At 35.2% G+C, this 72,089-nt stretch overlaps 1 pseudogene; it reads right to left on the reverse strand.

Annotated features, from left to right (window-relative positions):
* Window positions 1–2,852: 2,852 nt before the first annotated feature.
* On the reverse strand, window positions 2,853–52,496 carry LOC149557753 (uncharacterized; annotated as a pseudogene).
* Between the last annotated feature and the right edge of the window lie 19,593 nt (window positions 52,497–72,089).

A 72,089-nucleotide genomic window follows, 5' to 3' on the forward strand; every position in this document is an offset into this window, starting at 1 on the left:
AAACAAGGACAAACCCAATACATCAACAAGAACTAAGAAATTGTACATGATGGGGTTGTTGACAATGTCACTCCTAAACTTTCTAAGACAGCCTTTAATCTTACAGATAATCTCAATGTGGCCAAGAATGCTAAGAAACTTCCTCTTGACAACAAGACGTCCAAGAACAAATCGAGAAACTCATAGGCCACATGCCCTAAATGAGAGTATACACCTCTAGATGAACCTTTGGATGTGGTTTACAAAACCTTGTTACAAAACAAGCTCATTTCACCATTGGACAACTCTCGCCCTTATGATCCACAATCGCACCCACCATGGTGGAATGAAACTGCGTTATGTGAGTACCACCAAAATAAGGGGAACAAAACTAGCAACTGCCTAAACGTGCATCACAAAGTCTAGGCTATGATCTATGATGGTCATATTATGGTAGATGGAAATAACAAGAACTCGGATCGCAAGGCCTTCAAAGAGCCCTTCTCAACTTATGAAAAAGGAGAGAGCTCAAAACCAAAACCTAACAACAAGGTCAACTATGCATACTCTAATGACAACAATGTGATCAACATGGTTAAACCTACAGATTTTGAGTACTGTGACATCATTACCATTAAGGGCAAACAAGATAACAATAAACACAAGACACCATTTGTCTTGAGGGGCCCTACTTCCAATGCAAAGGACAACACATCTTTGCAACACTGTGCCAATATTGTTATACATTCTTGTGCCAAGTTGGTGCTCAAAGGTCTTGTGCCTTCTACTCTCAATCTTGAACAATATAAAGATAAAACCTTTTCTAGTCCATCTAGCAAAGGTGCAAAACTCGCAACAAATTCAGAAAAAACTAGGTACAGTGTTCTCAATCATTTAAAATGAACTAATGCTCAAATCACCATTTTTGAGTTACTTAAAATCTTTCCTACTCATAGGCAGATTTTGGACAAAGCCCTCACTGAGGCAAATGTTCCTCAAGATCTTGATCTTGAGTGATTTCAATCTATGGTAGTTCACCTAACCTCACCTTACCTTATGTCATTCTTTGAAGAGGATGATAACTCATTGAGTCACCCACATAACCAACCTCTACACATTGAGGTCATGATACATCAAACACATGTCTATCAAGTCCTCATTGATAATGGTGTTGGGTTGAACATTATCTCTGCCTCTCTACTTAGCAAATTGAATTATGTTGAGGACTCTATTGATCCTCACCACAAGATCACTATCAAAGTGTATGACAAAGTCAAATGAAAGTCTCTAGGTCTTGTGGTCTTACCAATTCACATCGGTCCTATGGAAAGGGATATCACTTGTCAAGTCCTCGACATTCCCTTGGCTTATAAAATTTTGCTATGATAGCCATGGATATATAAGATGCGTGTTGTGCCCTCCACATACCATCATTGCATCAAATTCTATTTCATGGCTCCCAAATCACTATTCCTGCCACTACTAGCTATACCTACAATATGCTCAAAGCTACTAAGAATTTTGTCCCCACTAATAGGGAATCTATTGATTATCATGACAAAAAGCTCAAACAAATTGAGCAATCATTTAAGCTAAAAGAAAATAGCATGGGTGAGTACCATATCAAACTAGTATTGTCATTAACATCTCTTCTTGAGTCTCCTCATCATTATGGGAGACCATTTGAGGCAAAGAAGCCATTTGTGCTTGTTGGTGTAAATAAGTATTTACTTATTACACTTTCTTAAGTTTACTTAGGTTAATGCATTATTTAATTATTTTGCATTATTTTATTATTATTTTAGGTGAGACACTTAGGAGTTTTTGAACTCTCATTGAGTTATGCAACTCTAATTATGCACATGGTGTCTACAACATTGGAGTATGCATCATTCACTGAGTTGTCATGTTGACAACACAATTATCCACACTCCTCATTTAGCACATGTTGTCTACACCACTGATTTGTGTGTTACACCATTGTAGGCTTATCCTCACATCATCACACTTAATCCCATGTTTAATGGAGGATAACCCATATCTGGTGGACATGTGCCTGGTTGTATGACATATCATGGTTTTGACTTCTATGCATTCTAGAAGCTCTCCTAAGGCCTTTATATTCAGGCACTCCTAGTGTACTCTCAAGTAGTTATTGAATGAATATCATCATTCTGATCATACTCTATCTATTTTGGTCTATTGTGTGCTTGTGTTGAGTTCTTTAGTTCTTGGGTGAATTTTGGCCTAAGCCAAATTCTTACATGGTATCAGAGCTGAGGGAGATTCTCATCACGTAGCCGTTCGAGACCATTCATGCTTTAGCACCTCGACACGAATCTGGAGGATCTATAGAAATTAGGAGCATCTAGAGCTAGATGTGACCTCACTATTGCATCCAGAGTGTTGATTTGGTGAAGATCGACTATAAATTTGCCTATATTGGGTGAAAGTTGATCATGAGGCCAAAAAAATTTGCAAATCAGAACCTAGAGGCCCCGATTTGCAATTTGGGTATAATCGTTTATTTGATCTGATCTTTAATTTTTAGATCTAAATTTAATTTATTTTCTGTATCTCTAGGTATTTTTTGAAATTATTATTTGGATTGATTCAGTTAATCATTTAGTCAAAGAAAAAAAAATTGGTTGAACTAGATAGTGACACCCCAACTCGGCTCTGTGATTTTGGGCAGAATTATTTATTTGTTGCAGAGTTTTTAAATCCATGATCGTCTCTACATAGTTTGGGCCATACTCTATAATTTTGGAGAGAACAAATATCTCTACCAAAATTCGGCCGGTGACATTATGACTCGGCCACACATTCCAGCAGCTCCCCTCCAATATCCAACGAAAAACATCTTTATTTGATCATAGCGTTAGTTTCCTTTTATATCGCCTTGGAAACCAAAACCCCACCAATGTGGGACTAAGCGCAATAATCTCTGGCATAGTATCCACATTCTTGGCACCCACTGCGAATGATCTCCGACAGCCATAAAAGAAACCAAGCAATTGAAGTTTAAATACTCCCACATGAGCAAGGATTCTAGCATCGTTCTCGTGTTCCCACTTGTGAGAATATTCTGCTAGCACAAGAAAGATTCCCTCAAATCTTTGGTAGAACTCTGAACTCCAGTGTAGCAGAAGTCAAAAATCTGGCAACGACCAGCGCAATGCCTTTGAATCTGGCAGAGAGCCATGTGATCTAATAACAAACTACCACGCCAACGTAGCTCCACATGTTAAGCCAAGTCTACAAACACATCATCATCCTACTCAGTAGCTAATTTAGCACCCAGTTAGCAAATTCGTACTGACATGCAAGCAGGACACACACAAAATTTTGTACAATTTCACACCAGCCACTGGTGTCATCTCGAGCCTTTAGAGTTGCTAACGTCATCTTTTCGTGATCCTAAATTTGACACCCATCTAGATTTCATTCAAGGGAAATTTTCAACTATGGGGATGGTCCTATGATCATCAAATTTAACCTCGCGATTCACTGATACAACCCCTCTTTAGATTGATTTTCAATTTTGTAGTCCGACTTTGGGAGGCCATATCTCAGTCCTCTGGACTCCAAATAAGGTGCAATTTTTTTAGAAATTGGGTAGAATTTCCTAAATTTTTGAGTAGTGTAGCTATTTTCTGGTTTTGGTGCACAAATTGTTCAAAATTTTCATTTTTTGGCCACTGTACCTGGATAATCCTGCATTTTACAACTTCAAATGCTTTGTACGGGCACATCTAGAGTCAAAAATAGGTTCTATTTTTTTTGAAAGTGCATATTTTATTGTCTACTTTCTAGATCTAGCATTAGATTGTACGTTTTTGTGGAAAAAAGTGGCACTTTCAGCAATAGGGCCTTTCTTTGCTTGTAATGCTTCAAAATTGTAGCACATTGTAAAGTTTTAGATTTGTACTCTATTAAGAGGTTGTAACAAGCAAAATAAGAAGTCCACAAAGGCTAGAATTGGCTAGTGGCCCATTATAATTGCACTATTGATAAAGTGCCCAAAGCATCTATTTTGGGGGGGTTTCTTGATTTAGTGAAAAAGGGGGGGTGTTCTTGGTGTTGTGTTCTCTCTTTTCTATAATTTTCTTTCATTTTCTACATTATGGGAAACTTTAAGTTTCCTAAATTAACTCCTCATAACTATGCTTCATGGTCAATCAAAATGTTGTATTACTTAATGCATAATGGAGTTTCACAATATGTAGATGGTACTCTTCCTAAACCAGTAGGTGATAATATTTTTGCAAGTGATATTTCAAATTGGGTAGCAATGGATAGGAAATTCCTAGGTGATATATGTTTGGGGGTAGATGATAAGATCATGTATCAAATTAAGAAATGCACTACATCCAAGGAAGCTTGGGATACCCTCGAAAGCCTTTATGGTAAAGTGTCTGAAGAGGATGTGTTCAAAATTGAAGATGAGCTTGTATCCTTAGATCCTAAGTCATATGACTCCATACAAGATTTCATCATCAAGGTGAATGAACTGAGGACAAAGCTTACTAAGTGTGGGAGTTCTATCAAAGATGAGAGACTGATCTATCTCATCCATAACAAGCTACCATCAAAGTATTCCACATTTGTATCTTCTTTTAACACCTCAAAGACTACCTTAGGGTCTGCCTACAAGAAAATCACTTTTGATGAATATGATAAACTATTGGATGATGAAGAAAAGAAGTTGAAATCAATGGGGATTCTCAAAACACCTTAGTCCAAAGCATTGGTGGCCAATGAGGGTTCTCAACATTCAGTTGGAAAGTCTTTAAATAAAGGAAAGGTTAAGAAGAAGTGGAAGAAAGACAAATCTGAGGATGAAGAAAAGTCAACACCACAATCAAATCAACAAGGCAAGTCCTCAAATTTGAACAAGAAAGGGGACAAAAACAATAAGGAGAAGAAGAAGTGTGCTTATTGCAAGAAATCAGGTCATGAAGAGCATTAGTGTTATCTCAAGAAGATTGATAAATTGACCAACATCATGAAGAAACATAATGTTCCATTGCCTAATGCTTACAAGGATAAAGGATCATCTTCAGATTCAAAGGGAAAAGGGCAAGTGATCATGGCTAATTCAAACTCTTCAAAGGAATGGATATTTGACTCAGGTGCCTCATATCACATGGGTTCTTCAAGAGAGGATTTTTCTTCATTGAATCACTCAAAGGTACTGCACATCTTCATGGGGAATGATAGCAAAATGGAAGTTGAAGGGAAAGGAAATGTGGAGATGGAAAATGGAGAGTTTCAAGAGGTTCTCTATGTTCCAAACCTAAGTTCAAATCTCCTTTCAATCTACCAAATCACCCACCTTGGAGATGGACATAGAGTTGAGTTCCTTCTAGACTCAGTTGTAGTGCCTGCCCCTAAGTCGCATTTCTGTCATCCTTGCCAAACTCTTTTAGGCCAATTTATGTTTGATGATTAGTATTATTATTTTAGAGATTATCAGATGTTGTTTTACACTCAGTTTATTATATGATGAGATTACTTGGTACTCTATATTTCATGTATGTATGATGATTATTCAATGTTATCAGTTATCGATGACGATTAGTTAGATGGTTTATTATCACATGTGCCTTCTTATGGATACTTACCCCATACTGCATGTGTATGGTGTTTCTGATGTGGTTAAGGAAGGGAGTCGTAGTCACCTGCTAGTCGGGATCTACATGATGCACCACTTCCTGCCATTGTATGTTTAGCTTAGAATATTGTGTTTGTACATGCATGGAGTTTATGCAGGTTGCAGGTGCCGGGTATCGACTTCTTTGAATTGCCAGGATGAGCGTACCCTATCGCATTATCTCAATGGTAAGAGAGAGGAGATAAACTCTTAAGTCCAAATCCTAAACCCTTTAGCCAATTGTCTTAATTGATAATTAGGACAAGTATCTGAGTTAAGTACCCTCCGAATGCATCAAAAGATGTAATTTCGTGATTATAACCCTTTTTGTTTTGATTTAGTATGTGTTTTTCTATGTAGGGTTTTCGTATGTTGTTATATGAGTCCTTGATGTGTTTTCTATTAATTAAGTCTAATTAAAAAGATTAATTAATGATTTAATTTAATAGAGAATTAACATGATATCTTTAATATTTAATTAATTGAGAAATTAATTAAATAAAAGAATTAAATTTGGAAATTAAAGTTCAAAGATAAATTTAGAACAGGATAATATTTATTTAATTTAATAATAATGTATTTGGAGTTTATTTTTAAATAAATGCTAAATATTATTGTTATTTAAATTAATTAAATATGTTATCAATTAAGTTTCTAAAATAAATTAAAAGTTGAAAGATATAAAATTATTAAGAATTCTAGATCGCATGATCTAAGCATGAGTTTAAATATGAGAAATAAATTAAAAGATTAAATAATAGAAATTAATAACGTTATTTTAATTTCATAAAGTGCACATGAGATTAAAGTAATAAATTAATTTAAAATAGAAGTCAAGTGGAATATTAAATAAAGTTATTTAATAAATCAACTTAATGTGCATGAAAGTTGAATGCAAAATAAAAGAAAAGATAATAAAGGTTAATTTGGAGTTGAGTCTTGTGAGCAAGGAGTCCTCTCGGGTGAACGCACAATTAGTGCCCCGATTTGAGGAGAAAACACCTTATCACAACTTTGGGGTTCATTTTTGGGGGACCGCAGACTTTGGACACAAAAATTTTGGGAACGAAACTTGGAGACGAATTTTAGAGGAGATTTCGAAGACGAATTTCGGGAGCGAACCTTCTCACAATTTTTGGTTGGTTGCATGTTAGCATCAGGTTGAGGTAGGGTCTTGTGCTTGATCACGGGTTGAATTATGCAATTTGATAATCATGTCTTCTTCGTGCCTATGGGTTATAAATCCAAATGGTCTAGATTTCATTGTATGATTCTTTCACTCTCTTGTCTGAATCTTAGGATATGTATATTGTGTCTCATCTGTGTAATAAGATTATAAGAGAAATAAATCCATTTGAAAACATCAATCGTAGGTAAAAAAGAAAATCGTAGTTCAACTGGGAAGGGTTTGAATTTGAAAATGAAGATTTTAGATTGAAGAATTGAAATAGTTAATAGAATTTTCTCTATCAGATTATAGTTGTAAATGTTAGTTTTAAAAAAAAAAAAAAATTAATTTAATTTAATTGAAATAAAATAAAGACGAATTTGTTTTATTATTATTAGTGAGATTTTAAAATAAAATTAAACACACATTTAATGAGGAGAATTTGTTTAAAGTTCTTATATTAAATAAAATTTAAAATAATAAAATTATATTATATATATATATATATATATATATATATATCCTTTAGGGAAGGATTGTTTTAATGTTTTATTTTAAAAAATAATAATAATAATAAATAAATTTAAACAACATGCAACTTACCCTATCCCTCTTACCTTGTTGTTGGCACGGCTCCCAACGCAAGTCTGCACTTAGCACAGTGTACCTGTGATTTGGTGTGTGGTACTGTGCTTTTAAAATAGTCGCACGACTATAATTAAGTCGGCAGCCTTTTTATCATGAAGGCATAAGTTTTAAAGTTTTAAAAACTTTGAATTAAAGTAAGTACTGTAAAGTTTTTATAAAGTTTTATTAATATAGTAAGATACGTTTAGGGGTTTTATAAACTTTTATTATTTTTTTTAATTAAAGTAGTTTGTTAATAGTTTTATATAGATTTTAATTATTATTTTAATTTATAATATTTATTAATAATGAAGTTTATTAATAATTAATTAATTAATTTAATAATATTTATTTAATAAATTTAATAATTAATAAATATTATTAATTAAGGATTCTTTTTAAATAGTTTTTATTTATTTATTTATTTGTATGAATACAAATATAATTATTAATTAATTTAATTAAGTTTAATTAATAATCGAAGATCATTTAATGGAGTTTAAAATTTATTTAATTGTTATTGATTAACAATATTGATTTTTATAAAATTACAGTTATTCTATTTAAAGTCAATAAATAGTTATTTCTGTAAACTAACTAAATAAAAGAATATCCTTAGATTATTTAGAGGATAATTGTACTATCATTTAAATATAGAAATGGGTTAATTACAAGGGATAGTAACTGGAACCTAAACCCTACATTAACATCAACAATATTTTTCAAAACAAATCCAATCTATGAGACTTTGATGTTTTCTATACATTGTCTATTATTTGTGATTTTTGGGGGTTGGCTTAGCTTTGACCAGTCTTAGGTTGTTACCAAAGGTTCGGGGGTTATGCGATTGTGATGTTATGATGATTTGTTCTCAATCTTTCTAAACCCAACCATGGTAATGCGATGGCCTGCTCTATGATGTGTATGGATAATTGATTGTTATTGCTTTCCAATTTCCTTGTGTGAAATTGAAGCGTATGTATATGAGATACCTAACTTAACCATTTTTGAGTCTTGATCAGTTATATGTGATAACCATTTTTGAGTCTCGATCAGTTATACTTGTATTACCTTTTGGTTGCTTTGACTGAAGTGTTCGTTTAGATCTTGATGATGTCATGTTGTGACATGTTTTGACTTGACCATTTTGGAGTCTTCGATCAGTATTGTAATTTACTATTGGGATACTTTCATTATCATTGATGCCTTCAGTTGCTGATAGAGAACTGTCGTGATCATATGATTATTATTTGATGCTTATCTGTTGCTCATGAAGAACTGATGTAATTTTGTGGCTTATCTTTTATGATGTTTTTCAGTTGCTTGTATAGGACTGAGGTGATTTTATTATGATTCTTTGATTTGTGATTTCATGAGCCTAGGGTAGGTTATCTATGTGTAGTGTCAGGAAGTGGCTTGCAATGGGGATCGGGGCCCTAAGAGGCTGCCTGGAGTAACCCATTGTAAGTTGTTTTAATAAGTGAAAACATTTACACTAAATGAGAGAAAATGAACCTAACAAGATAATTGTATGTTCTCTCCCATGCCTTGAGTGCTATTATAGACTAGGATGGGGTAGAGAGAATGCTTGGTTACGACCTTGCATTCCATAGTATGCCTCGTCAGTACGAGAGGATACTAGTGGCTGCAAGATTAGTAGGGACCCGAGATTCCTAAGGGATTGCTCGAGTAACTTCTACGTGACTTTTGCAATGACACTTTCCCGCTTGCATATTAGGTTTCCTACGTGTCTTGTGGTACCTCTAGGTTTAGATGTCGATCCTTTTAGGAACCCTTGAGTTAGCATACTTATAGGATTTCCTGGACTTAGAGAGTATTTATGATTATAGGTTTTGTTATCTGATTTGGGACTTGAGACTATCTCCTCAGCGCAGTGGGAGTGGACCATTTAGGTTCCACGCAGTTGGGTGGTAGTGCTTTTTACTCTTACCATTGAGATCCGTTCCATGGTCACCGTGGCTGGAGTTTTTGTGATTGGCATTTACCTTCACTATGTTCTTGGATTATTATGATGGATGGTTAGATTTTATGATAGATGTTTTATCATTATGGATGTATGGATGTATCATGTATGGTGAATAGTTTTATATATCTTTACTGTACTTTGTATCATGGATTCGTGGAGGTTGATGCATTTCTATTTTTTCATATGTATATTCATTTAAGCCTTTCATACCCTGTGACTTGTACAATGGATGATTGAGCATTTCGAATTAATTTTCCAAGAGGCATTCGGAACAAATGTATAATATGGACATGGGACTTTTGATTATTCTTTCATATGTATGTGATAGTTGTTAGACTTAGAATTTAATTAAATTTAAACGTGACTCAACGTCTTGGGATCTTTAAGAAATGTAACTTGCAATGTATGTTTGTCGATGATTACATGTTATTGCTTCCGCTACTATGTGTTTGATGTGTATGTTATACTTTCTTAATTTTTTATTTTTTTAATTTTTTTTTTAAATGTTTAGAAAACTTAGTGAAACTTTAGGTTAATTCTTTTGGATCCCTTGGCGGGGAGTTACATCAGTAAAAGTGCACAGTCTTAAAGACAATTCCTTGATTGCAGTGGGGAAAGTTAATGATCACAAGAGGTTGTACTCTTTCTCGCATTTTGTACCCAAGTCTCCTTCAAAGGCCTTGTTATCACAATCCAATTCAAACATGCAATTATGGCATGAGTGGTATGGTCATCTTGACTACTACTACCTTCAGCAACTTTGCACATACCACATGGTCAAAGGTCTACCTCAAATCAACTTTTCTAAGGGTGAGTGTTCAACAGATTTAGTGGATATGCATCCAGAGGGGAAGTGACAAAGAGGGAAGTCTTCAAGAGCACCTGGTGTTCTATAGATGGTTCAAATGGTATTAGTAGGTCCTTTTTCATTAAGATAGGGTCACTACATACTCACCTTAGTTGATGACTTTTCAAGGTTCACTGGGTCTACTTTCGGCATAACAAGAATAAAGTGTTGGACAAGTTTCTAGACTTCAAGACTCGTGTAAAATGGAAATCTAGAAAGGCCATCAAAATACTTTGCATGGACAATGGAAACATGGATGTGAACAAAAGACTTGAAGACTTTTTTAGACATGAGGGAATTGATCTTCAGACTCCTTCAGCATTCAATCCACATAAGACAAATGTTGCAGCATTGAGGATCTGAACTCTTAAGTCTATGGCAAGTTTTCATGATTCATGCCAAGTCTCTAGATCCATCATTAGAAGTCAAAGCAATCTTTAGTGCCACTCACATTCTTAATCATTCTCCTCATCCAGCCTTTGATGGTAAAACTCCTTTTGAGGCATGGTGCAGTAGAAAACCTATTGTGACACACTTCAGAGTCTTCGGTTGTCTTTATGGGCAAACAGATCTTCTAGGGGATGCAAGGCACAGCCATCTCAGTCTTGTACTTTCATTGGTTATGAAGATAGTGTAAAGGCATATAGACTTTTAGATCCGGTGACTCGTCATTTTTTTGTGGAGAAGGATGTATACTTTGAGGAAAGTTCTCCAAGCTTGTCCTCTACTCCTCTTCGCACATCATATAGTGTGGATACTGATAGTAATTTCATCGATAGTGCTTCAAAAAATTCAAACATTTGGGGTTCTATCAATAGTTATAGTAAGAGGTCACTTCATCAATTTAGTCTGCATGCATATATTGCCACAGTGATAGGTCCAAAACAACAGGGTACATCCCATCTTCCAAATGTAGGTTCAGTGACAGATTTGGGGGATAGTATTCATGATTTGCCTCTTCTTCTTGATGTAGAACTACCTTCTCCTGTTGTCACAAGGGTTCCATTAGATCCTCCTGTTCATTCTCTACATGATCGATCCTCATAGGTTGAAGTGATTGTGGATACTTATGATCAGCAGTTGCAGCAGGGTCCTTCATCAGTTGCAGAGTCAGATAGTTCTTTGGGATAGGTTCTTCAGCCAATTGAGCAAGTTTCAGAGACATCACTTATCCATGGGATATTTTCCTCACATAGTGGAAGCATCTCATTTGTACCCTTGGCATTGTTTCTTCCTAAGCAAAGGAACACCATTCTGTAGTCTTGGATCAACCTCTTCATCAGAGTAGTCATTGTTCAGCATTCTTCTTTGGGCGGGGGAGCCCATCTTGTCTCTCTTCCTCTTCTCATCATTCTCTTATATATATATACTGGATGTATTTCGTAATGGGGGGGGTCTTGATTACTCCATCCATCCATGCATCCCTATCTATCTCTCTTTTTGGGGGAGGGTTTTTCCCATGAGGTTTTCCCTCTTTTCCTACTTTATGGGAGATTGCATATCATTATGTACATGGGTACCTAACATGGCCTAGTAGCCGGGACCCATCTTGCATTTCATCCTAGATTTCATAAGCTTAAGGGAATTCCCCTAAGTTTCACTTAAGGGGGGGTGTTGGTGTAAATAAGTATTTACTTATTACACTTACTTAAGTTTACTTAGGTTAATGCATTATTTAATTATTTTTCATTATTTTATTATTATTTTAGGTGAGACGCTTAAGATTTTGTGAACTCTCATTGATTTACGCAACTCTAATCATGCACATGGTGTCTACAACATAGGAGTATGCATCATTCAGTGAGTTGTCATGTTGACAACACAGTTATCTGCACTCCTCATTTAGCACATGTTATCTACACCACTGATTTGCATGTTACACCATTGTAGGCTTATCCTCACATCATCGCACTTAATCCCATGCTTAATGGAGGATAACCCATATCTGGTGGATATGTGTGTGGTTGTATGACATATCATGATGCTAACTTCTATGCATTCTAGAAGCTCTCCTGAGGCTTTTATATTTAGGCACTCCTAGTGTACTCTCAAGCAGTTATTGAATGAATATCATCATTCTAATCATACTCTATCTATTTTGATCTATTGTGTGCTTGTGTTGAGTTCTTTAGTTCTTGGGTGAATTTTGGCCTAAGCCAAATTCTTATAGTGCCGACACCTCAAGCCAAGTAATGGCACTTTTGTCAAGGCTATAGTTCCTTTAGAGGATGAAAGAGAAAATAGAGCCATTGTTGCATGGCTTTACAAAGAAGAGACTCCAGTAGACCTAACTAAGCAAACTTGAGAGATCACTCCTAAAAAATATGGGCCTGGTCTTAGAGTCATGAAGTGTTTTGGCTGCAAGGGAACTAGTCCTATTTGGTGCAATAACAATGGTTTATTCAATTCTATCAAAGCAATAGCTCAAAGAAATAGAGATACATCTGGTCTAGGCTTTAAGAAGGTTCCCTTCTATTTGGAGGCTAACAAATTCATACCAAAACCTAAGGGTTCATCTAGAAATGAGTCACAAGCTGAGTTAGATATTCAAGATGATAATTCAGATGATGAGAATCCTTATCCTTATCCTATTCCTCACGATCTTGCTAAATTCTTTGTTGATCCTAATGACTTTGTGCCATGTGTCAGCACTATGGATGATACTAGTGATTCTTCTAAGGACAATACTAATCCACCCAGTGCTCATTCAAAAAAGGGAGAGTCTAGTCAGGCATTATGTATTGAATACTTGTGTAAAAATCCAGATGATGAAGGTGAGTATGCCCCTATCACTGTCAAGGAATTCTACAGCCTGTCACCATGCAACACTAATTCTAAGGAATATGGGTTTGACTCCCTTTCAGAAGAAACTACAGATAAATACATTGACCAAGTTCATGTTTATGAAAACCAACTCGAAGTGGGTGAAATGTCTATGGTTAGGTTGGATGGGTCTAATCCAACTAGTGTCCTCGAGTTGTCAGTTGTTGATGTTAGTACTCAAAGGCATTTGAACACACTTGTGGATGAAGCCACTATAGGTCTTGAATTGTTAGTCCAAGCATTTAATGATTATACCGTGAATGCAATTGAACTCACCACTACTCTTTCACTCACATATCTTGAGCTTATAGACTGGAATACTAATGCATCTAGTGAAGCCAACACATTCTAGAATGACTATGCTCTTGCCTGCTACCTAACGTTGTTGAACCTGTAATGTCTTCCACTAGTGAATAGAGCATCAACATGACTAAAGTTGACATCAAATATCTCAGTTATACAATTAAAAAGAAAAAATATAGAAGGTTTGATGGTGAAAACCACATTCTGGCAGTATCGAAACCCAAAAAAGTAAAAATAAAAGATGTATCCAAGGGCGAAAACCTCTCTGAGGTGCTTGTGGATGAGATATTTGATGCACTTCCCAGTCACTTTCAAGGGAGATCATTGGTGTTGATAGAGTCGACACAGTCGATCAACCTAGGCATAGAAGAACATCCTCATATGATACATCTGGCTCAGTCACTGTCTCCTAAAGAAAAGGAAGAATTCATTGCCTTTTTTTGAGAGAAGATAAATTTTTCTTGGACATATTCTAACATGCAAGGACTAGATCCTTATCTCATTATGCATCATTTGTCTATTGCACCAGGCATTAAACCAGTTAAACAGAAACTTTGGAAAATGCATCCTAATGTTGCATTGCTCATCAAAGTTGAACTAGAGAAACTTTTGAAAGTTGGATTCATCCATGCAATTGATTATGCTGAATGGATATCCAACATTGTTCTAGTCTCCAAGCATGATAAATCTATTAGAGTTTGTACTGACTTCCATGATCTCAACTTAGCATGTCCTAAGGATGATTTTCCACTTCCCAAAATTGATATGATAGTGGATATGATAGCAGTATATGAGATGTATTCATTCATGAATGGGTTTTTTGGTTATAATCAAATAAAAATTACACCAAAACATTAGGAAAAGACTACTTTTACATGTGCATGGGGAACCTTCTACTAGAACATAATGTCATTTGGCTTGAAAAATGCTAATGTGACCTATCAGAGGGCAGTAACTACAATTTTCCATGACATGATGCATAAGACCATAGAGGACTACATGGATGATATCTTGGTCAAAAGCACAAAATGCAATACTCATCTGCAAGATTTGGGACCTCTGGGCATTATGTGGGCCATCACTTGAGCAATTAGTAAACTTACAACGTATTTAAATGACAAACTTATATTGACATCAAACTTGAAACCAAACTATTGAACAACAAACTTTGAAATGAGACAGATTCTAAACATGGAACTAGAAAACTTATAAAACTTTTCAGATTATTGCTTTATATCAGTTAGTTATGACCCTATGGTTATGATGGATTCTTAGATGTCGTTGTTGTGTTTGGGTGTTTTAGGAGAGATGACTTCTGGTTCTAGATTCATTGCTAGGGTTTGTAGCTCAGGACGTGGTAGAAGTCGTGGGAGAGTTAGTCACCGTATTCCTTCCTTGGTCCATTCAGGGGATCCTATTCAGGAAGAGGCTAGAGAGGATGATAGTGTTAAGCAAGATGCTGAGACTGAAGGATCAGTCACTAGAGACTTGGTCAAGGAGATCCTAGCACGCCTACCCTTGTAGGATAGAGCTCATCATTCAGAGCATGGAGATAGAGATAGGTCCATAAGTCCTAGAGGGAGGAACCTAGAGAGCATAAGGCGGTCTAGCCAGTCCATCCAGATGAAGAACCTATTACGGGTTAAGATCAAACCTTTTAATGGAGAAGGTACTAGATATGATGCTGAGAATTGGTTGATTGCTCTAGATAGATGTTTTTCCATGCAAGACTTTAACTCCAATGTCAAAGCAAGATATGCCATTACCCACTTAGAGCTCTTCGCAGTGAATTTGTGGAATATAGAGGAGAAGAAACTTGGGATAAATATGCAGACTGTTACATGGGAGTTGTTCCTTGAACACTTCCATGAGCGATTTCTATCAGAGCAGTGGCAATTTCAGAGGGCAGTTGAGTTTCATGACTTGAGACAGGGTACCAAGATAGTGGTGGAGTATGAGCGTAAGTTCTTCGAGCTTATGTCTTATGCAGGAGTTAGTGATAGTTCACCATTGATGGTCCAACATTTCATTAGAGGACTTAATGCTAACATCATTGGGGGTGTTAAGGTTTTCCAACCTAAAACCCTTAAGGATGCAATATTGCGAGCTACTTTGGTTGAGAGGAGTGTGACTTCGGGTCAAGGTGGCCTACCAGGTGTCCAAGCTAGAGGGGCACTTTATTCAGGAGCATTGAGGGATAACCAGTCCCAAGGGGCTGGAAGTTCTAGAATTTCTTCTAACTTCTCTAAAGGTAATCAAGAGAAGTCGGGACAGAAGTTCTTCCATGGTAACAGTGGTGGTTCATAGTCAGGGAACTATCGCAACTAGAAGCATAGTATGCGCAACAGGTTGGATCAAGTTCCTCAAGCTCTCAGTGAGGATGCCAGTGTTGGTAGTTTTGATCAATCGCGTGCACCTGGAGCTCAGGGAGGCTTTAGTGGAGATTGCTACTTTTTTGGACAATATGGTCATAGAGCGACCAATTTCCTCGATCGTGGACCTTAGTTTTGTGTTGATTCATGTTTCTTTGTATTGGGCTTCCAGGAGTAAGCCTAATTCTAGGGGGGGTGGATGTAGTGCCTGCCCCTAGTTCGCATTTTTGTTATCATTGTCAATTTGCTTTAGGTTGATTTTATGCATTGATTAGTTTTAGAGATATTGGATTTACAATATTATGATATTATTTCATGTTTTGGATTACATATATACTTGTTGATTTTATTTCATTCATGTGTTGTTAATGATATCTTAATGATTCATAATTAGTAAATGTGGTTTCTTTCATAAAAATGTTAACATGATGTCTTTAATGATGATTATGTTGTATTGATAGAGATGCATTATTATATGTACGCATTTGATCTTAGATTTGTGATTTTATACTTACCCCATACTTGCATGTGTATGGTGTGCATTTTTATTTTATCTTTTTGTCTGACGTGTTTGATGTGGTTAGAGGAGGGAGTCGTAGTCACCTGCTAGTCGGGATCTACACGATGAACCACTCCCTGCCATTATTTGTTTAGTTTAGATATATTATATACATGTACATGCTCGTCTTTTATGCAGGATGTAGGTATCGGGCATCGACTTCCCTAAATTGTCAGGATGAGCATGCCCTATTACAAATACTCAAATGGTGAGAATGGGAAGATAATGATCAGGTCCAATCCTAGCCATAAGCCTATAATACTTGTCCTGCAAGGAGGACTCGTAATAGACTGTCTACACTTTTTAAACCCGTGAGTATTTTGTGCGTATGTTGTTTTGTGAGTGTTTGATGTATTTTCTATTAAATTAAGCCTAATTAAAAGATTAAATTAATGATTTAATTTAATGAAATATTAATATGACATTTGAATATTTAATTATACTTAACTAATTGAAAAATTAATTAAATAAGAGAGAATTAAATATTGGAGATAAAAGCTATAAGATTAAATTTAGAACGTGATAATATTTATTAATTTAATAATAATATATTTAGAGTTCATTTTTAAATAAATGCTAAATATTACTGTCATTTAAGTTAATAAATATTTATCAAATTAAAACGTTCAAAAATATATTAAAAGGAGAAAGATATTAAATTATGAAAAAAGATTATAGTTCACATGAATTATGCATGAGTTTTAAATATAAGAAATTAATTAAAAAGATTAAACATGTGAAATTAATAAAGATATTTAATCGCATTAAGTGCGCATGAGATTTATAAGTTGTAAATTGATTAATATAGAAGTTGAGTGGAAGTTAAATAAAGTAATTTAATGATTCACTTAAAGTGCATGAAGGAATAATAAAAGAATATTTTAATTTAAAAAGAAAATTAATTGTGCATGAATGAATTAATTAAATAAAGTAATTATTATTTTAGAGTTGTGGTGACAGAAACCCTAAGGGTAATTAGATTCTATATTAAAGGGTTTTGGGGTCATTATTTAGGAGAGAAGTTTTTCAGACACAGGTTTCAGGGAACACACTTTTGGAAGGGGAACAAAGAAATCTTTGAAAGCTTTGAAGGGTTTGGATTAGCAAAGGTTTCAACAAGTTGTTAGCATCAGATCAAGGTAGGGTTTGTGAACCATTGTAGAAATATTTTCGGATCTTTGTTTTCTTCGTGCTTGTTGAAAATTGTTTTCTCAAATTTCATTGTATGAATTTTGCCACCTTCCATTCTAAATCTTTTGCTATTCGATTTCATTTGTGAATCTACATTGAAAAACTATTTAGAAAACCTCATTCTACAATTGAAAGAAATTAGTATTAAATCAAGATATGGGTTTGAATTAAAATGGAATTGAGAAATTTAATCTGGGTAGCGTTTCGAAAGGAAAGAAAATTCTAAAATGTGAAATTTGATTGGTTGATAGTATTCTCTCTATCAAATTATATTTGTTAATATTTTTTTTTAAAAGTAATAAAATAAAGTAAAGAAAAATTATTTATTTATTTAAAATATTATTATTATAGAAATTTAAAATAAAATAAAACACACTTTTTTTTTTAATAGAGGGGAATTTGTTTAAAAGTTTTTGTAGTAAATAAAATTTAAAATAATAAAATAGTATATATATCTTTTTACATACTATGGGGGAGGATTGTTTAATGTTTTAATTATAAATAAATAAAATTAAAAAAAATTTAAAATATATAATACAAACTTACCCCCTACCTCCCTAACACACTTATCTTTTTATAATCGTCGGCGGCCTGCACAATGCAGTGTACACAGTGTACCTGCAGGTCTCCGCATGGCTTATTAAAGATCGATGACTTAAAAGCATGCAAGCAATGATATTAAATCGCTTTTGAAAATTTGATTTTTTTAAAAGTTTTAATATTATTAAAGTTTTAATTAATAATATATATATTTATTAATTAATATTAATATATATTATTTAATAAATATTATATGTTATTTGATATGTATTAAATATTTAGTTCTAATCTATAAAATATTAATGAGTTATTATTAATAGTAATTTAAATTATATTTTAATAAATTGTTATTCTTAATTTAATTAATTGATTTAAATTATGATAATATTTAATTTAGTTCTTAATTAAATTATTATTATTATTGTAATGAATTTAGAATTGATATGAATATTTTATATATTAATTATTTTAATTAAACATGATTTAATTAGAATTAATTAATAATGAAAGTTCTTTAAGTTATAAGTTTTATTTAATCATTATATTATTGGTTTTAATAAATTCGTAGACTATTTTCTATTAATTTACCAGTGGAATATTTTAGAAAATGGACTAAAATCAAATGGGTAATTGGACCTTATAATTGAGTATAAGAATGGGGTAAGTTATAGGGGTAAACAATGATTCTTATCTACTTGAAAAGTTACATTGAAAATGAAAATGAAACCTCAAATTAACTCAACGATATGATTCTCAACTTTAACCAAACTATGAAACTATATGGTTTTGCTTATATTGTCTATGCTTTGGGGTTTGGGGTTGATTAGATGTTGACCAGTCTAGGATGTATACCAGAGGCTTTGTCAGATTTCTTTTATACCATTTATGTGGCTGGATGTCATGATGTGTTTTGTGATTCAAATTGAGATTTTATTTGTGAGATTTACTTGTGGAGGAACTTATGTGTACTTGAATGGGAGAGCCATCTTGTTATCAGGTTGCCTGTTAAGGAACCGAGTTTGATCTTTATGGGTGTTGTGGTATGGGACACAATTGTGTTTTTATGTGCTTAGGAGAGGTTGTCTAGGTACGTGACTTTGGGAGTGGCTTGCATAGGGGTCCGAGACCCAAAGTGGTCAGTACCAGGGTAACCTAATACAAGTTATGTAATAAGTGATAATCTAGTAATTAAAAATTTATGGGGGAAACACACTAAAAAGATAAGTTAGAGATATTTGATCCACCCATGCCTTTAGTGCTTATATAGACTAAGGATGGGAATGAGATGAGTGCCTCATCTTCTTCAGAGGGCTTTCTAGTTTCCATATGTGTGATGTTGAGAGTCTGGGGTTCAGAGTAACCAGTCCAGGGTAACTCAACGCTTGAGGGTTCGGGGTCTATTAAGAGATCAATCCAGGGTAACTCAAGCAACCATGTGATGACACTCCCTAGTATGTAGTTTGAGTCTCCTCTGTATTTTTTGGTGTATCTCTGGTGGTGTACTTATTGTTGGTGGTGTATCTATTCTCCGATGTGTTTATTATGGTTATTTACTTTCATTGATGATGATTGGTGATTCATGGATGTTGTACTTTTGACATGTGGCTTTTGACTTGAGGTGATTGTCTTTTGTTGACTTTATCTTGTGATCTTGGTATTTGGTTTATACTTGGTTTGTGAAAGATGTTTGGTTATGAGGTGTTAGTATTGGTTTGAGTGTTCTTACTTTTAGATTATTTTATCTTCTTGAGTAGCATGTGTTACCTTTGAGGTAGTTTTGGCTATTAGGGGTACCTTGCCTAGGAATGTTTTATGTTTGATTAGCTGTATGTGGATCATTCATTATCTTCCCTGCACGGTGGGAGTGGAAGCCTGATGATGGGGAGGATCTTGAACAAGGTTCTAGCCTCAACTACTAGAACTCACTTTAGGCTTTCTCCTAGCCTCTTAGGGTATTTATCCTATACCCTACTCCAAGGGAATCTTCTCTCTATTCCCTTATTACACTAATCCTCACCAATCAACTCAAAACTCTATTTCACCATGGGGTCTCCCTAGTGCTCTCATTGCACCGTTCTTGACAACTGGCTTCCAGGAGTGCATTCTTGGATATATTGAATTCCAAGGCTTGTATTAGGTCTCATTCAATATTTTTTAGGATCACTAAGTGAATTGGAGTATTGGGTTTCCAATCGATTTGAAGATTGCATAGTTAAGAGGGCTACCAAGACTAATAACAAAATTAGGCCTCCAAAACTGATTTTTGGCTTATATCTCCTCAAACCCTTAAGAATTACTCAAACAAATTTATGATTTGGATACCCTTTTTGGCTCCCCTTGAAGATTTTTTAGGTCTGCAACACCCAGGTCATCCGTACAAGGGATTTCCAAAAATATGTCTATTTACAAGGGTTTCTTGTTTGTATGAACAGGAATATAGAGAGTTCTTCCTTCCACCACTCAAATGGACTCTAAATGACTGAACTCCTAGAATTAACTTCCTTCACTCACCACTCTTTCCTTCCATGAATTTGTATTGCACCCAACACCCCATTCTATGCCCCTTTCAAACACTTATTTGTTGATTTCATTGCCTAGCCGGGTATGCAAACTCCCCTAGGGCCTCTTGGAAAAAACAACAAACCTCTGCAAAACAAGACAAAAATACATATTTACATTTTTTATACAGTCTAGTACTTGATTCCAAAAGGCCATCATGGTTCCACAATTGGAATTCAAGTTATAGAGATTTCTTTGCTGATTGCTGTGTACAGACCAGCGAACTGGCAACTTTAAAAAGATTTTTCAAACTAGTAATGAAACTGATCAAAAAAACTCCTAATCTTTACCAAAGAATCTACATTCCATACACTATAAAATCACATGAAAACAGCAACCCTATCAATCCATTAAAGGTGTGGATGAAGGGTGAAATCAGAAAACTGTCATCAAAATGCTCAGTTTGCTCTTCATTCCAATGCCAAAATTCGTACAAAAGCATATGCCAACCCTCAAACTAACTTGGATTGGTCTTAAATACCTCTTACCCATGTGAATCAACAGATCCCATAGGTTTCCAACTGATTCTTGAAGCCCTTATAAAGTTTTAGCACTTTTTGTCAATGTTGTCAAGCAACTTTGCAAAGTTGCAAAGTTGCCAAGTGCAACTTTTGCACTATTGTGCATTTAATGGCTCCATGACCTCAAACATGGTTAAATGAACCTATTTCCATGTAATTAAAACTTTTAACATATTTTCCATGTTTCCCATCCTCCTGGGGTCTTGGTCAGTGTTTGACCATTCTAGGCTCTAACAAGCAATTTAAGCAATTTTGCCAACATAGAAGCAACTTGGAAACTCAAACACAAAAAAAACCTATTTACAAACACAACTCACACACTTGGGGCTTTATCCCATAGCCCTTATTCATGTGTTCTATCCAAGACCACTACAAGCCAAAAACGATTTAGGAAACTTGGCATATTTCCTAGGTGCTCCTGCACCATTCTCCCCCTATGACAAAAAAAAAACTTAAGGTGGGTCAGTATTCAAGAGATCTTGACTGATACCTCTCTTTTTGAATTCATTTTCAGCTACCCATGTCGCTTCAGATTCAGGCTGGTTCTTCCATTTTACTAAATGCTCCATATAAATTCCATGCCTAGTCTTCTTCTTTACTCTTGAATCTAGAACTTTTTCAGCTTGAGGCTTGGTTTGGAGAGGAATACTGATTTCTGGAATATTCTTATCTACCTCTATGATGTCTTCCTCTTCCATGACATTAGGACCCTTGTATTTAACCAAATCTTGAATGTTGAAGATGGGAGAGATGGCTAGATTGTTTGGCAACTCAATCTTGTAGGCATTTGGGCCATACTTAGCTAGAACCTTACAAGGCCCTATCCTCCTCATTTGAAGCTTGCTTGGAACACCTTTTTGAAGTCTAGCCTTGTTCAAGTGTACCATCACCGAATCTCCTACTTCAAATTGTAAATCTCTCCTCCTTTCATCTACTTTAGTCTTTAACCTTTGAGTAGCCTCTATCAAGGACTTCTTGACCTGCTCATGTACCTCTCTCATGGACTGGGCAAAATCATCTGCATGTCCACTAATCTCTTCTTGATTCTTTAATTCTTGTAGCTCACAAACTCCTCTTGGGTGATAACCATAAACAACTTGAAAAGGGCTCTTATCAGTAGTTCTATTTGTGCTATCATTGTAGGCAAACTCAGCTTGTGGTAGGACTTGATCCCACACTTGGCCATACTCCTTTGTTAAACACCTTAGAAGGTTTCCAAGCACCCTATTAATTACCTCAGTTTGACCATCAGTTTGGGGATGGTAAGCTGAACTATGTGCCAAGTTAGTACCTAGCCTTCTCCACAAGGTCTTCCAAAAGTGCCCCATGAATTTAACATCTCTATCTGAAACTATACTGATTGGTAAGCCATGAATCCTTACAACTTCTTTGAAAAATAAGTGAGCAATATAGCTAGCATCATGAGTAGTCTTACAAGGAATAAAATGACTCATTTTGCTAAATTTGTCCACAACTACAAACACACTATCCAAACCTAATGTTGTTCTTGGTAAGCCCACTATGAAGTCCATGCTGATGCATTCCCATGGCCTATTTGGAATGGGTAAGGGCTGGTACAATCCTGCATTTGTAGAAGTTCCCTTGGCCTTTTGACAAATCATGCATTGTTCAACATACTTCCGGATATCTCTTTGCATCCTAGGCCAATAGTAGAATCTTTCCACCAACTCCAATGTTTTGTTCAAACCAAAGTGTCCACTAAGGCTTCCATTATGCTTCTCTTGGATCAGATTTTCTCTCATTGATCCTCTAGGCACACATAATTGATTTCCCCTAAACAACAACCCATTTTGCAAAGTGTAATCAGCAAACTTGCTATGAAAATGATTGTTAAACTCTACACATACCTTGTAGGCCTCTGAGAAGTTTTCATCATCAGCATATAGGTCTTTGAAACCTTCAACTCCAATACTCTCTAACTGTATTTCTTGGATAGTAAGCAGCCTTCTACTTAATGCATCAACTACTTTATTTATCTGCCCTTTCTTGTGCTTGATGGTGAATGTGTAGGATTGTAGGAACTCCATCCATTTGATGTGTCTTAGGCTCAACTTCTCTTGAGTGTTGATGTAACTCAATGCTTGGTTATTAGTGTATACAACAAACTCTTTAGGTAAAAGATAGTGCCTCCACTTCCTAAGTGCTTGCACCAATGCATACAATTCTAAGTCATACGATGAGTACCTAGATTTGGATTCATTTAGCCTTTCACTAAAGAATGCTACTGGCCTTCCTTCTTGGCTTAATACAGCCCCAACAGCAATATTACTTGCATCACATTCTACAATAAACAACTTGTCAAAACTAGGTAAAACCAAAATGGGTTTAGTAGCTACCTCTTTCTTCAACCTTTCAAACCCTTCATTGGCTTCTTTGGTCCACAAGAACTTAGTTTTTAGTCCTCCCTTGATGGTGTCTAATACTGGTGCACATATCTCACTAAAACCCCTTATAAACTTCCTGTAGAATTGTGCCAAACCATGGAAACTTCTTACTGCAGCCCCTGTTTTAGGTGTAGGCCAATTTAGAATGGTTTCTATTTTACTTTCATCCATCTTCAAGTTACCTTGTGAAACTACAAAACCAAGGTAAACCAACTCTTGTTTCAAGAACTCACTTTTCTCAAGATTAATGGTCAATTTTTCTTCTTGTAACTTCTTTAAAACAATTGCCAAATGCTTCATGTGTTCTTCTTTAGTCTTGCTGAAAATGAGAATATCATCAAGATAAACCACTACAAAAATGCCTATATAGTCCTTCAACACTTCATTCATTAGCCTCATGAATGTACTAGGTGCATTAGAGAGGCCAAATGGCATTACTAGCCATTCATAAAGTCCTTCCGTAGTTTTGAAGGTTGTTTTCCATTCATCACCCTCCTTCATTCTGATTTGATGGTAGCCACTCTTGAGATCTATCTTGGAGAAATACTTAGCACCCCCCAAACAATCCATTAGATCTTCTATTCTAGGAATAGGAAACCTATATCTAATTGTTATCCTATTTATGGCTCTAGAATCAGTGCACATTCTCCACTTACCTCCTTTCTTTGGTGCCAAAACAACCGGTACAACACATGGGCTAATACTCTTCCGAATGAGACCTTGGTCAAGTAGCTCTTGTACTTGTCTTGCAATTTCTTTAGTCTGATCTGGAGTCATCTTGTAAGCAGCCTTGTTGGGCAATGAGGATCCAGGAACAAAGTCTATTTGATGACTAATAGATCTTTGTGGAGGGAGTGTGGCAAGTTCTCCATCACTTATGATGTCTTTGAACTGATCCAATAGTTCTTTTACCTCTCTTGGCAATGGTGTTTGTTTGACAGCATCTTTCTCCTTTGGTTTCACAACTATGGCAAACCCAACTTCATTGTTCTCCTTGAAATCATGTAAGAATTCTTTTCCACTCATGAGTAGAACACGCTGATCTGTTGCTGCATCTATGCCTTCCTCAACAAGTGATTGGATTTTGTATGTCACTCCTCCTTTCTTGAATGTATACAAGTTCTTCTTCCCATGATAGACAGCATCCCTATCATATTGCCATGGTCTACCCAAGAGTAGATGACAAGCATCCATGGGCAACACATCACAAAGAATTTTGTCTTGATATCCTCCAATTGAAAAATCCACCCAAACTTGTTCATTTACCAACACATTCTGCCCTTTATTCAGCCATGTGACTCTATATGGATGATCATGAGGAATCTTTGTTAGCTTGAGCTTTTGGACAGCCTCTTCAGAGATGATATTATCAGTTGATCTTGAGTCAACAATAACTTTGAAAACCTTACCAAGTATCTTGCATTTTATTCTAAAAAGTGCCCTTCTTTGTTTAGGCTCTTCTTTTCTAGGCTCCTTGATCAAAACTCTTCTAAACATCAGATTTTCTCCCTTCTCAGAATCAAGATTCACTTCTGAAGTTATATTGTTGCTGCATTCTTCTTGAACATATGTTATCTTATTATCCCCTTGGGAAGATGATGCCTTCTCAGGACATCTATAGGCTGGATGACCAAGTTGTCCACAATGGTAACCTTTCATGTTTGCAAAATGTGAACCCCTGCTAAAATTGTTTGATCTGCCTCTAGCTCCACCACCAAATCCTCTTCCTCTAGTGAAATTACCTCTTCCACTTGTTTCCCCACTTTGCTCAATCAACTTGGAGTCTCCTGTGGCCTTGGGTTCATTGCTTCTTCCCCCATAACCACCTCTATGTCCTCTAGAGTCTCTCCCTCTTCCTCTACCCCTAGAGTTAGAGTCTTGTTTCCTTCTATTCTTATCTTCCACTTTGAGTGCCAATTGAAAACACTTATGAACAGTAGTAGGAGTCCAATGGCTGATCTCCTCTTGAATACTCCATTTCAAACCACCTAAATATCTAGCCACCTTGATGCTCTCCTCCTCTTGGACCTTGGATCTCAAGCAAAGTTTTTGAAACTCTTTAGTATAGGAGGCCACATCCAAATCTTTTTGCTTCAAGCTTTGTCTCTTCTTGTGTAGCTGGATTTCATAGTCTTCAGGCAAATAGTTATCTCTAATTTTTGCCACCATAGCTTTCCAATTAGAGATAGGTTTCTTGCCTTCTCTTTCCCTCTCTTCTTGAATGAACTTCCACCATGTTAGGGCTGGTCCCCTTAATCTTTCTTTGGAAACCTTCACCTTTTGTGCCTCTGATACGCCTTCACATTCAAAATGGTTCTCCATCCCTTCAATCCATTCCATGACCAACTCTGAATTCATCTTACCAGTAAATAGGGGTATCCCCTCAAGAGATTTGCCACCCAATGCCTTGATGGCTTTAAGGAAAGGTTCCTCTTGTAATGGAGGATTAGGTTCAGGTACATAGTCCTCTTCATTCTCTTCCTTTCCCTTTTCTTCATTAATTTCCAACTTCTCTTTCATTTTTCTAGCTGTCTCTACCACTTCATCAAGCTTATCTTTCATAGCTTCTAAGGCTTCCTCAAGGAGCCTATTTTTCTCCCTTTGTTCTGTCACTTCCTTTGCCAACTCAGCATTTTTTACCATGGTGGTTTCTCCCACTGACTCACTTCCAAAATAAGACATACACAATGTCTTGTCCCAAACCTTTCAAGGCTTTGATACCAATTTGATGGGGAGGATCTTGAACAAGGTTCTAGCCTCAACTACTAGAACTCACTTTAGGCTTTCTCCTAGCCTCTTGGGGTATTTATCCTATACCCTACTCCAAGGGAATCTTCTCTCTATTCCCTTATTACACTAATCCTCACCAATCAACTCAAAACTCTATTTCACCATGGGGTCTCCCTAGTGCTCTCATTGCACCGTTCTTGACAACTGGCTTCCAGGAGTGCATTCTTGGATATATTGAATTCCAAGGCTTGTATTAGGTCTCATTCAATAGTTTTTAGGATCACGAAGTGAATTGGAGTATTGGGTTTCCAATCGATTTGAAGATTGCATAGTTAAGAGGGCTACCAAGACTAATAACAAAATTAGGCCTCCAAAACTGATTTTTGGCTTATATCTCCTCAAACCCTTAAGAATTACTCAAACAAATTTATGATTTGGATACCCTTTTTGGCTCCCCTTGAAGATTTTTCAGGTTTGCAACACCCAGGTCATCCGTACAAGGGATTTCCAAAAATATGTCTATTTACAAGGGTTTCTTGTTTGTATGAACAGGAATATAGAGAGTTCTTCCTTCCACCACTCAAATGGACTCTAAATGACTGAACTCCTGGAATTAACTTCCTTCACTCACCACTCTTTCCTTCCATGAATTTTTATTGCACCCAACACCCCATTCTATGCCCCTTTCAAACACTTATTTGCTGATTTCATTGCCTAGCCGGGTATGCAAACTCGCCTAGGGCCTCTTGGAAAAAACAACAAACCTCTGCAAAACAAGACAAAAATACATATTTACATTGTTTATACAGTCTATTACTTGATTCCAAAAGGCCATCATGGTTCCACCATTGGAATTCAAGTTATAGAGATTTCTTTGCTGATTGCTGTGTACAGACCAGCGAACTGGCAACTTTAAAAAGATTTTTCAAACTAGTAATGAAACTGATCAAAAAAACTCCTAATCTTTACCAAAGCATCTACATTCCATACACTATAAAATCACATGAAAACAGCAACCCTATCAATCCATTAAAGGTGTGGATGAAGGGTGAAATCAGAAAACTGTCATCAAAATGCTCAGTTTACTCTTCATTCCAATGCCAAAATTCGTACAAAAGCATATGCCAACCCTCAAACTAACTTGGATTGGTCTTAAATACCTCTTACCCACGTGAATCAACAGATCCCATAGGTTTCTAACTGATTCTTGAAGCCCTTATAAAGTTTTAGCACTTTTTGTCAATGTTGTCAAGCAACTTTGCAAAGTTGCAAAGTTGCCAAGTGCAACTTTTGCACTATTGTGCATTTAATGGCTCCATGACCTCAAACATGGTTAAACGAACCTATTTCCATGTAATTACAACTTTTAACATATTTTCCATGTTTCCCATCCTCCTGGGGTCTTGGTCAGTGTTTGACCATTCTAGGCTCTAACAAGCAATTTAAGCAATTTTGCCAACATAGAAGCAACTTGGAAACTCAAACACAACAAAAACCTATTTACAAACACAACTCACACACTTGGGGCTTTATCCCATAGCCCTTATTCATGTGGTCTAGCCAAGACCACTACAATCCAAAAACGATTTAGGAAACTTGTCATATTTCCTAGGTGCTCCTGCACCACCAGACTAGGTAACCACGCGGTCGGGAGTTAGTGTCTTCTTACCATTTGGGTTCCCCTTCACATTGCCAGCTGTTGGATGTTCGTTGCAGAAGATGTACCTTTATCATTCTTATTTCTTATCTCAGAGACTTCTTTTCAGATGATGTCTATATGTTATCATGTATTCTGTTGTACAGTATCTATTTTCACATACCCTGCGACATGTGTCATGGATGTTATTAATTGGATGTACTTTCATTGTATTGTTTATACTTATGCATTTGCTTATGCGATTATGTATCTATTATTTCTTTATGATCATGAGACATTGTACTTGGAACTTAAACTAATTAATTTAAAAATTATTAAATGTGACTCAACATAAAGGAACTCTTGAGGAATTGAAACTGTATCTATATTTGCATATGTGTATTTGATGTGTATGTTCATATTGCTTCCGCATTAATGTTATCTTGATGTTGTTTAAACTTCAAAAAAAAAATAGTTCAGTAAACATTGTAACATGTTAGGTTTATTTCTCTTGGGTTCCCAAGCAGGGCGTTACACTTTGGCCTCCTTGTATAGATGCCCAAAAATGATCTCTGACATGAGTTCCTGGTGGAAGCGTTACACTACCTAGCCTATGATACTCGTAGTTCTAGGATGATTTTTTCTATCATAGGAAAACACTCATCTCACTACCATCACATCTTCTCCTATCTTCGTAGCCAAACCATTCTAGATGGTCTAACCCAAAATGGAAAATGTTACCTTATCTGTAATGCCTCATGGTATGTCATTATTGTTGATGACTTGTTTAGGAGAGGTCTTGATGGAACACTCCTTAGGTGTTTAGAACCCAAAGAGTCCAAATGCACATTGATTAATGTTCACAAAGGCATTTGCAAATCCCACTCAAATTGCTTGACACTAGCTCGCAAACTCATTAGAGCTGGTTACTATTGGCCTAAAATAGAGCAAGAAGCAATTAAGTATGCCAAGTCCTGCAAGCAGTGCCAGCTCCATGGGAATTTGATTCATGCTCTAGCCAAGGAGTTGATTCCATCTACCACAATGTGGCCATTTCAACAATGGGCCTTCAACTTGGTGGGTTAGATTCACCCAACTTCTTCTAATGGACATAAGTTCATCATTATAGCTACAGACTACTTCACGAAGTGGGTAGAAGTAGTACCTCTTACAATAGAAAATGGCAAAACTATAGCTCTTTTTATCACAAAATACATCATCTGCAGGTATGGTGTACTATCCTCCATCATTACTGACAATGGAGGACAGTTAAAAAATAAAGACCTCAAAGAACTATGCAAAAGATTCAAAATCACACAACATTGATCTTCTATCTATTACCCCTAGGGTAATGGCCAGGTAGAGGCATCCAATAAGGTGATCCTCAAGATCTTCCATCACATAGTCACTAAATCTAGGAGGGACTGGAACCTCCATATTAATCCAACTTTGTGGGCATACAAGACAAGCATCAAGACTCCAATGGGTACAATGCACTTTGCTTTGGTTTATGGAGCATATGTTTTGCTTCCAATAGAGGTTGAGATTCCTACTCTAAGAATCTATATGAAAGGCCTTATTATTGATGAAAATTATATAATAGCTCAAATTTAGGAGCTAGTACTACTAGATGAATGTCAAATAGTGGCGTGTGATCATCTACGAGCTTATCAGCAATGAATGTCTAGAAGCTTTAATAGGAAAGTTAAGCCACATGACTTCCAACTGGGTGATCTTGTCCTAAGAGAAAAACCTAAGAATCAACAACAATGAGTCCAAAAGGGAAGTTTGAATTAAACTAGCTTGGTCCTTACATAATTACTACAGTGTATGGATTTGGTGCTTACCAACTTTCTAAAGCCAAGGGAGAAGTGCTCATGGAACCTGTTAACACTCTCCACCTAAAGTAGTTTTACAGCTGATCTAATCTTAGAAGCTCTCTATACATATCTAAAAGTCCTAAAAAAGATCATTACCTTGGTGAAAACCTAGTAATAGGTGCCTTGGTAATACCAGAAAAAAATGAAATTTTCCAAAAAATATTTTTATTTTTTTAAAATTTAAAAAAAAAAGTGAAAAATACAAAAAAAAAAATGAAAAACAAGAAAAGTGCCATTGGTGAAAACCTGGAAACAGGCATCATGGTAGCAAAAAAAATGAAAGCCCTACCAAGAAGGTGAAAACTTGGCAAATAGGTGCCTCTTGTTCCCAATGCTTCATCTTGTAGTGCATCTTATATAGTTGCTTTCTATTGTTCCTACTTTTTGCTCATGTATCCATGGATTTATTCTTGTCACAGCTTGGGGGCACTCCTCTCTAGTGTCCTAGAATCTCTTTCGTTGCAGTCACTAGTCATTCTGGCTATGTCTGCCTACTATTGCTAGTGTCACTCTCTTCGAGATTCTCCTCATAAAATCTCTTTCGTAACAATCACCAATCGTTCTGGCTATGTCTTCCTACTATTGCTAGTATCACTCTATTCAAGATTCTCCTCTCTAGTTTCCTAGAATCTCTTTCATGACAGTCACCAATCATTCTGGTTGTGTTTGCCTACTATTTCTAGAGTCATCTCTTCGATATTCTCCTCTCTAATGACCTAGAATCTCTTTCACAACAGTCACCAGTCATTTTGGATGTGTCTGCCTATTGTCACTAGTGCCATTCTCTTTGAGATTCTCCTCATAGAATCTCTTTCTTGACAATCACCAGTCATTCTAGTTGTGTCTACCTACTATCACTAGTGTCACTCTCTTTGAGATTCTCCTCATAGAATCTCTTTCACAATAGTCACCAGTTGTTTTAGTTGTGTCTGCCTACAGTCACTCGTGTCACTTTTTCAAATTCCTTAATGGAAGATCTCTACTGTGTCAATCACCAACCGTTGTGGCTGTGTCTATCTACTATTGCTCAATCCTTTTAGGTTCTTCATCTTGAAGATTCCTCTTTGACCTTAGTCACTAGTTGTTCTGGCTATGTTTTTCTACTATTGTCACCCTACTAAAGAGATTTCTTTTATCTATGTTCTAGACATTAACATTTGACATCAATCCCAAAAAAGTTGAACTTAAAATGATATGCCTATTTGGATATGCTAAGCGTTTTCCTTTGTTTGCTTTGTTTTCACTTCATCATGCCTCCTTGAGCAACTTGATGATGCCATTCTGACTAGAGAAGTAATGACTGGGGGCATGATCTTTTCTTTTCTTTTTGTTTGTAGTTTAGTTCCAATAATTTGAAACATTCATATAAAAGGGGTGTCCACTATAAGAACCTCCATCTCGTATTGGATGGTCGGGTGTATCTCAACTCCTTTTATATGGATACATCAATTACATTAGTTCTTCTCCTTTCTTTTTGGAGTGAACTCTTCATGCTATAGTAAATACTAATACTCATCCTACTAAGTGAATATATGGGTCACTGTGAGTATATCGAGCACACTTATGTCTCAAGTTATGACTGCAAGGGTTATTGCAGATAGAATACTCACTGATTACTTAGCATAAGAGGGATCTCATGTATGTTTGGTGTGTCTACCATGCAAGAAACATTCCGGTCATCCTAGCATTTATGCTCTGATGCTTATGTTAACTTACTACATTAAAAGGGACAAATGGTCTGGTCATTATGGCTTCTTGTGCCTTGAATGCTTACATTTCATCCTAACAAAACTAGAATAGATGCCTTGTTCATATTTTCATGATTTTAATGTCAGTGAGAATTGTATGACATCTAAGTTTCTCGCTATACACTCAATGATGACAATTTTCGAAGCTTGGTAACTAGACCTAGGGTTGCATCTAGTTTAAGGTTGCATATAGCATAGGATTGCATTACTTGATTCAGCATATGATTTGATTGAAAATCAACTTTTTGTCTTCTATGATAAGGGATTCTTAGTCCCTTCAACACATCATGATTCTTCATGGCTGAACAAGCATTTGATTCTTTGGTTCATCCTCTCGCACTCCTCAATCAAATACTGTCATTGTCAAGCAAAAATATGGGACACTACATGAGATGTCAGTCCATTATCTGTGCATTTAATTTCATAAATCCATAAATTCATATCATCTACATGAACTACTCAAATCAAACATGCATCCATACATCACATCATGTTTTGCATCTCATAATCATAGCATAAAACATTTCATGTAAATCAAATTAAAAGACAGATACTAACAATGGCATGAACACAACAATACTTGGCTCAAAATCCATATATATATATATATATATATATATATATATATATATATATATCGATGTCAAAAGAATGTTTCAATACAAAAATGAGCGTTACTCAAGTGCTATCAATCAAAAATCATACAAAATTGTGTTGGCACACCAATTGATACATAGCCAAAATCAAAAACTCAGAGGCAAGATATCAAATCTAAGTCTATCTAGTACCCTCACCTCCTAGAGAGGAGGAGGCGGTGGCATATCTGGTCTCACTGGTGGATGCGCACCACCAAACTCTTGAGCATACTGAGAAAATTGTGGAGCCTATTGAACCTTGTCAGGCACCACTATGGAGTATGCTGCAAAATAGTAAGCCACTCGGGCCGCCTGAAGTCTAACCTTATCCTGTAGCATCTTCACCCTTCACTCAACTACCTACACTTGCTCTTGAAGTCTCAGGATCTCACGATCCTGCTCTGCTATCCTCATATCTCATACTACCACCTGAATCTATAACTCTCCCAACTATTAGGAGGCCTATCTAATCTACTCTCTCACCCTCCTTGGTGCATCTTGGGGCCTAGCAATAGGCTGCTCCTACATCTCCTAATCTAATATCTCTATTTGCTTCTCTACACATGCTTGTTCCTCTATGCATTATCTCTATCACCGACCCTGGTCCACCTCGCTGCCCCTAGCACTTGGATCAGACTCCATCTAGCATGGTGGAATCTACACCTGTCACACTCTATGTCTCACCTATTATGGTGGACCCTATGGTGGTTGCTATTATGTTGGCTGCTAGACTGGACCCTATACGGGTGCTTGGCATGGTCCTTGTGTTGCCATCCCCACTAGATCCATAAATCATGGAAACAAGTGATTGATAAAATATGCCTAGTATGAAGGAGTCATCCCAGCATCTGCTATCTCTGGGATGTAATCCCACTATGATGCAACTAGGTTGTGCATGTCTATCATTGGCCTTCTAGGATCTAATCTCACAGACCACCCTCGATCTAGGTCTCTCACCACCCAGGCATATGAGCAATAGTCCTGTGAGATATCCTGGGGCCGCTCATACTATTGCCACACCTGCATGATGGGAAACTACTCTATAATATGTGTGGCTTGGCCTAATAGTGGCCATGAGGAGAACATCCAACTAAGCTTTCAAGGAGCATCATCCCAATCCTCTATCTCTCTCTAGGGCCACCATATGACGGAGACTAGGTCATCGAGACATGTCCTCCAATGCTCTGTCTTACTCGCTACCCTCTATATCTGCATATGTAGGGCTCCATCATCTCTCAAGCATCCTCAAAAATTAGTTGTGTCATGAAAAGGTGCTCCCATGCCTAGATCTATCATACATATACCCCAGTGGCCATACTCTTCCACTCATGGTATACTATCTTGTGCATCTCAAAGAACATGTGGGCAACCATGCATTGGCCCCATCTGAATTGCTCAAGAGAATTAAGGATCCTCTGTAACATAATACCCCACCTGCACTCTAATCTATGTTGTCCTCTATAGGGTACTAGGAAGCAGCTGATAAAAATGGCCAACACCGATGGGAACCTATGAGTAGTCCCATATGTATGGATGAGCTCATCCCATGTGATGGCTCACCCTATCACTAAATATCGCTAGAATATGGCCCTTAGTGCCTCTGTGCCTACTCGAGGCACTATGTTATACACCACTCATAGTCCATGGAAAGGTATTCACAGTATCCTATAAATATCCTCAGGGGTGATAGTCATCTCTCCCCATGGCAGGTGGAAGGTGTTCATCTCTGAATGGAAAGACTCCACCAATGTTGTCAAAAGGTCATGATTCACCAACACTACTAGGATCCAACATAAATATGCTAAACCTAATCTATCAATATGGGCCATGTCTACATCGTTGAGACTCCACAACAAAGCTCTGTAAGGTGGATAGTGTGACCTAAACATGATGTCATCAAAGATAACCTGCACACATGTGTAACAAAAAAATGCAAATAGTTAGTATTCACTCAACAAGTCAAAAAGGTGGAAAAACAAATGCAAATTTTGGATGAAAAATAAAAAATGCACTTTTTAAATTCATTTCCTATACCAAAATTTTGCACGGATATTCATGTTCTTGCATGAAATCTTGCTTCTTCATGCGAGAAAATAGATCTTCACACGAGAAAACAAGTCCTTTCATGAGAGATGATGAGATTTCAAGTGACATGCACCCAAAAATCTCACACATCTCGCGTAAAAGGTGGGTATCTCCTATATGAGATTCCCCACTGACACATGCAAAGAAACACCAGGCTAGTGAATCTTCGTGTGAAGAGATACCCATTTTGCACAAGGACCGAAACCCCCATGTGAGAACCGATTGACCTACTCTAAAAAACATGTGAAAAAATCCTTGAAACACCTCAAAATATGTGCAAAATTAAATGCAAAGGAAGTTTGTTGACCACTCACCAGAGGTCCATAATCTACCAGTCAACTATGTCATAGGGAGTGCTTGAAATGGTGTGTACGCACTAGAACTACCATCTTCCTCTCAGAGCTCTCTTCTCCACTAAAGACAAAATGCACAAATGATTTGAAAATGACCCTTTGGGCCCTTATATAGGTTTTGATATAATTTCTCAAAGTCCTCTGATTTGAGCAGAAATCACTCCCTAGCCGATTTGACTGTTTTGAATCCATTTTCAAGATTGAATTTGAAATTTGACACACTTACGTAGCTCAAAAATGCATTTTAAAATTTTGGGACCTATGAGATTGAAATGCTTGTGTAGTCCAAATTCTTCAAATACTTTGTGAGTCTTGGAATCTTTTCAACTCAAAATTTCTTCAAATTTTATCACCAATCTCAAAAAAGTCAACTATGGTCAAATCTACTCAACTTTTGGTCAAACTTGGTCTTCTAGACCACGAAATCATGCTAAATTGACTATGAATTTTCTTTTGATCATTTTTTTCTCTTCTATATTCTATTGATTCTTCAAATTTCTTTTGTAACTCCACACATACTACTTTATTTCATATTTCTAGTGTGTCATCTTTCAATTTCGCTCCCAAGGGGGCAGGATGATTACATCATTGAATCTAAATTTTGGCTCAATCTAAATTCTTTATTGCTCAGGGCATCTTGTTCCCATTTTATGTCCTCAATGCCAGGGGCATCTCATCACTATGGGCATCTTATTCCCCTCTATCTAGCATCTATCTCGTCTTTTCATCAGTTGATTATATCTTATAACAGTCTTTATCAGAGTTTGATGGAGAGGTATCGGGATAGTTTAAACCCTGATTCCTGAGGATCAAGCCTCATTCTTGGGATGGTTCTATAGCTCATGATTAGGTCATGTTATCTTTCAATCTTAGGTATTTAGGTGTTTTATCTAGATCCCTTAGGATTAAGCTCTATTCTAGAGATAATCCTTAAAAGCTTATCAATCCTAGGTATCTAGGTGTTCTATCTAGATCCCTTAGGATTAAGCTTCATTCTAGAGATAATCCTTAAAAGCTTATCAATCTAGGTATCTAGGTGTTCTATTGGATCCTTAAAGGTTAAGCTTTGTTCTGGAGAAAACCTTTAAAATGCTTATCAATTCAAGTATCTAGGTGTTCTACTTGGATTTCTTAAGATTAAACTCTGTTCGGGAGATAATCTTTCAAAGCTTATCAATTGGTCTCTACATTGTCAATTTTAGAACCAATCTTATTTCTTGATCTATGCATCATACTTTTTGATTTTCTTTGAATTGAATGTGTTGCTTGCACATTCATTCAAAGAGGGGCAAAATGTAATACCCCAAAATTGGTTCAGTGCCATGATTACCAATTCTGGTCTATTATGATCAATTTTAAAGTCCTATGTCACTAGGCAATTCTTATTCTAACTTTCGCTACTTGACTTAATTGTCAAATACAGAAAACCCTAAATCTGCATTAATCAAACTACCTATTTAATTCCCAAGTATTGACTCATATTAGTCACATTAAATCTATTTGATTAAGATTTGATTTAATTTGAAGTGCTTGTACCTTAATTGAATTAAATTATATCCTAAGGCTAATGTACTAAGGAATTAAAGATATTTAATTTAATAAATATACCCACTTTATTTAATTGAATGAAATTAATCAATTAAATGAAAAAGGCATTTATGAGTTCATAGCTCACTTTATTAAATTAAATAATATCTTCAAAATCTTCTCTTTAGTTCTAAAATGGAAACTCTGAGTGAACTATTTGTTGAATTGGAATCAATTTAGTTAACTTGTTCTCACACTCATAAAAAGTTCAGTTAACTACTCATTACACTCAAATTTAAAATAGTCAACTTCACTTGCACAAGGAAGTTTCCATTTTAACTGAATCTTCTCTCTAATCTTAACTGTTCATTCAAATTGATCCTGACCGTTGATCAATTCCTGAATTCTATTTAAGGGACTCTCAATCCCTCATTACAGTTGTTGGATTTTGATGCTATTGAATTATTGTCAAACTGAATACTCATTTTTATAGCTCTCATATATGATTTTGCTTAGTATTTTAATGTCATCTAACTTAATAATGCATACATCTAGCTTAGTTTCTTTTATTGTTTAATAGAATAAATTGCACATCATATAAATTACTTTCATAATCATAGTTTTCATAAATCCTTCATTCTACAAAGGTCTAGTTGTCTGCATCTTAGTTTGAGAGAAAATAGGTAAAACCCTTCTAGTTAGAGGGTAACAGGTTGCATTGTTAGACCTCTTGGATTAACTATCCCATGTTCATTCTAGGATGAATCTGCATACAATGACCATGTTGAAGTGTAGGTGAAAGATCTGAAGCCTCATTTTCATGTATACACACCTTACTTCCACTACTCCTTTAACTTCAAGAATAATTTGACATCAAACAACATTCATCAATAACATAAATTGTCTTTATCATCTCCTTAGATAGTACCCTTCCTACTTCTAGATTCTTCCAATTATTATCACTTAATCATGATTGTAGATCTCAGACTCTGTAAACTTAGACACTTAGAAAATAGAACTTTCATCGAACTTTTTTCTCATCCTAATCTAGCTTCAATGTTCTTCATCAAATCTTCATTAAATTTTTCCATCCTTAGATCTTGCAATTATCTTTGACTTTAGCTTTTGAACTTCTTGAATATTATTTATCTTCATTGTAAATCAACCTAAAATTTCATCTTTCTTAACGTGTTCTTCCAAATCATACTTAGTTAATATTACATTTCACTCAAGCAATACATCACTCAGTTTAAACTAGACTTGCTTGATTGATACTAGACATTAACTTTTCTTTTCCACCTACTTAGTGACAACTATAGTCACTTAATGAGCACTATGTTCCTTCTTTCACCTTGTTACTCAATGTAGCTTGTATAGGTTAGTGAATACATTTATTCCATCATTTTATTTCAAGATTACATGATTGCAAAATAATCAAACCAACATTACATTATCACTGTCTAACTCATCCAAGTTCTCATTGAATACTGTACATATCAACACTCTAACTTATCAACATACTTTCTTATAACCCTATGATATGGGACTCTATTAAATTATCATAATGTCTAGCCAACTAAGACTTGACATCAATGACAACATAACAATTGATATGATTATTTCACATTCATTATCAACATTTTCATTTAGGGCTAACAAAACCAAGATCGCATGAGGGATCCATAATGTGCATCATATAAGTATTAATATGATTATTTTTTAATTGATCTCATCCCCCAAATCTATTGGAAACACAAGTACAATGGAGGAATAACACATAATGAATGATATTTTATGTCAACATAAAAGATACCAAATAGTCTCAGTACTTTGCATCATTTGTAAAAGACAACACAAACCAATATTTATGATAAAAGCACAATTAAGATATAATATACATATATAACATATAGAAGAATCTATATGAAAATAGAGAATTTGTCACAATTGTTGGAAATATAAGGTAGGGTAGGTTACTAAGAGGTGACGGGTGAATCAAGAACCAATAAAACTTTAAACTTTCACTAATTAATCCTTCATATATTAATCTAATCTAATTGCATGCATGAAAGAATGAAAGCAATAATATCCATAGCACTTTGACACAAGATATGGTGACCTAGAAACCTTCCAAATAGAAAGTAAAGCTAGAGTGGGGATGACACCCACAAGGTTTAGTACTACAATATAAATTTGGTTTGTTAAGGCTTACAAATTATCACTTCTAGTGATCTACCCTATTAGGAGCAATAAGGACTGTTAAGTCCACCTTGTTAAAGGATCTACAAACATATAGTGGCATATGCACTTTGTTAGGAAATTTAGCAAAAGACTATTAAGTCCACCTTGTTAGAGGATTTCACTAATGCACCTATTAGGATGAACCAGTGACTAATCTATGATTTGCAAATTTTATTTGTTGAATGAGATTCCTTAAATTGCAATTATCACCTTACTATGATAGATAAGTCTTTTCTGTACCATATACTACTTATAGCCTTCTTCAATTCACACTCATATGCTTCTTACTTATTTGCATACTCATTTATTAATTACATTTGGATATGATTCAATGCTTTACATACATATCAATCCACTTAATTACCTTTTAGAGTTAGCTACAATACCAAATTCATCATAATTCACAAATTTGGCCCATTGTTGTAACTTGGGTTCAGAAGACAACTCAATGATGTTCTAATACTTGACAAACACTATCAACACTCAGAAAACTATGGCACTCAGTTGAAGTTGAAGCTCGATCCATATTGATCACTTCGAGTAGAACAAACTCAGTTAGCACTGTATGACTCAGTGAACAATAAGAAACTTGGTAGATACTGAATCACTTGGTTGACACTACATGACTTATTCAACATTGGACTCTCTTTGTTAACACAACGAGCTTAGTAGATATGGATATACTTGGTTAACACTACTAAGCTTGGTTAACACTAAGATCTTCATCACTTCTACAGGAAAGCTCAATAGACTCTGCGACACTTAGGCAATACTGTAAACTGTCTCAGATGCTTGGTAGACACTATGAAGCTTGGCATGAATTGTAATTTGACTATTTATCTCGACAGCAACTAAAACACTTGGTTGACATTTCTAGATGAATGATAAGCTTGGTAGCAACTGTAGAGCTTGGTAGCAATGAAACCAACTAAATGTTAAGTCACTAATACACAAATTGACCTTAATGTCAACAATCTCCCCCTTTGGCATTAGTGATAAAAACACTTATCATACCAAAAATCTGATTTCTCAAAACTTTCCTTGTCAACAGTCTGGATCTTCAACTTGGTTTGACTATTGTCTACTGTTGTAGCTCAATAACCTATTACTGTGTTTTACTCTATTTTTTTATTTGTGAAAATTGCTTTTGTAAACATATTTTCTACTAAAATGTACATGTGTCTCCATATTACTACTCCCTTATACATATATCTATCCCCCATACATATATCTCGAGTATGATAATATTTTCTATACAAATAACCTTCTCCCCCTTTTTATATAAATGCCAAAGGTGCAAAATATTTACAAGTTAATACAAAAATGTGACAAGAAATCACTATGTACCTTCAAAATGATTGTCATGGTTTTGTCCCAATTTTCTTGCATTACCTTAGATGCATGCAAGTCTATATGTACCTTTGTTGAAATTTCCATCATGTGATTAGCTATGGAGAATTGATTTTCATGGATCAGTGTCTTTGCATGTGCAATGTAATTTTGTAGTGTATCCATTTTTGGAAGAATCATGCCTTGAATTGCTACAAGTTTAGCTCTACTTATGGCTTCTTCCCTTAGTAATTCTTCCTAGAGATATGTCAGGTATCTGATCTTTACAAAATGTTCAAAACTATAACTAAGATCAAGTTACAATTGATGTGCACTTGGCTTCAAGTCTTCATCTATCTTGGATAGTTTATCCTTAATCTCCTTAGTAAAGATAGATGTGTTACTCAGCTTGACAAACAAATAAATAACATTATTTATAAATGTTTCTATTGTAGCAAGAACAATAGATAATTCTACTTGATAAATATTTATCTTCTATGCTACTTGCTCCAAAACTTTGTTTTCAAATTTTCTTTCTACCATTTGTAGAATTTTTTCTTGTCCATTCATTTCTTCAATGTATTTGTCGACAATTTCAATGAATTGATCCAAAATAAGTTATTTCTCATCAACCTCAATTCTTAGTGCATCAAAAAATATGTTCTTTATATCTTCAAGTACCTAGTTTTTCTTTTTCCTTTCCTCTCTGAGCTTTTGTTTCCTTGCTCTCTTCTTCCAAAGTTCTCCAAGGGTATCCATCTCTTAAAGGGTGAGGTTAGAGGTATCCCAATGTGGAATAACAATGTCCTCATCTAGATCAATTTCTTCCTCTTTTCCCTTATCTATAATAGAAGGAACAATTTCCTTTCCTTTGTTCAAAACTTTACTGCTTAGTTGAGACTGAGTCTCAACCATCATTACACTAGTCATGTTGGAAATAGTAGTGGAAATAGTAGAAATAGAAACAAATGTAGGAATAGTAGAAATAACACTAATAGCAGGAATACCTTGTCGTTGCTTGGTCAAGCTTGATGTTGGAATGATCTGAGCCTACTACTTAGTAAATGAAGTGTTAAACACTTCACTCATTGAAACACTTGATAAAGTAACTCTAGAGACTGGTTGGGTGCTTTTTCATCAAATTTTGACCTCAAAAAAATTGATAGAAACCTTCTCTAAGCTAGATTTGATTAAGGATTCGCTCAAAGAATGAGGAAGGGAAGTCATAATCTCTATTGCTATCTTCTCTACATTAGTATCCTCAATACTTTTAATTTCTATAAGACTTCCTCCTGTAGCTTCTTGTTCTTCTTCCTCATTAGCATCATCAATATCTACATTTTCTATTTCCTCATCTTCTATTTTTGCATCTTCATTATCTTTTGTCACATCTTTTTCTCCATCCTTATCATCTATTTGCACAACATTATCACTAGGCTTGTGCATCCCATAGATGTTTTTCCATGCAATAGTATTAGACTTCACCATATATTCTATGTCCTTTGACAGAATTAGCAATGCATTAAATTTTGGAGTAATCTTATTCTCATTTTTCTTCAATGATTCCCTGACTTCCTTGACTGGCATATTAGGCATAAGTTACCTCAAGGTCTATACTCTGATGTCCTTAGTAACATTTACTACATTTTCCCAAACTAGTGCAAGTACCTTGAGAATTGCATCAAGAACTTGTTTTACCAGTTCATCAAGGGAATACTTCCATTTTTCCATCTATGCCACTAGGGCATCTTCAATCTATTTCTTCTATGCTACACTCCTGGTGTCATACTTGAGTGTTTTGATGGATGCCATGCCTCCTTTTATTATTTTCAATCTCTCTTCAAAAGTAGGGATAGTGTTTTGAAATATGATATGTTCAACTTTATCCTCTTCATCACCCAATTTTAGTTTCCTCTTAGATTTGGTGGATCTCCTTGTAAACATAGCATAGGAAGACTTTGCAGGCTTGGTTATTATGATCTTTCCTTTCTTCTTGGGAGACTCCTCTTCCTTAGGTTATACTTCATTTGCATTTTCCTCTTCATCTTCATCTTACTCTATGTCATCTCCCTTACCTTCAATAAAAATGAGAGGAGATCTTGATGACTTGTTGTTCTTCATATTTTTTTCTATCCTCTTTCTTCCTCTACTCACTACCTAGGGTAGCTTAATTTCAAGTTCAATCCTGGCCTTGGTCTCCTCATATGTTCCAAAGTATGCTCCCTTGAGATCTATAGCCTCATTTAGGAGAGCCTAAATAATGTCTTTTGTGTCATCAATGTTTACCTCATAACCCAAAGGTTTTACCCATGCCACTCTTGGCCTAACTGCTTGGATGTGAACCTTGTCATAATCAACAAGAAAATAGATATCCTGCTCATAGTCTTCTACTAGCTTCTTAGGTATCCTATATTTTCTCTGCATTTTCTCCTTGAAAGTTTCAAAGTAGACATCCATTATACTTTCAAAATTTTCTCCCATTTCAGCTATGAACTCATTTATTTGATATAAAATAGGTGTATCTTTCCTCCATACCACAATTCCTCTGGAAGGGAAAAAAATTGAACATAGAGGAATAAATAGGTTAAAAGAGAACTAAACTTACACAGATTGTTCTTGGAGACTCAAGTACTCTCCATTTTTTTTCCCAATAAACTCGATAGTAGCTCATGAAGGTCAAAAGATAATTTTTTTTGACCACCTTCAATGCTAAGTCAACTACTTCATAGGGAACATTGTTCTGTCTACTCAAGCTATATAACTTGTGAGCAATAACATGTATCCCAAACTTGATTTCCATGTTTTTCACTCCATTAATCTTCATTCCTTTTCTATCCCACTCGGCAAGATTTATCTTCATTAGTTCAACCAAACCTAGGGTTTTTGTAATCTTATCTTTATTCAACATTGGCAATCTAGTAATCATGTGTATCATCTTCTTTGTGATTTGGATAGGATGATCCAACCAAAAATGCATCTCATGAACTATTCTTAAGATGTATCTGATCCATTTTCCTTGAAAATTTCATGGCATATGCATAATGTGTGTCAAACCCTTCATCTCCAAATTTGTATTCTTGGGTTTTAAAGAGTGATCAACACATTATTTATTGAATGCTTGGTTTATTTCTAGGGTTCCAAGCTCTTGAATTTAACAGTGATAGAATGTCCTGATATCATGAATTAAAAGTACCTTTAGAGGGATTTATTATCTTTCTTTGATTGGGTCAAGTGCCTCTGCAATTGCTAGAGTTAGTTTGAATGTGGGAGCCTTGCAATCCACTCCATGAATCAACATCTTCAAACCCTTTTTCACTTTTCTTCTTAAAGACATGATTCACTTGATAAATCTTGAACATGAAAATAATCTTCAACAACTACTTCAAATCACTTGGGGGCTCTAAAATCACTCTTCACTAATACCTCTAAAAATTCACTGTGATATGATTTGATGAATTTTCTATTTTTAACAAAATTTTGTCTTTACAATCACCATTAATGCTTCATACACATGTTTTTTGGATGATAGGTTTTCCTCCACTTGGTTTGGTCTTTATTGCTCAGAAGACTACTTCAACTTGGTAAGAACTTTAAACTTAGTAAGGTTACCATCACTCACTTTGAACTAACTCAGCATCTGCATCTAGAACTAGGTAAGGATATGCATCTTGACCTTGCTCGGTAAGGTTTTGTGACTTGACCTTGCTCGGTGAGGATTTCAACTTCCATCATCACTCAATGATCCTTGTGCATCTTAAATGTTGATATGGATCTTCTACTTGCATACTAGAACTAATGTTAGTTGACTTTTTCTTAATCATACTTCTAGTGATTTCCATAGGGAACTAACTCGAAGTGATTGTGCCACTCAACTCATTGACTTGGGTGTCAAAAAATCTATGACTTTGGTGTTAGTGTAAATAAATATTATTTACCCTTTACTTAAGTTTATTTAGGATAAATTTATTATTTTATTATTTATTAGGTTAGACACCTTAGAGTATGTGCACTCATATGATTTTTCATGTTGACAACACATGAGTAAGCAACTCTAATTTAGCACATGGTTTCTACAACATCTTTACACATGAGGCACCTTGTCATACTTATTCTCTCATTGATGCATGTGTATTCATGCACAACAAAGGATGTGTGCTTAGTTTTCATGCTTATCTCCTAGTTCATTCTAGACACATTCTGAATGCATCTTAGAGGCCTTTATATACAGGCACCTCTAGTGTACTATACAATCAACATCAATCAATTGAATTCATATCGATATTTTGATCATACTCTATTGGTCTATTTTGTGGTAGTTGTTGATCTTCTTGGTCTCGGGTGAATTTTTCCCTAAGAAAAATTCATACATGGTATCAGAGCTATACCAAATTCTTACATGGTATCAAATCCATAGGAGCATCATTTCATAGTCATTGGAGACTGTACTTGCTTCACCTCTCTAAGGACACCTTGATCTAGATCTAAAGTATCCACAGATATTGGGAGTGTCTAGAGCCAAAGTGGACCTTGTCATTACATCTGGAGTGTCGATTCGATGAATTTCAACTATAAATTTGCCTACCATAGGCTATAGTCAAAATTGAGGTAATTTTTTTTTTGCAAATCGGAGCCCAAAGGCCCAATTTCCAGAATTGGTATGATCATTTCAAATCTCTGAATTTAAATTTTAGATCTACCTATTTTATCATTTGCATCTATACTATTTTTTTTGGATCTACATTATTTTCTGGGAAAATTTTGGCCATCAAGCTAGTAGGAGAGATTTTTCACAGGAAAAGATTGGAGCTTGCTGGTGCTAATCAAATATTGGTATTACATTTAGAAGGTCAAAAAAAACCCCAAACTAGATTTTTTTTCATCCAAATCAAACATCTGAGGCCAAATCTAGAGCCATTTGATTTTTGGAGGTGTGACTGTGACGATTCAGGAAAAATAATTATAGCGGTGATTTTCAAACAACAATATCTTTGTCATACAGATTCCTTTTTTCAAGCAATATTTTTTTTTTTTGGATAGAATTTTGTAATCTACACATTGGTGCAAGTGGTTTGAGATCTCTATTCCTAAATTTTTTTGTAACTCACAAATCCCAATTTTTGCCACTTCAAATGCTTAGTACAAGCTCATCTAGACTCCAAATCAAATTCTTTTTTTTTTGAAAGTGCATAATTTTTTGTCTACTTCTAGATTTGAAAGAAGATTATATTCTTCTGTGGATAGAAATACTACTTTCAAAAATAGGTCCTAAATTGGCAAGTGGTTATAAAGTGCCTAAATCATACATTAGGGGGGGTTTCTTTGATTCTCTCTTGCATTTTGGGGTGCATACATACATTGATCTCATGGATTCTTGTCACATATGCCAGTCTAAAATAAGACTGAAGTTGACACTAGGGAACTATCAAAAATGGAGTGCCTTAATCATTGATCATCTAAGAAGAGAACATATGGAAGTGTTTCCTTATCTATCTTCAAAGATATTGCCACTCAATCCTACGTGGTACAAATATTTTTCTTATATTCTTCGATTTATGTATAGAAGTATAATTGAGGAATCTTTTGCTCCTCTTACTATGGAAAGTTTTCCTCATGATGTTTAGATGGCTCTTTGGGAAGCATATGGAGATGCACGATTCACTCCATTTCTAGAGGGCATTCTATCTTTAGTCACTTCATTCATGGTTTCTTCAACTCTAGATGAGATCCCACCTCCTAATACTCCTGTTGATTCTACTGATACATTTCCAACCACACATGCTCCTGATTCAGTGCAACAAGATTTACCATGTCTTCCTACTTCAGCTTCATGGGATGACTTCCTTCCAAACATTGTAGGGTTGTTCATGGAGTCTCACATTGAAGATGTGGGAGACATCATTGGTGACATCAATCTTCTCTTTGCTAAGGAGACTTCTTCACTCATTGTAAGGACAGACTCTGACCCTCAACCACTTGATTGTTCTAACATGCTTGTGGTTTCTTTATAGCAAATGGAGGACTCTTTCACTTATGAAGAGTCATATTAGTCTTTGGAGATTGTCCTCCATTTTCCTCAGACATCATATTTTCTAAGGATTCTTTTTATTAGTTGGGGAGTATTCTCTACAAAACCTATGGTACCATTTCTTCCTACAAGGAGGACCATCATTCAGCTTTCATGGTCCATCTTCTTCAATCATCAAGGAGCTTCTATCATAGGTGTGCATTTATTAGTGAGGGAAGGTGGCATTGCTTCTCTTCCTTCATCTTTCTATTTGGATCCTTCATTGTCTTTGTAGCTTGATTCAGGTTCACATATGGACATGCTTCCTTGTTTTATACCTTCTTGTTGGCATTTACTAAATTGGTTTGTGGCATATGCATTCACTAGTACATTTGGGCTCATTTTTTTACCATTATTGGTCAAAATTTCAACCCAAGTTGGTCAAAATTTGGACCAACCAATTGGTCAAAATTTTGATTAACTTACTGGTTGGTCAAAATTTTGACCAATACATTAGTTGAAAACTTTCAAAATTGTTGGCACAATTTCTGCCAAGCATTGGTCAAAATTTTGACAAATGCTGGTAGAAAACTATATAGCATTGATCAAAATTTCAACCAATGCTTGGTAGAAAACTACCAAGCATTGGTCAAAATTTCAACCAATGCTTGGTAGAAAACCCCCAACCATTGGTTGAAATTTTGACCAATTCTTGGTCAAATTTTTTTAGAGAAATCAGTAGTTATGAGATGATAAATCAAGAGGAAATAGTTGAGAGCTTAGAGTGACACAATTTTTGATGATCATGTGAAATGAAATGGGTGTGCGAGTAGAAAGAAACTAGAAAGACATTATGTACAGATAAAGGCATGAAATAGATGGTTTTGGAGCACTTAGCACAAACACTCAGCATTCAGTACATATCATCATTCGAGATTAAATGGGTGTGTGGGATTATATGTATAGTGAACAATAAAGGAGGGAATTGAACCCTTCCTGAGGCTTACACTTGTTGAGGTCCACTTCAATAATGGCCCTTCCTGTGAAATTGTTGTCTAAAACCTTTCTAATGAGATAATGTGTAATGAGCTCTTCATGAATGGGATGGAACATGAATCCAGGAGGTACAGTAATTATGAAGAGCTCATAACACATTATCTCATTAGAAAGGTTTTAGATAGCAATTTCACAGGAAGGGCCATTGCTGAAGTGGAGCTCAACAAGTGTGATCCTCAGGAAGGGTTCAATTCCCTCCTTTATTGTTTATTGTGCATATAATCCCACACACCCATTTGATCTCAAATGATGATATGTAGTGAATGTTGAGTGTCTATGTTGAGTGCTCCAAAACCATCCATTTTATGCCTTCATCTATACACAATGTCTTTCTAGTTTCTTTCTACTTGCACACCCATTTCATTTCATATGATCATCTGAAAATTGTGTCACTCTAAGCTCTCAACTGTTTCCTCTTGATTGATCATCTCATAACTACTAATTTCTCTAACACAATCAATTTTTTCCTGACATGTCACCTACTAATATAGTGATTAATAGTAAATACTATGATTTATCTCGATCCTAGTTTCAGTATTGGCTATGGTATTATTATTATTCTAAACCATTTTGTTAAAGTTAATATCTCTCAAAATAGTGGCATGTACTAGACAACCTATTCATCATGTATTTCAAAGACAATAACCTTCACATAATATAAGTTTCTTCTTATCATCTCTAGAGAAAAATATAAGACAACACAAGACTCAAAAAAATTGAGTGTAAGCTAGAACCATACCCAATGTTCTCATCATGAACAAAATAAATCAAGTAACCATCATCCTCCTCTAGATCTAACCCAGAATCCCTGGGTATAAATATTGCCTCAGAACCAAATCTTCCAGGTCCAAACCCTAGCACATTGCCTCCAACTTCAATCTGAAACTTTCTTGCCTCAAGTTCTGCTTGAAGATCAAACTCTACAAGTTCCTTGACCTTAGCTACTAAATCTAGTGTAGTACCATACACAACGTTGTTTTTTGCATGCATTTTCAATCATAATGTAGAATTAGATATTTCCCAATCAACCTTGTATTCAAGGCAACAAGATTGACTAGAAATGGAGACAAAATCAGAGATGTAGTGTTCTGTGAAGAGGGTATGTATCAATATAATCACTTAGAATTGTCTTACTTGCCAATATACTTTTCATTAATCCTTGGAAAATCTACTGTAGACTCTGACAGTTTCTTTTGTGAAGCCTTCCCACTCTTTAAATTGAAATGCATCTCATATCTAATCACCAAAGTGAAACAGATAATACCTAATGACTCATCCTTTATTTATGCATGGGTTAGTAAGTGAAGCACAAAAGAACTAGTTAAGCTGAACGATTCACATACAATTCATTTTGGAAATTTTTGGCAGATGTAGCAGTTTGGTAGCACAAACCATCTCATCTGAAGATCATTTTTGGCATATCAAGGCAATATACCAAAATGTTCTTTCACTATAGTATCACAAGAAATAATTAATTTTCCATCCTTCACCATATCCTGAGATAGCAACAAGTAAAATTGAGCAATTTGATTTATTCTGGAGAGATGTATAGACAACCTCTATCCTATATTTTCTTTATGAAGAACAAAAAGGATCTAAAATTCTAAGTCTTTAAATACATTATTCATACAGCTAAATTATTTGAGTTTAGATAGTTTCCAATAACTTCTCCATACTCTTCAAATAGCAAGGCAATGATATAAGACTACTATGAAATAAAAATACCTTTCGGGCAAAGTAGAGAGGAAGATCGATGAAAATTGCATAGTTATCAATTATTGCACAGTCATGCATCATGACAGGCTTTGAATGCATTATGAGAACTAGATCAAGCATTATTCCCTCCTTCATGAGAACTTGATAAGTAGCATAGGGAGGAGTATGTTGGTAGTCAAATGTAAACATTTCTCCTGCACATAATGGAAAAAGTGATCAGGCACATAAATCTATATTTTAAAGCAGTCTATAGCTTTCTCAAACATCCTTTACAAGTAATTATATTAACTATAAAATTTGAATGGGTTATGCTATTGTGATCAGATCAAAATTTGGTTGTGCATTATAGTTATTTGGTTCTTCTTCTTTTTTCTAAAATAGCCTATAGCTTACTTGAACATTCTTAACTGTATTAAGTTTTAACTATCAAAACAGAACTTGCTCTGCTACCTATATTTGGATCAATCTTTGGGTGTGCAGTGAATGAATGATTTAATTTCTCATCATATTCCATCAATCCAAGAGTCTGAAAATCTCCATCTTCAAAGACTCGAAGAGCATCTACAAAGGAGAAAATAAGAAATAAGTTCAATATAGGATTACTTTTCCTTCCCTGAAACACTAAATAGTTTCTTATATATTGTATCCTATTGCAAAATGAGAAAATATTCAATCATCTCATGAAATGAAAGCTTGAAAATATGTCAAATATGTCCAATTCAATAGTCAAAATAGAAAAATAATAATAAATAGATTGAAAATTAAGTATATTTTATTTTAGATATTAAGAGAACAGTTAAGGAAAAATTTACCTGTGTTAAAAACCCTCCAATTGCTGGACCAATAATCAAACCAATTCCCCACGTAGTTATCACTTGATAAATGAAAATAAATCCAGTCAACCAACACAATTGTTTTATTATTTTACAAGAAGCAAGTTTTTTGAACAGTATTTATTTGCAGAGCTTAAATCACCAGTACTATCAATAATTGATTGTATATTGTCTATTTAGCACTTTACTTTGAATGCAAGTGCATCATATTTTGTACCTGAATCAAAATTCAATTTGACTACAAGAAAATGAATAAATGACACTAATTTGCATTCATTTCATCAATTAGGAAATTGAAAAAATAAAAAATAAATTAAATCATATGAATATACCATCTTACCTTAGTTGGATCAATAATTCCTATGCCATCAAATCTTCATAACCACCTGTAGCAACATTATATCCATAATTGGAATTATCAGTGGAAAGGACCTATAAAAAGACAAGGATAGGGCTATCACTTTACTACCATGAAGACTAGAAAGAGCTATTCGCATCTAGTACTACATCCAGTGAAATTGAATAAGATTGTACACCCAAGCACAATGTCAATTTACTTAAATTCAACATGCTTCATAAGGACTAGAAAGATTTGTTTGCATTTAGGCTAATGTCTAATGAAATTGAACAGAACATACCCAAGCAAAAGAGCTTAAATCAATGAGATTCTATTGAATAGTTGTGAAAGAATTGAGTTCAAATATACTTGATTCTATTCAACAATTTCTCAGGAGTTGTAATAACCATTTCAACCACAACACTTCCATTTAATCCTGCATTCTTTGCAATTAGTTTCACCAGGAAGATCAAAGCTTGTTTAACAATACCTACACCAATTTGTAGACACCAAAGAATCAACAAATTTCAGAGCCAGATGTTACAAACACATTGCAGAGCTAAGTCTTATATGACAAAGCATTATCTACATATCCATTAAGGATTATAAAGCCACTTCCATGCCAACCATACTTGCTCGTGTAGAAAACACAAAATTAAGCTACCTTATGTTCCTCATTTTCAAGTGTATCTCTAATAGCATCAACCTTTGCAGCAAGCCTCAAAAGAGCACACCCTCCACCAACAACAATGCCCTCTTCAACAGCTGCTTGTTTATAGAAATTAATTAGTGAGTTGTTCCAATACAATTAATATAACTTCAATTAATTTATCATTCTACAAGGGAGGATCAAAGGATAGTAGACAAAAGAATTAGTCCCTTTTACACCATTGGAGAATAGTAGACATAAGACTTTGTCATTCCATACACAAATGGCTTAATAGTTAATTTTTTCTAGCATAGGAATTGGCATGGGAGTTTTATGCATTTGTATCAAATGACAAAGTTATTTACAAAGAAGACTGCCATACCTTTGTAGCATTCAAAGCATCCTCCACTCGTAATTTCTTTTCCTTCAACTCTGTCTCTATTTGTGCTCCTACCTATCAATCATACTTCTTATCATCCATCACCTAACTTGGCTCATGCTTATTTATTATCATAATGATATAGGCACAATAAAGCCTATCTTAATGAATGATATACATTGACAAAATTTATCTATTACTCAAAGAAGTATTTAATAATGAAACACTAAAGAAGACTAAACACATTTCAATAACTTCACTTGTATAACTACAACTCCCCATATAGTTTAGCAATCCTTTCATTCAATTTTTCTTTCTCATAATCTTGTTTAGAAACTTAGAAATAAAGAAAATATTCAATTGTCAAATACATTCTACAAGCTAGGTTGACAATAGCACAATTCTCTAATGAGTTACTCTTCGCCAATATATTGATATGCTCAAAAAAATACATATTGTTAACCATGATGAGATACTAGGTGCAAACAAAGGAGAAATAAAATAAAGATTAAAACTAAAGTGCTCTAATTATAAAGCATAAGACTAATAGTCCATGTTAAGGCCCGAAGAACACACACACACAGACAAGAAAGCATACCTCAATCATGCTCCTAATTTGATTAACTCTTCTATCAATAGCCTCCTAAGTCATTCCATCACTAACTATTGTTGTTGAATCTTTTGTCAACACTATCTTGGCAACAGTTCCTAGAACCTCATTCCTAATAGTGTTAAGGGCCAGCCCCACTTCATCTCTAATGACAGTGCCTACATTAGAATACATGGTTCAGATGTTTATAGTTATCTATATTACTGAATAACATATTAGGAGAATGAACTCTGAAATGACATAATCCTAAGCTGACAACTTACTTTTTGCACTCAATTTAAACTCATGTTCAAAATATTAAAAAGGCTACTTCATTATGGCCTACGAAAAATTGACCAACATAATTAACATTGGATAGAAAACTGCCATGATAAATGATTAAGAGAAAAAAAATCAGGATTCACTTGATAATCATACTACTAAATAATACCTCCAATCAACACGGCAATATTCAAATACTAACTTTTCCTTTCTCCAAATCTAGGAGCTTTTAAAGCAGCAATCTTTAATGCACCTCAAAGCTTGTTGATGACAAAGGTAGCCAGGGCTTCTTGCTTAATGTCTTTAGCAATTATTAAGATAGAATAACCACCACATGTTGCATCTTCCAATATGCTAATCATATCTCTTGTGTTTGTTATTTTCCTATCAACTAACAAGAGTTGTAGGTTGTAAAGAAAACTAAATTCATTTCTATGTAAAGTTACCTGATTCCTAATACATGTCCAACACTCACTTACAATAGCTAAATGATAAGTGCTCATTTTCAAAATAGGCTAAAAATGGAAAAAATGATTTCTATCCATATATTATATACCTTACAATTCTCATACTCTGTTGTCATCTTCTTACTGTCTTTCACAAAATATGGGGAAATATATCCACGGTCAAATTGAATTTCCTCTACAATGTATAAATTATTTTCTACACTTTTTCCTTCTTCAAGGGTTACTATACCCTTCCTACCAACTTTACTCAAGGTCTCTGTAGTCATATTTCCAACTTCATAATTGTTCGTAGCACTTACTACGAAAATACAATTAAGGGAAGATCATTATTGACTAGGCATGCAACGGTAAAGAAAACAACCATTAAAAATGGGAAAAGCATTTTACTTTGGCAAGTTTCAAGAATGGCAAAAAATATAACTATATCCAAGAATATATCTCAAACATGAAAATACATATCTCACATACAACCATTGCAACCATTGATAAGCAACAAGATCAAAACTATATCTAAGTTGAATCAAAAGGAATAACTAAGGAATTTTTTCTTCTATAAATGCATAAGATAAAACATATTAGAGCACTCAAATAGCTCGCTATAATTTTGATGAAATTTATAGCATAATTCAATAAAATTTATAGGAAAATAAACATAGGTTTTTAATTCTAACCTTGTTCATAATATGAAGAATCTCCTCAAAAATTAACATAGATGTAAATGATCATAGGTAAAGGAAGGCATGTTCTTTTACCTTAATTTCTTTCTTGGCCTTTGGCTCCTCATCACTTTCTTCTGAGCTCTCATCCTCCTCAGAGCTGCTCCCCTCAACTTTTTTTGTCGATTGCTACATTTTAGTGACCTAAAAATATGAAACACCACAATAATTATTAGGATTATGAAACATACAAGAATATATATAGAGAAAAAAACACAAGCTTTACCTTTCAAATATTTTCCATGTGAGAGTATAGGCTATAAATCGAATGATCAAAAATGTGAAATATGTAGTGAGACAATTACATGTAAGATAAACTACATAGTAATTAATAGAATAACAGAAGTCCAAATATGAAAGAATTTATATACACAGAAGAAAAAAATTTACCTTTCAAATTTAATCCTTATGAACTTATTGTTTGGAGAAGCCAAAGCAGTTATAACTGTGTGCGGTTCAAAACAGACAACTAATATTATAAATTTTAAATCAAATTTGAAGGTGATGTGTGTGTCTCATATGATATAAATTTCCATTTTTATGATATTGAGTATGTGAGATGAAACTTCGAGAAATATTAGTTCAGCGTTCAAAAATATTAAAAATTGCAGGCACGTGAATGTAGATTTCTGAGTGAACTTGTCACACAATGTTGTGTGTAAAATATAGAAGATTAAAATTCTAAAGAGTGTTTGTGAAATACAATGCATATGTGTCAGGTGTAAGATCAAAAAACAAAAGAAATTTCAAAGGAAAAACACAGCAATGTTATTATGTCATTGGAATGATTGAATTGAAGGAGGGAATGATCACAGGTTTTCACAGCCTTTAGCACAGTCAACAACAATATACATGTCTAGTGACATCATTGGTATCAATCACAGTAGTTCTTTCTCTATTATGTTTTATGAAACAATTTGATAATTCTACAATCAAGTTTATGGATTATACAATTCTTTAAATTTTCCAATTTCTCTAAAGATATGTTGCATGACTAATCAACATTATAAAAGATAGTGATTTGATAGTGATGTTATGAAAGGATTGAGTTTGGTTTACAAGGATTAAAATATAAGTTTAAAGTAAGTTATATTTGCTGATGATTCAAAGGCAGATTTAATGATGAGATAGAAGACTTATATGAGATGGTAGTTGAACAGTCATACCATTATATGAGATAGGTGGAATATCACTTGGTTCTAGCATTTCACTTAAAAGAGAATACATGGTGTTAGCTTGGATAGATGACTCAGGCCATGGATTGAAACATGATTGAAAACTTGAGGGTTATACCATTTCACATCATGGGATGATTAGTTACTCTCCAAGGAAATTGCTACTTGTGATATATGCAAATGAAGAGGTAGACTAAGAGTGCATTGCACTTGTTATGGCATTTAGGAATGTAGTTTCTTCATGTGATGCATTGGTCTTGGGTCGATCAATCTCGGTTGGGTGTCAATGTTGGGATTTCTCAACAAGAAGTAATGGAACTAGTTGGGATTCATTAGAGTGACCTTGGAAGATATAAGGATGAAAGTTTTAGATGTTTAGGTGTTATTCACCATTTTACAAGTCACTTTGTGTCCCCGTTTCATCTAGAGATAAATTGGGACAAGATTCTCAATAAGGATTGGAGCATTGATCAAATTGGTACACTTGAGATTACTACTTGGCAATCCTTGGCAAAGGAAGGCTCATTCCTTTAATTGTGAACTTATTGGTTGGTTGCAAACCAGCCACACCACTCTATGGTTTGCCCTAATACTAGAGAGTTGGCAAGTTCTTCTTGGCCAAGGCAGGGAGAGTTCATAGTCTCAAACTCATGCAAGATTCTTCTAGCCACTTCTAAGGAAATCTTGACTAAGGCATTACTCAAAATTCATGCTAAGACTATAGGACACTCCTATTCTTTGAATAGAGTGTTGAAATTGGTGAAACCATAATTTATTTCACAAATTCATGTTATGGGCAGCACTAGTCCTGGATCATTTTAGACCTACCACATTGCAAAGTGTCCATTTTATGTTAGTTTAAGCTTCACTTAGTTTAAGGAATACTATAATATTCTCTACTTAACAAGGCCAACCATGTGAAGGTGGAAGCTCGTCTAGCCTCACCCCCCTCCCCCTAACATCAATCTAAATTACCCATTATCATCTAATTACATACTTCATTCATTCATTCATCCATTTATGAACTATAACATTCAATCAATACAATCACATAACATTCAATAATATGATATAAAATTCATTAATACACGATACTAATCAAAACTTTATTAACACATAACAATATTCATTAACATAAAATAAAAATCAGTATTAATATGCATCATTCATATATAATTACTTAAAACAAAGTTCTTTCATTATCCAACAAGGTTTATCAAAGAGCATTTTTTAAACATCATTTCTTATTTTTGTTTTTCTTAGTTCTCTTAAGAAAAGCACTCATAGGAGCATCCATATCAGCAACATTCTCCTCCTCTTCTAGCACGTGTAATGTCAAATTATGATGGCTCCTTCTCTTTGGAGGAGCAAAAGGTTGTTGCACTAAAGGGGGCTCTATTGCAAGAACAAGTAAATGGGATGAATTGGCATGCTCTTTTTCTTTTTTTAACTATTAAAAGTCTATAATTAAGTACTAGTACAACATAAAATGCATTTTTCTTACCTGACAATGCCACATCATGTACATTAACTTTTTGATCCACCACCACATCAACATGTTGAATGCTTGAAACATGCTCCACTCCTTCAGCATGATGTTCAACATGCTCTGAAATATTCAAAAAAGGGATACATGTCAAATTGCAATTCAAGATGTTAAATTGTATTCATGATTGCATAATTAATTTCCAATAGCAAATTAATACCTCCACCACTATAATTCACATCATGGCCTTCGTCACGAGCAGGTTCTATGGTAGGATATGAAGGCTGCAATAAAATGTTATGCACATTGTTATGTAGTCAATTTATGTTCAAAACTAATACCAAAAAAGAATCTTCTCAACTATTCAATTTCAATTACTTTTCATCTAACCAATTTACTTGTGAGATATCATTTGGTGCGCTGGATTCTTGGGCAGGGCTTTCAGATTCTTCATGTAGGCCTGCAACCACGACTTTGTAGCCTTCCTTCAAGGAAATTTTTCTATCTTCATCTGTGAGCTCCACATTGAATTATGTGCCATGTATTTTTTGCTTTAAATCATCAGTTTTCCATGTATGGTTTCATTAAAAAAAAAATTTGCAACATTATATAAAAGAATAAATATATGGAATTTCATTGCTCTTACTTACAAGTCAAGACTGGAGATTCATATAACCACCAGAGCCAAGTTTGTATTGGCCAAACTTTTCTAGTCTCACTTTTGTAGCCATGGATGTGTCTTGCAATCTATGAAAAATTTCAAACATCTTAGATTATATATTTACAAATATCAATAATTAGTGTATCATTAAAATGTACTTAATACTATCATGACATACCTTTTTTTGGCCTGTGGTACTTCATTTACTCTATTTTCACATAGCCTTTTCTCCTTTGCATCTTCTATTATTTCATTCCACTCCATCAGTGGAATCATAGGAGGATGGTCATACTTTGGGTTATCCTTAAGATCCCTTCTATATTGATCCCTTACAGTCTTTATATGCTTTGATGCTCTTTTGAGAAGTAGGCCAGTGTCAAAAATGTTTCTTCCAAATTTCTCCTCAAAAGATGCAATCAGCTAATTTTTTAATTCCACATCTTGTAAATTCCACCTTTTTAAAAAAAAAATATTGTTACATCAATAACTTTAATATATTACGATAAATGGAAGAAAAGAAAAATTATGTAGCAATGATATGAAACTATGTACCTTTTACATATGGTGGATCCAAATAATCTCAATGTCATATGAAAAAGATGATCAAAGAAAGCATTATTACCTACAAAAACATAAAGGGTTTATCAATCCAAAATGAGTAATGTAAAATTAAACTAAATTTACACTTTAAATAATAACAATTTTAAAGCAGCTAGAAGCTTTTATTCTTTTAACAGAAACATAGTTTTCTTGTTCATCAACAATGTCCCTTCATATGAACCAGTACTAATCACACGGACTACTCCAAGAAATGGATCAGCTTTAGAAGAACTGCTCTCTATTACTCTATCAATTGAAACATCATGACAATTAAAGCAAACACCAAATGAAATGAAAGACAGAGAAATGCCACCAATCACACTTTGTTAATATGACCAATTAATCTGCTACCTAGAAACAAATGTAAATTATAATGCTGACCAAGTAGAATAATGTTTCAAATTGGTCATGGCCAACTTAACCTAATATGGTCGACTTTATAAAAGACATTAATTTATTGACAGACTTGACAACTGGATTATATATCTATAAGCTAGCAAAAGTATCTCAATGCTAGATATTCAAATTGAGTTTATTCAGAATGAATAGTAATCACATTGCATCAGTAAGACTATTAGTCAAAAAATTGAAACAAATGATTAGAGTGTGTTGTAGAAAAGTTGTTAAGAGAAAAGATACAATAATTATAGAGTTTATTTGAGGACAATGATTCGTAGAAAGGAGCAATCTTTTATTATTTTAAAGAGGAAAATAATGATTATTGTTTTAAAAGGTGTGATTCATAACTAAAGAAGCATAATTAAATGTGTTTTGAGATATATTAATATGTGTTTAAGAAACAAGTGCAATTAAAGGAAAGGTGACAAAACTGAAAGGTTATGTCCATTTCAAACAGAAATTTTTCTACATGAAGACATGAAGGTATACAAGATAATTGAAAATCATTAAGAGAGGAAAAGAGTATAAGTTCTACAATATATGATCATACAGAATGGGGTAGATATAGAACAGAAGTACATGTGTGGTCTGTACACTAAGAAATATCTAAGTAAAGAGCAAACATAATGAGGGTAGGTGAAATGGAACATTTGTGTGTCGTGTGTATGATAAAGATATATCATATAAAATAACAAGAGATATTATATGCAGATTTATAATGTCTATGGAAGACTTATAAGAGGAATAAGTGCACATTTGAAAGGATAATAAGGGGAGACATTGAAGGATAAAAAGTGCTGATTTGGGAAAAGGATAAGTGCAAACAAGGTAGATTTATATGAAGCAAATATAAAAAGGCACGTATATTAAAAGAGATTATAAAAGGTGGATTTGAGAAAATCATTGAAGAAGCAAAATGCAAGAAGAAAGGTATAAGATTTAAAGAGATTATAATGTCCATCATTTTATGAAGATAGCAACATTTTCAAGGTGAAATTTTAGACTTAAGTGAAGTTGGTTCTTTTCTTTGAGAGGTTGGTGCCTACAAATTGTTGGAGTTGTTGCTTCTAGTGAGTTGACACACATACACTTATGAGTTGGTGCCTCTAATAGGTTGGGGCCTACAAACATTGTAAAAGAACAAGATATATAGCAATTATTTGTCATAGTTGTTTGCAACAACTCTTCAAAATTTAGATCTGGAAATGGTTATGGACTTGACATGATGTTTTTGATGAAAATCATAGATAGGCAATATTAGCATTTCTCAGAGAGTTAATTACTTTATTCACATGAGAAGAATTGTAAAAAAAATACTACATTATTGTGGAAATGCTAAAAAATAATAGTAGGCTCAAAGAAATTTGTTGACTATATCATGATAGCATTGTTACAGCAATATAACATGATGGCATAATAAAAGTAGCAATAAATATATCACGATAGGCAATAGCAATATAGCAACAATAACATCAATCATTATGGTGGTGACATCAAAAGACTATAGTAAAATAGAAGTAAAAATTGTGATTTAGATTCATAGTTGATGATATAACAGTTAACATGACAATAATTTAGATTTATGATCTTACTTTTTAGAAAGGTTTTAGACTTCAAAATTCTTGATATCATTGGAGTTTGTCATTATTCAATTGAAAAAGAAAATAAAGGTGCATTAGCCATACTTTAGTATAGTGTGGTATTGGATATGAAGTGCAAAAAAATAATGTATTTTTGGAATGTGGTTGGCATGCATGCTTTTGTAGACATCATTTAAGCATTGATATGCTAGTTCATTGTTCATCAACTTGTAGAAATACCTCTCAGCCTATCTCCATGTCTCTCTATGTGTGGGTATATGTATGTATGTATGTATGTATGTATGTATGTATGTATGTATGTATGTATGTATGTATGTATGTGTGGTGTGTGTATGCATGTGTTTTTGTGTATGCAGGCTTCTATAGACATCATTTAAGCACTGATATGCTACTTCACTATTCATCAACTTGTATAAATACATTACAAAATATAGCAAAACAAGGTTTTACCAGTTCTAGTGGACATAGACAAGGATGTTTGCATGGTCCTTGTTGCTGACAATGCACCAGGCAATACTGGACCGCCAACCAAAGGAGGAGTCCACACTTCATCATGAGCTGAAGAATACAATATTGTTAGCAAAGGCATTTGCAATGGATAAAGATCAAATGGGATACTAGCTAGAAGTGTCCACAAAAAAAAAAAAAGGTAAGTGTTATAATGTTGATGAAAACAAATGAAGAAAGTGTTACTTACACGAAGGTTGTGCACGACAACCCTCACTATGTTCACCATGTGATGTTGCAACTAGCACATATGTCTATAAAAGAACACATAAAATTAGAGATCATGATCCATAAGATACTATAAAATATTAACATCTATTGAACTTCTATTATTTCTTTAGTTGAATTACTGCTTACCTTTAAAGATTGGATTCTACAGTCAAATTCTTCTCTCAGTGCCTCTTTCTCCTCGTTTTTTTCACCCTTGATGATAATGTTAACAAGTTAATCAATGTATCTTTGTTTAATTTTCTGGGTGATGAATACAGCATCAGCACTAAGGGCAATGTCATGTAGAAATGATACCCGTATTTCAAATCGCATTTGATCAGCAGTCATTCTAGCTTTTTCCTATCATTTGTGACATCAAATATCAATAAAATTTTATCAAAATATCTCCAAATCCATAAAGAAAATAACATAATAATATGACTTGTGTTTCTATATTAACATTAAACTTACAATAATTAATGTTTACCTCCACTGAAGGTGTCTAAGGTGTTGCATCCATGTCGCCTTGTGAAAAAAATTAGTAAGTCTTAGAAATCATTAACAAAATTAAAGTAATAGACTTACCAAAAAAATTATTAATAATAAAGTAGATTGTATATGTAAATCATTTGTCTTAAATTAGCCAAAAATTTGATGTAACTAATGTGTATATCTAAAAAAATATTTGACATGTTCTACTTAATGTTTATATATGCACATATGGTTTGGAAAGAAAAATTTGGTCGTACATGACCCATCATAGATGACATTGATCCTACCTAGACATTTCATTGATTATCATGATCTTCATCCATGCCATCATCATCATCATCACCATCATCGTACTTGTCACTTTGATCATCATCCTCACCACCACTATCTTCATTGCCATCATCATCATCTTCATCACCATCACCATCATCACCATGATCATGATCGTCATCAACATCATCATCATCATTATCACCATTATCATCAGCATGACCAAAATCATCACCATCTTCTTCTTCTTCTTTACTAGGTAACTGTCATTCCTGATAATCATTTACTTCATCTTATGCTTTTTTAATATCTTCTTCTTCCATCACATATACTTTATTGGCCTTCCTCTTGGGTCATGTCTGACAACAAATCACCAACTTGGTTTGTGTGGAACACCAAAGTAAAACACTTGCTCGCATTGGCTTGGAAGAACATAGGGCCCATCTCCGACTAGCTCAAATAACCTTGTATTAATCATAGTAAATCTACTATCATGTTCAATAATAGTCCTATCAGAATCATTTTGATTCATTCGTAACTTGAACTATTTGATGAAAAATAGAACTATTTTGAATGAATTAAAGTTGCACTCAAGTATATCATCCAAAATGCCATAGTATCAATTTTCAGATTGTTGAGGATATATGTCAGTTCTAGATGAAATATTGGTGACCACGAAGACAACACTTATCTTGAAATCACATGTTTTCTTCGTTTTGTCTAACTTTTTAGTGTGAAATTTATAGCCATGGTAGTACATAGCTTTGTGGTGTTTGACTTGCAATTAATCAAACATGTCAAGATTATTTGCATCAATCTGTGAGTTGATATTAAAATTGTCTCATGATTAGCAATCTTACGCATACCTTTGTATCTCTTAAGCCATATATTAGATCAAGTACCATTGGCGTAACATTGGGATCTCCATTACAATGAGCTTCTTTAACCAAAAATGCAACACCATCCTATGTTCATGACTAACCATTTTCTTGAGACTGTTCAATCCATACGATCATCCAATCAAGATTGTTTGCAATATACAAATGTAGTGCATCCCACTCATGACCAACTCTAAAGAAGACAATTACACTAGTTAGAAATAACTTATATATATTGATGATGGATAACAATTATTAAACTACAAAAAAAAAAAAATTATAATTACCTCTCACCCTCCTCAATCTACCTTTCCCTGTCAGGTATTCCCCTTCAAATTTATCATTAGAGTTGAGATCCCAAATGCAATCTATATGGATATCTACTACAAACTTTGGAATATATTTACTAATGTACACCATGGTCTGGTATACCATATATCCCTCTATCATAGAACCCTCAAGGCATGCTTTTTTTCAAACCAAGCCCGTCATAATTTTCAACTGCCTCTCAACTATCCACATTAACCTAGTTTGTACAGATCCACACAATTCAATCTCCTCAACTTGATGTATGAGGTAGTGTTCTTGAGCATTGGAAAAGGTTGGAGGTAAACACTTTTGCATTTCACACAAAATTTTTCTCTTCCAATATTTTATATCTTTTTTATCAATTTCTTTAGATGATAACCACTTAAAAGAGATTCAACACGCAAAAACACATAAATGAGATTTCAAATAAAATTATAAAATTGATTTCAGATAAAAATCTACAAATCTAAGAAAAAACACTTCTAACCTCATGTATTTTCCAAGATCATATATAACTTGTTTAATACTATTGTCAAACTAGTGTGGAAGGGATAGAGGTAGGATGTAGTGCAATCATTAAAAAATGTTCATTTCAATATATTATTAAATAATGCAATAGGTAGTATGTTCAATTTTACAAATATACTGTAAATAGAGAACATCACTTACCTTGACAAAGATATGCAAATTATGTGTTTTCAACCTTGGCCCAAAATCAACTTTCTTTGATAGAAGAGTGCTTATATTTGCAGCAAATCTTATTGGAAATTTTGCTTTTTTTATGACTTCTTTTAATGCATCACCTTGTTGCTTCATTAATAACCAAGGAAGGGCACTTGTATTTATGCGGTCTCCATTGCTATTTGATTCAATGAAATCTTTTAGTGCATGATTAGATTCATGAATGTCAATACAAATTTTGGCAATTTTTTCTCTATTACACCTTCCATCCAACATTTTGCATAGTGTCTCTGTTACATTCTTTCCAATATGCATAGCATCAAACAAATGCATGATTGAGAGATCCTTGTAGTATGATAACCTACTAAATTGAGTAGGATAACTTTTCATTCCTCTATGAAGTTGGTCATTGATGCCTTGACAACCTTCATGAGTATCAATTACAACATTAGTAAATATAAGACAATATCAAAATACAAATTTTAAACTTCAGATGACAAATTGGACATTACCTTGATGATTTAGTCAATCACATTCCAACTTCCATAGATGAGGTGTCATTCTTTATGGCCTTGATGATGTCTCTTCTTTTCCATTGAAAAGATGTTTTTTGGCAATTTGATACCTATGATTATTGTGGAGAAAGTGCCTAAATTCATTGAACACCTGCTTTCCTAAACTTTTCGAATGACAAGATTTCATCTTCGGGCTATAAGCTGGACATGCAAATTTTTTCTTTTTCTAAAGATCTAAAAGATCATGTACAATTGGATCATGTACAATTATCATGCACAACTTAATCATACGATAGTAATGTGTAAGCACTATAACATACCAAAAATATGTGATCTTAATAATATAACATACCGCAAAAATGAGTTAGCCCAGGGGCATCATGTATTGTCCATACAAGCATTGCATGGAATTGTAATTGTTGATGTCTTGTCAGTCTAGAGATGTCATACATAGTGACACCATTCCATAACATCAAGAACTCCCCAATTGGGGGCTCAATATACATGTTCATATCTTTAACTTGGTACTTACCTAGTAATTGAATGAACATAAATATTACATAATTATTATGACCATTTTCATGTACTATTTATAAATTAATTTAGATAACTTTAAAATGAAAAAATACCTGACACAATCATTGACAACATTATGTGCTCCCTCTTTATGGAGATCCAAAGAGGAATGTTATTGTTAATAACAAAAATAGGCCACACTGAGTAAATAGATCTCATATCTCCATATGGATTGACATCGTCCACTAACAATGAAAGCTTCAGATTATGAGGTTCTTCTTTAAAGTGTGACCATGTTTCTTCTATCTCTTTAAATGTAGAACCATTAGCAAACATTCACATAATGTCATCTTGACTTCTATTGTGTGCATGGTAATCCATAAATTGTGCCAAGGTAGTGCACCTAAATAATCATTGAAGACATGGAATAATGGGAATGTACTAAAGAACCTTGTGAGGCACCTTTTTTGTTATTTGATCTGATCGATATCTACTAATATGACAATCAAGGAATTCTGTTGCAAATTCATGTTGTTTATGATATAGAATGTGATCATTGAGACATGCATGTATTGTCTAATACCTCATTCCAATCTGATTCATAATGTTAGATAATTCTTGATATGAATGAGGAAAAATGTTTGATGGTGGTAAGAAAAACTCACTAATCAACCTACAACAACAAATATGCATTATTATAACTATGGCAAGTGGGAAGGGGAGCAGGCAGGGGAGCAATCGGGAAGTGCATGTTCAAATTTCAAACCTAGATCCAGGCAAGAAATCTTAGGGAAGTGGATCTCAGAAACCAAGTACACAGGATGGGATCCAAACTAACTGTGGAGAGGCAGAGTCTAGGGATGGGGATCCACGTGCTGTCGGTGGAACCCAGGAAAAGCCAAAAATGCAACCCAAGGTGGAGAAACCAAGGAATCTTCCAATGAAATGGGCCTCACTCTTTGGTGTTAAGCCTTCTAGTAAGTCTTCTTTCCCTCTGGTTAAGGTTGTGTCACATCTAGAAAAGGGATCGTGCACAATTTCCATTAACCACAACATTGCTATGATGGCTTCCACACTTGTGGGGAAGTTTATGGGTTAGAGACCAAAAATTGATGTAGTCTGGTCCTTCACAATGAAGAAATGGATTCTAAAATGGCAGGTCAATGTTACTGCTATGGCAAAGGGATTTCTTTCTTTTGAATTCACCTATAAAGAGGATATGGCTGACATTCTATGGGAAGGACCCTAGAACATTGGAAGGGCTACCCTAGTGCTGCAAAAATGGTCTTCAAAATTGAATTTAAATGAATCTTTCTTTCAGCAAGCTCCAGTATGGGTTAGACTCCCTAAGTTTCCCTTGGAATTATGGAATGAGGATGTTTTTATGGGTGTGGCTAGTTCTTTTGGAGAGCTTCTCTCCATAGACCCTATTACTGCTTCTAAGAGCAAGCTGACCTATGCAAGGATCTATATAGGTGTTAGGGAAGGGGATGATATGCCTAAAGTGGTGTGCTTTCAATCAAAACTTGGCACTCATATTTATCAGATGGATTATGAGAGTGTCCCTTTTGGATTTTTTCATTGTTTTAAGATAGGCCATAAGGCTTTTCAATGCCCGAAAGAAAAGTCAATTCAAAAGAAGAATCCTTCTGCTGCTTCTCTCTTCAAGGTCAAGAAAGTATGGAAAAAAAAGACCACCAACCAGGGCCAGAAGGGTCCTCTTTCAACACATAAGAAGGTTGAAAAAGCTTCAAAGAAGGTAAATCAAATGCAACCTTCTGCTTCCACTTTCCCTCTGGGCATGGATGGAAAGACTGTTCCTCAGGATGAGTTGTTGAAGACAGCCCCGAGTTCCTCTCTAGTCATTAGGGAGTGGCAAATGATTAATGTCATCCCCAAACTAACTGAGGGTTCTCTAGTTGAGGAAAGTTTAGATCCTCAAGTGATGTCAAGAGATGTAGAATGCAAGGATGCCCCACAGTAGGCAGTTTAGGAGGTTGAGATGTTAAGTTCTCCAATTTTTGCGGGAGGGCTTGACCTGGCTACCATTGAGGAGGAGAAGGATAGAGTTAATAGGGGTATTATCATCTATCAAGACCCAGAGGAAAATCTTGTTTCCACTATAGCTGGAGGAACTAGTACAGGAAAGATGGATGTTTTGGTGAATGATCTGGACCAGTGGGAGGATCTTCCAAGCACCCCAAAGTTTGCTCTCAAGGCTTCTAGGTCATTGAAGTTTTACATCGAGAGTGAAGTCCTTCTATCCCCACAGCCCAGGAAGAAAAATGTTAAAGAACCTTCTTTGGCCTCTCTGGTGCAGACTAGGAGCAATTACAAACTAGATGTGGGCTCAGCAACCAAAAGAGGTAGAAAATTAGAGAAGGAATCCAGAGAGGAGGAGACCAGAAGAAGCTTGGCGAATGGGCACTAGAGAACTCTTCAGGAGTGTTCCAAGAATTAAAAATGAAGATCATATAATGGACTATCAGGGGCCTTAATGGAGCCCATAAACAAGAAATTATCAGGAACCTGATTAGAGATCAGAGACCAGATATCTTGATGATCCAGGAAACTATGATGAAAAAGGACTTTTTGGGGAAGATTAAGTTTAGCAACTTGATGAGTGGGGAGGCTTCAGAATCAGATGGTGCCTCTACAGGTCTGCTGGCCCCTTTTAACACCAAAAAATTTAGAGTGGAATCTTCTTATAATGAAGGTAATATTCTTTTGTGTAAAAAATTTCATATCCCTTCCAATAATTGATGGTTCTTGCTGAATTTATATGCTCCCAACAATAAGAGAGAAAGAAAGACTTATTGGACTAGAGCTAGAGGTCTGGTGCAGACTAGCAATTTAAAGAAAGGAATAATAATGGGAGACTTTAACACTCCTCTAATGGATGAGGAGAAGAAGGGAGGTCTGCCTCCAGATTGGGAAAGTAAACATGACCTATCAAACTTCATTAACAGTCTGGCTTTTCTAGATATGGACCTCATGGGAGGTGTCTTTACTTGGTCAAATAAATGCATTGGTCAGGACTGTATTCAGGTTAGACTAGAAAAATCTCTTATCGCTCCCGACTGGCTGCAGTCTTCCTCTTGCAAGTTAGCTCTTTTGCCCAGAGTGGGTTTTGACCACTCCCATATTTCCCTTTCGGTTGTTCCTATAGGTCTCAAAAGACCTCCCCCTTTTCATTTTAAAAAAATGTGGACCTCTCACCCTAATCTTTTAGACAAAGAAAAGCTCGGGTGGAGTATTGATGTGGAAGGCACAGCTATGTGCAAGGTTGCTAGAAAACTTAGCAATGTTAAAAGGATGGTAAAAGCTTGGAACAAGTTTGATTTTGGCCACATATTCATTAAGAAGGAAAACCTATCTAACAAACTTACTTCTATCCAAGCCTCTATTTAGGAGGATGGGTATGACAAGTTAAACAGGGAGGCTAAGTTGTCTATTCTTTCATAATTACACAATATTATCAATAAAGAGGATAAGTTCTGGAGACAAAGATCAATGGTTAACTGGCTCAAAGATGGAGACTAGAATATGAAGTTTTTTCATCTTACTACTCTTAAACATCGAGCTAATAACAAAATTATAGGTTTAAAGAAAGGATAGGGTATGCTAATCAAGGATGATGAAATCTCAAATGAATTTGTTTCTTTCTTCTCCTCCCTATTGTCTTGGGATCCTTTGTTATCCGAAGTGGATCAGGATGACATTGTTTCCTGCATCCCTTAGATCATCCATCCTCACCATAATAAACTGCTTCATGCCATTCCCTCTGATTTGAAAGTTAGAGAAGCTCTCTTCTCTTTGTCGACTAATAAATCTCCTGGCCCTGATGGTTTTCCTACCTTCTTTTTCAAAATTTTTTGGCTAGTTTTGATGAAGGATGTGGTGAAGGCTGTTTAGGAATTCTTTGGGGCCAAATGCATTCTAAAGGAGATTAACTCTACTTTTTTAGTTCTCATTCCTAAAGTTCCTGGAGCCAATTCTTTGGACAAGTTTAGACCTATTAGCCTATGCAATTCTTTTTACAAGATCATTTTGAAGGTGCTTACTTCTAGGTTGCTCAAGCTCCTCCCTTTGATAATATCTAAGCAACAAACTGGTTTTGTCCCAGGCAGACAAATTTTAGACTCGATAATGATGGTGCATGAAGCGATTCACTCTATGGAAGCTAGAAAAAGGGAAGGAATGTTATTTAAACTGGACCTATCAAAAGCCTACGACCAGGTTGACTGGTCTTTCCTGGATATGGTGCTTAAGGCTTTTGGGTTTGATGTCAAATCTTGTAAGCTAATATCTCAGTTGGTAACTACTTCCTCACTTTTTGTTTTAGTTAATGGATCCCCCTCTAATTTTTTCAAACCTTCTTGTGGTCTTTGTTAGGGGGATCCTCTTTTGCCTATTCTCTTCATAATCTTGGTCGAATGCATAGGCAGACTTATTGAGAAGAATAAGAAGGAAGGGAGAATCAAAGGTATTGAACCTTCTTCTAAAAGTGCCCCTTTTTCGCATCAGCAATTTGTTGATGATACTATAATGGGAGGGGAGGCTTCTATTAAGGAGGCAAAGGCTATGAAGGACATCTTGGATACCTACTCCAGAGGGTCGAAATAGCTCATTAACTGGGATAAGAGTTTTGTATTCTTTATCAACACTCTTGAGGATAGACAAAAGAAAATTTCTAGAATTTTGGGATGTAGTGTGGGGAAGCTTCCCTCTACCTATCTTGGGCTCCCTTTGGGCACAAATCCTCTTGATTCTTTCAAGAATGCAATTATGGATAGATTTAGTAAGAAGCTGGTTGGTTGGAAAGGGGCCCCTCTAAGCCAAGCTGGAAAATACCAACTGGTAAAATCCACCCTTCAAAATTTTCCTGTATATGCTTTGAGCCTTTTTGTGATCCCTGTGAAATTTGTTGAGAGGATGGAAAAAATTTAGAGAGACTACTTATGGACAGGGGCTAAAAGGAATAAAAGGTATCCCCTAGTAGCTTGGGAAAAATTTTGCCTCCCAAAGAAAAATGGAGGTCTTGGCATCAGGAATCTAACTCACCTCAACAAAGCTCTTTTGGCTAAGAAAATATGGTGTATCTTCAGTAGCACAGGGGAATCGAGAGATATTTTGGTAAACAAGTACATAAAGAGGCCCTTTAAATAGTTTACCCTCTTTAGTGAGAATATCCCAAGAGGATCCGCTATTTGGAATGGTTTTTTAAAAGCCAGGGACCTAGCAAACTCTAGAGTCTCTTGGAAATTGAGAAATGGGGAGGATATCCAGTTCTAGTCCGATAGCTAGCTTATTCAGGGCCCTCTTATGAACAACCTCATCTATGAGGCCTGGGTGAATGACTGCATCAACCATTTTGGGTAGAAAGTTAGTAACTATCTAGGAATGACCAGGGATGGATTGACCTTTCTGTCATCTCAGAAGATCTTAATCCAATTATGATAATGCTAAACTCTATGGCTCTAAATAACAACAGGGATGAATTGGTTTGGGGAGATAACACCAATGGGCTATATACTATTGCCTCTAGGTATTTAGCCCTTTGGAGATTAAAAGAGATTCCTCCTTGGTCAAGGGCTTGGCTTCCTGGCCTCATTCCAAAAATTAATATGTTCTATTGGCTGGCTCTATAGGACAAAATCCTCACCCAGGATAACCTCATTAAAAGAGGTCATATTATACCCAGCAGATGTGTTTTATGTAAAGATCAGATGGAGACCAGAAATCATTTGTTCATTCATTGCTCCTTCTCCAGGGAGGTTTGGGTTTTCCTCACCCAGGACTTAGGCTTCAGCTGGTGTGTGCCTTTTAACCTTTTGGATCTCTTTTGTCAATGGAAATGCATATTCAATAGGTCTGATTTTTAAGAATTAAGTTCCTAGATCCTGCCTCATTTCTATTGGAGCATATGGAAGAAGAGGAACAATAGAATCTTCAAAGATAAAGAGGAGTTGACTATAGTGATAGGGAAGAAGATATTTGTTAACATTAAGGAAAACTATTTAGTGAGGAAAGGGGGAGATATAGAATTAGGTGGCAGAAAAAAGGAGAAGGCAAAAGACAAAAAGACAAAAAGACAGGAAGCCAAATGGCTTCTCCCCCCAGAAGGATGGCATAAAGCCAACTTTGATGGAGCTTCCAAGAGAAATCTTGGCTCCTCGAGAAGTGGAGGCATAATAAGGAATGAAAATGGCGATGGTATTGCAGCTTTTTCCCTCCCATTGGGATTTCAAACCAACCACTTTGCAGAAGCGAATGGTGCGTGTAATGTTGTCAAACTAGCTTTTGAAATCGGAGTTACTAAATTTTGGCTTGAAGGGGATTCGAACAACATTATAAAATGTATTAAAGGCAACTCTCATCCATCATGATCGATTGCAAATCTTATTGATGAGACACGTGAGACTCTTGCCAAATTTAATAGAGTCCATGTCACTCATATATTCTGGGAAGCTAACCCAATAGCTAATAGGTTTACTAATATAGGGGTCGGCACAAACCAAAAAATGACATGGCATCCCAGAAATAGTTTTCTGGTAGATGTCAAAAGCATGTTCGAATTGGATAAGATCCAAGGAAGTATGGAGAAGATCAATGTGTAATTATGATTATGAATGGATTAAGAAGAAAGAGTACTTCCCAAAAAGGTAGCATAGGAAATCATAATTGCTATTATTTATTACAGACTATTCGACACACTTTGTGGGTCATTTTTTGCATTTGCAATAGGAGCAATAGAAAGGTTAATTATTTATGCATTCTGCTCATACACAAAGGTTCCTATCAGTTATAGTGCAAGGTGCATATGAGAATTGAGGGTGTGTAGAGTGCAGATATGGTAGGTGAAAGGTGTAGAAAGGAGTCAGTGGGTGAAATAGAGAAATGGAGAAGTGGAGAAAAAGTTTGGGAGAAGCTAGATCAAGGCGGGATAACCAGATAAATTACGAAACTGCATGGATTTGATCAGGAGGTGACTAACAGTATGGTTGGATCATGGAAGGATGGCAGAGTAAAGGTGAACAGGGTTTCTTTCATGATTATTGAGGAGGTGATTTTGACTATTTCTAATATCTCGATTGAGGGTTTTAAGTTATTCAGGGATAAGAAGCTCTCGGCTAACACTGTGTGGGATTTTGATAAGGATGCAAAGGAACTGAAAGCCCTGAAGAAGATTGACACATACTATGTTCCTAATACCATGAAGAAACTATGGAGGTATGTTCTGAGAGCTTTAATTGAGTACATCACTCTTGACCCTAGGTTTGATCAGGCTCGTACCCACCACTTTGTTCTTTTGAATCATTTTTGGCACATCTGTAAAATTTCTTTTCCTTTTTACTTGTTAACTTCCATGAGCAAGGTGGTGGAAAGCTTCAAAAAGAAGCCCATTGTTAACCCCGCTCTGCATGAGGGGCTCCTGCTACTTATTTATGAGCACTTTAAGGCTCAGACAATAAGCAATGCCCCCCCTCAAGCTGAGAACGTGACCTCTGGAAGTTCCAGCTTCTCTTCTGACTCGGATGATATTCAGAGCTTAAACTTTGAGGATGGGGGGATTTCATCCGTTGGTAAAAAAGTCACCCATCAAGTCAAGAATTTGCCTTCTTCCATAACCCCTAATAGAAAAAGCCCTAGCAATCATGGTTAGAAGCAACTTGTGAAGGATGAGAAGGATGACAACGATGATGAGGAGGATGTGGAGATGGAAGAGGAGGAAAAGGAGATACAGGAGGAAAATAAGGAAGACCGGGGAGGGAAGAAATGTAAGAGAGAGGGTCTGGAGGATGAGAGAATGCAACAAGAACCGGATATGTCTTAGCTACCTTTTTCTCCTATCCATCTTCAAGCTCAACCTAAGGAGAAAAAAATGGGTTTTGAGACCGAGGGAGGGGAGGTGCAAGTCAAAGACAGGAGGAAAGTTTGGAAAAACTTTAATGTTAGGACCTCAAAAATTGGCATTTTTAGAGGCCATGAATCTACAGGTCCTCATGGAAAACTAAGAAGGGCCATGGCTTGAAGAACTCATAGACCTGACGATTGTGGCTATTTTGGATAAAGTTGGGGAAACTCGGATGAACCTCTTGAAAAATGTCTGCAATAGTATGATTGATAACTATAGATCAATCAAGTGGCTTTTCCATGAGCTAGAGGAGGTCAAAGAATAGGTGGGTCATATGGAGGAAAACAAGAATGGAATGGGTTCTGATAATAGAAATGGCCACAGTGAGAGGCTTAGTCTAGCAGAGAGAAGGACTAACAACCTCAAGAACTACAACCACAATCTCTCGAACCAGATGATTTCACTACTAAGCTCCATTAACAACAACATCATATCTTTAACTGGTTGGATCAAAGATAGAGTTATGCAGGAAGATGAGGAAGGAAAAGATAGGGAAAAAGCCAAAATGGAGGTCAACCCTGCAAAGGACAACATCAACAATGGTCAGGACTAGGAGGATCAAAGGGTGCGCCAGCAGGACACTGAGGAGAACCAAATGGCCTATGAGGCTACTCAGGTCATGCAAGAGCTGGAGAGAAAAAATGAGGACTAATCCACTACCTGTTCTTTTGTTTCTATCTATGCCTTTTTTTGGCTTTTTGTCAAGGCTTTTTCCTTTGTCAGTTCATGTTATTTTTGTTCCTAGTCTTTTCTATTTTCTTTGTTTTTCGGCTAGGCCTTGTGCTTATTTTCAGCCTTTGAACTTGAACTCTTTTGGCTGGGCTTTTCATGCTTATTTTTAGCCTTGTTAATGTTTTAACTCTTGGGTTTCAGGGTCCCTGTAAAACCTATTTATCTAATCAAAAACAAATATGCATTGTTAATATAATAAATAGTAATTGTATGCTAACATTGAAGATGACAAAAATGGCATACCTTAGCACACATGACATTGCTACATTGGATATACCATTCATAACCTTTAAGTTCACCAACAACACTATAGCCAAGAGTAGAGTTGTTTGAGAGCCTTCGTATAAGGGCTCATGTGCCTTCTCAAGTAAAGGTATATCAAGACCATCTTCATCATCATTATTAGATTC

Source organism: Cupressus sempervirens, chromosome 5, assembly GCF_028749045.1.
Source record: "Cupressus sempervirens isolate cs-2001-9-10 chromosome 5, ASM2874904v1, whole genome shotgun sequence".
Taxonomy (NCBI): Eukaryota; Viridiplantae; Streptophyta; class Pinopsida; order Cupressales; family Cupressaceae; genus Cupressus; species Cupressus sempervirens.